Below are 72,089 nucleotides of genomic sequence, written 5' to 3' on the forward strand. Positions count from 1 at the left end.
AAAACATCTGGTTTTAAACTGTCCCCATTTTAGGAATCAAAGATCGTTATTATTGATGGAATTTGTAAACATTAATTTTATTGACTGCCTTCCCTTTCTCTGGGACAGAATGATGCGAGGTAACCATAAGCCGTTGATATATGCTGTATCGAAATTATGTAAAGTGATTGCAAGAGAATTGGAAAAAGACTGTTACATGAATATCTCTTGAATCACTTATTTTAACTCTCTTCCCCCTTGTAAAATTAGTATGAATTTGAGGATGCATGTACATTTGAGCGTATAGATAATCCCATTGTGTATTCTCTTGTTTTTTTATGTGTTTTTCATTATGTTATATGAATTAATGGTTCTTAAACTTCGACTTGAATGATGTCTTTTTAGGTCTATGCATTGTAAATCTTCATGTTTGTAGGCATTTGTTGTAATGCCCTCTTTTTATCATAACTTCTTTGTAAAGTCTCTCCTACTTGCTAGGAGAGTCAAATACAAATAAAAAATAAAAAAAATAAAAAAATTTTTTACATTGTTTTCTTTTTATTTCATTTTTTAGATTGGAGGAAATGGGAAGATGAGGCTCACATGGTCAGACTGGACCATAAAACGATCTTAGGCACCAATGAAAAAAGGGCCAGCGGTTGCAAATGGATATTCAGTCCTTTAGTCACAGACAGGGGCGTTGCTAGGGGGGGGTAAGGGGGCTATAGCCCCTGATCTTTTGGTTGTAGCCCCGGATAGAATCTCAGGAGCTACAGCCAAAAGACTAGCTAGCCCCCAGTCCCAACAGTTCCGACATCAGCTTAGCCCCGGGTCTTTTCCAGACCTAGCAACTCCCATGGTCACAGACTGTTTGATTAGTACCCAAGGGGTTGTTTTTTGTTCAAATGTAAACAAATTGTGATATTTAAAGAATATTTATTCTGCAACAATGGTCAAAACTACTATCTGCATAGTGAAGTAACTCCTCAAACTGGCCCACATTGACCAAAAAAGTGGCCCATTTCGACTGGCCTACATTAGCATTTTGCATTTTTGGTACGGTCATCACCCTATTGCCCTATAGGCCAGTCTAAGCCTGCCGGCTCATCCAGAATGGTTGAGGGTGCGTCCGCCCAGTGGTCACCTCACCCATTATGGAGGAGCCGAGGTGCCAGCCCAGTGAAACACTGAGCACTCCCTCAGCTGCTTTTTCCATCTGAGGGCGTGCTCCTGGGCTGGCTGAACTGTCAAAGATAAACACTGTTTGCCTTTGACAGTTCATTTCCCCAGCTGCACATGATCACTGAGCCATGCAACGCTGCGGGTGTTTTGCTTTGCCAGCCTTGCATAGCTCATTGTAAATGCTAGCTGCGGCACTGCATGTACGTATGTGCGAGGGGGTGCTCCTGCGCCTCCTCGCACATATGGCAGAGCAACCTGGAGCGGGGCATTTCAGGAACCACACGCAGGCCCCTTCAGAAGGTACATTTGTGGTGATTTATTTTTTATTTAAATGTTTATGGATGTGTGTATGCTTGTGTTATGGGACTGTGGTGGGAGCAGGGTGGGAAGCCGCACTTGGATAGTGGTGGGAGTAGGGTGGAGAGAGCCCAGGGTCTGTACTGGGAGTAGGGTACGGTGACGGCACGCAAAAGTTCATAGCGATTTCTACATACTGTCCATCTGGCACTTTTGGGGGGGCCCGACCTGCCCTAACTTTGCTCATGGGGGGCCCAGGCCAAAAAAGTTTGAAGACCACTGGAGTAGAGGCTGGCGGGGGCGCTAGAGCTGGGGCCCCTTCTGAATTAATTTGAGAGTGTGGGTGCCTGCGCACACGCGCCACCTCACTTCTTTTTAAGTTGTTGCTGTGGAAGTCAACAGAGCCAGGGTGTGATGATCGGCCTATGCTGAGTCAGAGAACAAACGTCAGAGCAGCCAACCATGTGCGCGATGCAGCCATGCCTAAGTTGTCTTGTTGTGGAGTGGAATGGACCTGAGCCCGACTCCATCCAGGCGGTAAGTAGTAATTACTATTGTAACAGGTTCAAGAATTATGCGCCCCTGGGCCCAGTCTGTACCACGGGCAGCTACAGGCCTACTGGACTGCATTGGACCAATAGTCCATCCAGCCACTGTATAGCCTCTAGTCCGAAGGTGGTGAGCTCAAGAGCTCTTGCTTTGTGCCCCGCTGCCAGGCCCTGTTGTCACCAGCTCTTGCTCCCGCCACCATTCTTGCAGCAAGTCCTGTATAATTAAATGTTTTGCAGAGGTCTGTTCAGCCTGGTCCTTTCCACTCACACGCAAGACTCGGAAGCGAGAACAATAAAAAGTCAAACATGTGCATGCAGGAGGGGCAGCAGGCCCAGCTTCAGCAGAGGGGACCAGGGGGCCAGCCCTCCCCACCACAGAGTCAGCCTCTGGACCCCACTAGAAAGACGGCCATGTCAGTGGTGTTGTACACCACTGGTAAACGAGGGAGTGGGGGTGGTTGTCATTCTATACATTCAGCAGCCACCTCAGAGACATCATTCTGTGAGGCTGAAGATTTGTTTTCTTGCCCTAGACAATGATTTATGCCCCATGGCCATAAAAGTACAAATGGCCAGGGAGATGAAGGGCCATTGACACCTACAAGTGAGGTAGCACACTTATTCAAGCAGGCTGCCTACAACTATTTTATCAAACCTAAAATCACAATTTTGTTTCTGTAATTTAAAGTAGGTTTATTTTTTGTGGGAATATAGTGGTTTTTCTCATCATGCTTAATAAAATGGTTAACTATATCAAACAATAAATGACAGGTAAAGTTGCTTCAACACAGATTTCTGCAGAAGGTGCGTCAACTGACTGGGGGCCCTTACAAATTACATCTGCTGCATTACCTACTTGATTATAAGTGAAAAGATAAGGTTGATAGTAACAAAAATGTAACGGGAGAGTGAAGTAAAATCAAAAAGTGATAAATGCAAGGCTTTGAATTAAACATTACCACTACCGTTGCTCTGTGCAACATTCCATGCAATGATTCTGTAGTATGTCTGTGCGATTAGAGAAGGGGACAAGCCATTAGCAAATGGTGCTGCCACTAAAAGGAGCAGTTCAATCTCAATTGCTAGGCCGTGTTCCATCTGCATTGGAACACAAGCAACAATATGAATGTTTGGGCCCTGTGGTCTAGCAGTTTGGGAAGGGCTTCTGGCATTAGTGACAGGGCCAATGCTGATATGCAAACAATGGAATGGAAGGCTGCCCAGAGCAAAGACGGTGGTTCTAATTGATTCAGATACGTTTTACCTATTGGGTGCAACCAGAACACATGCTGTGGAACACAGATAGGATGGCAATACAATATGAGGAGAACACACACATCCTATGGGTGTGTCTGGTTATTTACCCACCTAACGACTAGCCAAGGTGATGTCAATGCCTCTCCACCAAAACCTAACCTTTCTAGAACTCTTTGAGCAAGCTTTAACACAAAGTAACACCAAACATGTTGCTGTATAGGGCCTGCCAGTGTTATATATAAGCATTCTTTTGAGTGTTTACTTAATTGACTCTGTAAATGGGCTCCTGGTGTAGTACAATTCTCTTAATGTGTGTCTTCAGCAAGTGATTTTATAAGCAATATATTTGTCAATGCCTCTGTGACTTGCACTGAAGTCCTCTCTTAAACAAGCAATCACAAAGACAGCAGTTATGGCTTGTGTATAGGTATTAGCAGACATTTGCCAGACAATGCCATCTTATGCCCAGTTACTGGCACCATTTTCCAGCTGTTCTCATCTTATGGCCAGGAGGTACCCTCCTTATGGCAGTCCCTGGCACCTATCCATGCCTAATCAAAAGCCCAAGCTGTTGGCTTTGCCAATGCATATTGGCTTCCATTTGTCACCCTAAGTCCAACAAGGTCCCCCCTGAAATTGATAAGGCTAGGTTGGCAAGTATTGACCAGTTTCAGATCTTCTCATGCATACTTACTAGTGGGGCTCCGAACTAAATAGAATGTACCTTTGTTTGGAAGACTAGTCTACTCTGACAGAAGTTTTCATGATTCAAACTGATAAGTACTGACTTGATAACCTCATTCTGTTTGAGTAAATGTACAGAGTTTGCTTGCAAACAGAATATGTCATATGTGTTGTGGGATTTGATTGGAAAGTATGATGTAAATACTGGGTGCTAGGTGTTCAGGCAGTGCCGGAAATGAAACATGAACACCCGTAAAATAACAAAAAAGAAGAGCGTTTTATATAATGTTGCAGGCAAAGTATAAAAGGCTACATCTTTTATAACTAAAAAGCAGTATTTAAATATTTTGTATGGAGTGCAATGAGAGGTGGATTTAACATTTGGACAAGGGAAAAATGCCAATGCACCCCACGCCCCCTGCTCTACTCTCTCCCCTAAAATACAAACATCAGGGCTGATCAGGCCCTACCAGTGAGATCTTGGGCCTCATTACGACCCAGGCGGTAGAGGGTTAACCCTCTACCGCCTCATTATGAGGTCTGCTCGCGGGTCCCGCTAAGGACGTCTGGTAAAACCAGGCATCCTTAGCGGGACCCGCTAGCAGACCAGGATGCTAACAACAGGCCCGTCATTAACGGGCCCGTTGTTAGCATTCAACCCATTCCCATTGAGCCCTATGGGGGCTAGGCTCAAATTATGGCTTTACCACTTGACCAAAGTGTGTGATCCTGGGCATATATTTTATTTCACTATTCCTTGCCTGTTAAAATTAGGTGCCCCTAGTAGTTATTCAGTTCGCATTATAAGCTATTCCAAAATGCCTCACTCATGGTTTAATAGATGGGCAGCACAGGAATTAGGACACACACACATCTAACTTTGAAAATATCCGGGCCACATTTATTGAACACAATTGTGTCATTCAATAGCGAATCAGAGTAAACACATCAAACAAAGAGTCATCATGGACAATTGCATATGATAACCAATATGTACCAGACAATGATGTACAGGAGCACGCACCACCAGAAGCGATACCAGGAGACCGCAAACCAGCACTGTCTGCATCCTGAGGCAGTCCTTACAGCCCTAGCACTCCCATGCACTAATAACTCAATTAAAATGTGCTGCAAAATTGCAACAAAAGATAAGATTTTGTGCTTAAAATGTAATTTTGGATATGAACCATTGATGGGAGACATTCAGAATGAGACTACTGTAGGGGTTCAGTTGGAAAGGAGGGGAGAGTAGGTTGTGGAATGGGCGGGTGAAGGGTGGATTGTATACGTGTATATTATTGCAGGATATGTTGCTGTGCTCGAAATATTGTTAAGATCAACAAGACTACCTGTATTGATTGGACATGGGATGTTCTGTTCTTGAACTTTAAAGAAGTTTGAAAAAATGTAATTTTGTAGGAAACAAAATCTATTCCTTGCTTCGGTATTCTGGGTGGGGGTCTATCTTTCACAACAAAATATACAGACCACAAGCTTCTCCTCTGGGGCCTGCTGGGAGTATCCACAGTGCCCAGGAAGGTGTTGTTGGGCAGACACCATCTGAGATGGTACACAAACTGGGGGCCTCACTGCTTAGCCCTCTCAGAGGAGGAGGAGTAGGAGGCATCACCCTAATTTCTCCCAAGCCAGTCCAGGAAAGCCATGCTGGGTGCTGGTGTGAATAGGTGGGAGGGGAGGTAAATGGGAACAGTGGTTAGGGCAGCTGGAGGAAGGTGACTGGACGGTGAAAGGTGAAGGAGGATCATATGTAACAGAAAGGATAGAGCAGATGGGAAGGGAAGACAGGTAGATTGATGTTGCAACATTATTTTCCTTGCTTCTCTTTTGCTATGTACAGTTTTTTATAGAGGGGTGCAAATGTATTTTTATAGATCTGGGAAGTCTTTTTTTGCTAGATCGCAGATCTGGGAAATCTGGATCAATGCCAGCACTTTGTTTAGGGTACTCCAAGACCCACACCCAATGGAATGTGGGCCCACCTGATCACAACCCTGGCCCACCCAGATGAAAATTCCTGGAGCCGGGCCTGATGGGCAGCTGTGTCCACTGGTCTGTCACTTGTTGAATTATTTGACTGAAAAACATGTTATTTTTTATGCCTACAGCCGTGCAATATATGTAGCCACAGGCGCGCAACTTTCCAAGATAAGAACAAGGAACACAAATCGAACTTTTTATTTGAGAATTGCATTTTAACGTCAAAGGGGGCACTGTGGAGCCCAAGAAACAGAATACGCCCCTTTGACATTTCAAATGTCGCAATACTTTTAATTTATGTCAGAAAAGTAAATGGAAGGGTTATTTATTTGTTTATTTATAAAGCGCCAAAAGGCTGCAGGCATCGGGGCGCAAACAAATACACAAGGGAACAACCATCAATGACAGGACAGGAGCAGCCGGGGTAGATCAGGGGATGCAAGGGAACTACTTAAACAAATGAGTTTTCATGGCTTTCTTGAAACCGATGACATCCGTTCCTGCCTATTATTCCGTTCCCTTGCGGGCCATAAATGTAAAGTATTGTGTCAGAGTCAGCTAAAGACTCCTGTTGATCAGGGAACGACTCCAAACTTCATTAAACTCGCTTTTGTGCAATGCAGACTACTTAACAGCCATCTCATTTATTTGGGGTCATGTTATGCCCCTCTATTAATGTGATTCTGCAAACGGCCGGGGCAATTAGCAGGTGTTTCCAGGGATTTTTTAAATTGTGTCTTTAAATAAATTGCAACTCTCTACAGAATGGGAAACAAACGGGGTAAAAAGTTAAACAGGGATGGTGATTATTTCGTTTATCTGGGCACTATCGTTTGAAATAAACTCATTTACAAGATTTCTTTTTTTTAAACTAAATATATATAGTGTTGATCCAAAAAACACTGCCTTCTTAGCTAACAGGGTACAAGACAGCCCTGTACTATATATGTTATCAAGGGGAAATGCCATCTCTTCTGGGGGTGCACCAGGAGGGCCCTTGAAAGTAATTAAGGGAGGGGCAACTTTCGTGATTTTTAAGGTTTTTTTCCTTATTTTGCTAAGTTTAGGCCTTATATGAACAGACAAACCCCCCAAAATTGCAAAGTATCCTACAACTGTACCTAGCAAAAACCCACGACAGCTCCAAAGGGTGAGGGTGCTGTGATTAATTAGCATCTTCATGAATCACGTGCGGTAGTTATTATGAAATGCACTTTTTTAGGCACAATACAGTGATCTTTTTGGCCTCATTACAAGGTTGCCGGTCTGATAACAATGGTACCGGTAAGCTTGCCGGTACCGTTGTTACCGGACCGGCAAACTACGAGGTCTGCAAGCCGGTGCCTTTCAGCCGCCCAGGTCTGACCTGGCGGGCGGAACGGCACCCGCTCGCAGACCTCGACGGATGCACCGGCACCCTTCTTGAATGGTGCCGGTGCATCCGTCCTCCCAATTCCCATTGAGTCCGGGAATGGGCAATTACCAGGTCCGCCGGGCTGTATTAACCCGGTAATTGCCCATTCCCCGGCACTGGTAAATTCATGACTCTGGCGGCATTTACCTGCACGGCTACCGCCAGAGTCATAATGAGGACCAATCTTGTGTGGTGACGATTTTGTGCAGCGCTTGAAAAGCATAAGGCTAGTAGTTCCCTCGCAGTAAATCCGTCACCTTGCTTGCTGTCTGATCATGGCTCCGTACCGTAGTTAATGCTTTGTGTCCATGTTAGCAAAACATCCACGGAGGCACATAGCTCAGGTTGTCTCGGGAGGATAGCTCAGCAGCAACGTGCGCGCCTTGGAAGCAAGACGACACGAAGCACCCTGGGTCCGCACTTAGAAACCTCTGGGCGTTTAAGCACGTTATAAATATGCAACTAAGACAAAAAAAACAATTACGCAACTAGAGAACAAACAATTCCTGTAACAGCGCCTCGAGGGCTGTGTGAGCGCTTTAAATAAAAATAAATATCAATTCATATTTCTGACACAACTATACATTTTAAGTTGAATCATTAATTTTGTTCAGTTAATTCTGTTTATTCATTTTGAGTACACATGGAATTTTGCAAACACACGAGAACCCCATTAATGAGTCTTTTATGTACTCAGAAACGCTTTAAAAATGATTACCTGTCAACAGAATAATGATACCGTGCCGCAATTAAACAAAACAGATCTAAATATTGACACAAAGTCAGTGAATCACAAATGTTAGGCTTAATTTAAACACACAACATTCCAGACTTCCACCTAACCTGCACAAAATTGCCTGTAATAGTTTCCTCGGCATAATTGGTTTAGCCCGATGATACAGAGTCAACTCAAGATGGAGGCCATCGCAAACCACAGTCACATATTACCTAGTCAGGGCTGGCCACATGGCTTCAACACACAAGATTTGTTTTCTGTTTGACATCTCAAATATTATCCAAAGCAATGCTGGTTTCATAATTCTCCTCGTCATTCGGGCTGCTTCTCAGTGAACTACAAACCACCCCGAACTAGGGCAGTTGAACCAGCTGGATACACATAGACTGATTACTTTAATAGCACGGTAACACCTTTACTGCACCCAGTTTCTACATAAAAAACGATCAGCGCCATGTTGCAGACTATTTATAGTAGTAGATACTTCGCACCCCGAACAGAAGGTGTGCCCTTGCTTCTATTTCAAAAAGACTATCTCAAAGTTGCATTTTAAGTAATGATGTTATTCATATAGCGCTTTCGGCAAAGCCCTTTACATAGAACATATTTACATACAATATCACCCAACCAAACTTGATGCTCATAGACCTCGGAAGGATGAAAGGCTGAGTTTGTCTTGCCAGGATTCCAACCTGCAATTCGCACACAGATCACAGCACCGCTGTAATGTGTGGCCGGCCGCGCAGTTTTCTAAGTTGACTTAACATCTGTAGTTTCATGACAGCAGCCAGAGCATGACCTCCTAAATTCATGCTCCCACCACATATAATGAATACATGCAGTGCACATGCTTTTTAGGTCATGTTTGTGTGGGTTTGGACAATACATTGCACATTTTGGAAGCCATTTGTTCAAAACATGTCCTGGGTGAAACTCCTGTGCGCCTCCATTGATGTGGGTCGGGCTTGCTCGCTCGCTTACAAATTCGCCCTCCTAAATTTACGGCCCACCACCTTTCAAAGTCACTAGCCACCACTGCTGCCATCCCCGCCCTAAACACAGCCCCCTGGGATCTTTTTGAGCTCACTCTGTCAAGTAGTAATATCAAACTTTAGCCTGCCAGTATTTTTTCTAAACAGTCTGCTGCGAGTCAATGGCATAATTGCAGTTGTAAATGGCTAACTGTGAAATAAAAGTGCCTTAACCAAGTGTTCCTTTTGCCGCTAGATTCATACATCTTCCATGCATTGAAATCCCGTTAAAAACAAGCAGCGAAAAGCCAACCGTTTTGGTTTGACATTTTAGGTAAGCATTTGCCTGGTACTGACATTATATGCCCAATAATTATATGTTCCATTTTCCAGCTTTTGCAATCTTATTGCCAGGATGTACCATTATATCAGTGCCAAGCAAATTCCTATCCCAGGCATAGTGGCCAAAAGCCCAAAATGTTGGCTTTGGCAATACTTGTTTCCTTTGGGACAGGTTCTGTATGAACGCTCTCACATTGTCATTCAGACTTGCGTAATCCACAGAAGTCCCACAGCTACAAAGTTGCACTTCCGCAATAAGGAAAGGATTTGCACGTAACCCGCAGACTACAAAAAATAATCATCATAATAACTTTATTCGGTTGTAAGACCATCAAAGTACATCCTAATACAGAAACTAGTGAACAACCAAATTAAACACAATTAAAGAAAAAATCAATCCCCCTTCAAAATACCACAAGTTCCATGGGATTCGCTGCTTTTGTCCCATTTGACGTCGGTCTAAGGATAAGGTTCGCCCCAGTTAGGGGTGTGTTGGCAGTGGCAGTTCCGTACGGGGCAACAAAGCCAGGGAAAGGGTGCAAGCTAGTTGAAATCCCACTCGTAGACATTTGGCCACCCAAAACCACCCAGGACCCTGTTTACTATTCTTCGATCCCAAAAAGTCAGTTTGATGCTGTCAGGGATGTTCTTGCCCTTACTTGGAATTCTACAACACCCTGTCAAAGATTATCTAAATACAAAGGGGCAGCCTCCCAAATAAGCATTTATTTAGTAGAGCATCTTTTCGCTCCATCTTATTTTCTGCCAATTTGGGTACCCATTGAAGATAAGCTACGGCACGTTTGGGCTTTCCCTGATCAAAGGGTTTATACAATCCCTCAGTCATACATGAGCCCTGGGCTCTAGTCTCATTTCTTCTGGGGCAATCAGTGCCCACGGTGGGGGGGATCTGAGCCACCGGTGGCAGAATCATTAAGCTGGTGTTGGAAACCCTACTACTCTCCCTGGTCTTAAAGGTGAGGTCGCAGGGTCGATTGTTGGAGAGAAGTTCCACTGGTGCCAGGTTATGGTGGGTAGCAAACCCTTCGAAGATGGCTGAATCCATGAGGGCCTGTTCAGTGGGGCATTCTTGGGGCGAGATCGTATGTCCTTTAGCGGCTGATGTGGGGACAAGGGGCTCCTCCTGGGCATTTCCTCCTCCCTTCCTTTGGGCCTCTAGCAATGTGAGTAGCAGTTCCCTGATAACTGCCAGCTCTGCAACAACTTGATTGCACCCGCACCCCCTGGGTATGTGAGCCTCCTCTGTAGGTCGATCAATGATCATATTAATGTCATGGTTACTGGCATTGCTTGAGGACTTGGGTGCCTTGTCCATCCGGAGCGGGGTTAGACGGAGGAAGGAGCTAGCCCCAGAGCTTGTGGACGAAAGAAAGTTACTCCACGGACTACTATGGAAGCTTGAAGGAGCTTTGCCTCCTTGGACAGTTTGGGTCAGTCTGTCCCCTGCAGCCAAAAGAGGTGATGCAGGGGTTAAGGGAGTGCTGAGGGTAAAAGATTTAATGGAAGGGCCCAAAACCGGATCCATGGTGTGGGTCAGGGGTAGACTTGGCTCCGAATTGCAACCAGCAGCTGCACTGGCACCAGGGAACAAATCAAACAGTCCACCCAGATTGCTGTACAACACACTCATATAGCTCTTGGCTTGGACTTTTGCCGCCTCTCGCAAGGTATCTTGGCTCCCCAGGTGCTGCTGGGCCTTTTCTGAGGGCAAGTTAGCTGTCACCGCTAAATCGCAAAGTAAGGACATGGGCTTGTTGGCAAATGTCCCGGTAACCCCCAGGATAGAGTCGGTAGTAGCAGCCGAGGATGCCCCCCCCACCCCCTGTTGTCGCTGTCTCCTCACTACCAAAGTCTTGCGCTGGGATTTGTGGAGGAGAAGGTCTTGGGTAGTGGTTTGGGGGCAGAAAAGAAGCGGGTGGAAAGGGGAGGTAGGGTCGTTAGGCGGCTGCTCCATAGTCAGGTCCCATGAAGCTTGCATTTCAGAATGTTTTTGTGGGGGCCCGCGACACACCTCCACCACAGGCTTCCTCACTATCCCTTTCCACAAGTGCTCACCTCAGTGTTGGACCCGTCCGACCTGGATTGTCCTTGAACACCCCGCTACGCCGAACACCATGCAGCACCAAACACTACGCCCTTGCCCTGCCACGGCCTTCACTGCTGCAGAGCTTGTGGAGCGCAGATAAGCCCACGGGGGCATGGCCTCAGAGAAGCAGGAACCAGAGAATCCCTCCAGGGACTAGCGCAGTGCCAAACACAGTGCCCTTCGCCCACTGAGGGCTTCACCGCTGCAGGGCTTCTGGAGCGCAGATAAACCCAGGGGGGTGTGGCCTCAGGGAAGCAGGAACCAGAGAGTCCCTCCAGGGACTAGCACGGCACCAAACACTGCACCCTTACCCTGCCATGGGCTTCACCGCTGCAGGGTTTGTGGAGCACAGATAAGCCCAGGGGGGCGTGGCCTCAGCGAAGCAGGAATCAGAGAGTCCCTCGAGGGACTAGCGCAGCGCCAAACACCGCACCCTTGCCCTGCCGCGGGCTTCACCGCAGCGGGGCTCGTGGAGGGCAAATAAGCCCAGGGGGGCATGGCCTCAGGGAAGCAGGAACCAGAGAGTCCCTCCAGAGACTAGCGTGGCACCAAACACTGCGCCCTTGCCCCACCGCGGCCTTCACTGCTGCAGAGTTTGTGGAGGGCAAATAAGCCCAGGAGGGCGTGGCCTCAGGGAAGCAGGAACCAGAGAGTCCCTCCAGAGACTAGCATGGCACCAAACACTGCACCCTTCCCAGCCGCGGGCTTCCTGTGTAATAAAAGTGCCTTAACCAAGTGTGCCTTCTGCCACTAGATTTATACATCTTCCATGCATTGAAATCCCGTTAAAAACAAGCAGCAAAAAGCCAACCGTTTTGGTTTGACATTTTAGGTAAGCATTTGCCTGGTACTGACATTATATGCCCAAGTAATCGTTCCATTTTCCAGCTGTTGCGATCTTATGGCCAGGATGTACCATTATATCAGTGCCTAGCAAATACCTATACCAGGCATAGTGGCCAATAGCCCAAAATGTTGGCTTTGGCAATACTTGTTTCCTGGGACAGGTTCTGCATGAACGCTCTCACATTGTCATTCACACTTGCGTAATCCACATTAGTCCCACAGCTACAAAGTTGCACTTCCGCAATAAGGAAAGGATTTGCACGTAACCCGCAGACTACAAAAAAGAATCCCTTTCCCTCCAGTGTCACATGAATCACAGACTTACAAATCCACTGTGATGTAGGAAGCGCGTACACAGTGTAGACACATTTCGATGCTCACAGGGAGATTTTCCAACTCCAAATCACATGCCTGGGGAACAGGGGGACCCAAACTCACACAGGCAGTAACAGCAGGGCTTCTAGGGAGAGGGAGGGAGACTCCATGCCAGACCATGAGCCTACCAGGCTCCATGTTAGTGGTAGGCCTTCATGTAACCACAAGCCAGCCCCCTGACATAAACACCTACCCAGGGCCTAGACACCAAACACCAGTCTGGCAGTGTAGGTAGTTTGGCTAGGAGTAAGGAGTTTGGCGCAGAGTTGCAAGAAAGAGGAGTACTGATAGGAAAGCAGGAGTAGTGAGATGGAGCTTGGCGGAAGAGTCTGGAGGGAAGCGTACCATTACTGCGACTATACAATGTCACCCGGTACGAAAACTGACCTTTGAGCACCTCAAAAATCCCAACCCCCATTACTGCGCCCAAGCAGAGCAGGTGTTGCGGGGGTGTCCCCCGCTCTCCTTGGTCGCAGTACCGGTAGTCGGGGGTTGCAGGAAAAAGAAGAAAAAAACGTTGTATAACTTTGTCTGTATAAGAAAGTTTTAAATTCTTTTTTCTTTTTTTTATTTTGTTATTCTGTTATTACTATGTGCTATTAATGAATTGGCTAAAGGTTTGTATTTAACCAGTTGCCAAATAAACATATTAAAAAAAATTCAAAAAGGACCCAGCGGCGTCAGCACCGCCCCACAAAAGTGGGAGGAACTGACGCTGCATAAGTGTGCCGCAGTAAAGGCAAGTGGGGTGGGGGTTGAAGGATTGCGGGCAAAAGTAATCTATCTGATCACTGCACCGCGCCGTAATTGGCGTCAACATTTTTGTCGACACAGTTACAGGCGGATCAGTGAAAACATACATTCATACAGTCATCACTGTAAAATGATGGTTGGTCACTAGTAGAGGTGGGCGAAAATCCACCTTTTCTATTACACTTCTTGTGGTGGGAGGGTTTGCAGCGGAAATTTCGTTTTTCAGTGAAAAACGAAATTTAATGGCACAAAAGAACCCTTTCCTGGCCAAAAAGTTTTTTTTAAACAAAATTTCAAAAATCGGGCAGGAAAAGGCCCCAAATGGAAAATTCCATGGGCGAAATTAACAGATTGGGTAAAATTTGCCAGAATCTGCCAATTTTCACAAAGAACGGCATTAGCCATTTTCACCCAGACCTGGTCACTTGCAAGCCACATCTATACATCTCAAATTCAGCAGAGTGTCAAATGGCTCACTGGGTCCTCTGGTTGCTGCTGAGATCCATTCTCATACAGCTTGTCACTTATGTTTAAGTTCCAGAAAGTCATAATTACTTGCTAATTTTTCTGAAGTTAATAAATTGTGTTTTATTAAGATAGCTAATCTCAATACTGGTGCTTCGAAGCAGGGTAGCAAGCACTACATGTATTTGAAGTCATATACATTCCTCTATACAGATCTTCTCAATAGTAAAATACAAAAAGTTATTCTCTGCTTTTCTCAACATTTGCAACATACATCAGTTAAATGAATCACATTAGTTTATTTCTATTATTTATTCAATACATAATGTTTAAAATGTTCAGGAAAATTGTATCTGCGGTTTCCAGAGACCAAGGCTGATTGCTTCAGCTAATAGGTTTATATGGTTGCGCCTAGAAACACTTGTGTGCAGATGCAATATAAATGCCACATCATATCATATCATGGCATTGGGGCCATGTCCTCACCCTTCCAAACAAATCTAGAACACTTCAGATTTATCGGGATACCATCAGCCGTGTCTGGGGATGCTGTTGGTACTCTTGTTCAGAGGAGAATTGCCTAGCATTTCGGTGCTGAACAGCACCAGGGCAGGACAAAGACTGATATGTTTTGGATATTTCTCCTCTGTGAAAGATAGTGAGCTAAAGAATCTGGGGAAGGCTCTTGTAACCGAGACTAATGTTCGGCAGAGAGACTCCCAGCACCCCCCTTGTTTTTTGCATAATTTAAGTAACTTTGGGTCTCACCCAAAGTTACTAGGTGAATTCAGACGTGGACCCCTTGCTCACTATTCTTAGAGAGGCACAGCTCCACCCTACTGATGAGGTCCAACCAGACCTAAACAAGTCTCTGTGGTTGCTGTTTGGTACTCTTGTTCAGAGGAGAATTGCCTAGAATTTCGGTGCTGGACTGCCCGAGGGCACGACAAAGACTGATATGTTTAGGATATTTTTCCTCTGTGAAAGATATTGAGCTAAAAGACTCTGGGTAAGGCTCTCGTAACAAGGACTAATGTCTGGCACAGAGACTCCCAGGACACCCCTTGGTTTTTGCAAGACTTAACTATTCACAGATGATTTCTCTATGAAATTTATGGCCTGATATTCAGTAAATAAATATCACTGGGACTCCGATTTTTCGGAGCCCCTACACATTCTACATGAGCGGGGGCTAGGATGGCTTTTCTTCTCTTCACTTTGCGGCTTCTATCTAATAAATGCAACCGAAATATCTTAAGCTTATATCTGAGTATCCTAGTGAGCATGTCGCAGAGGCAGGTGCCCTCAGACTTGGAAGCTCTCATTGGCAGGGTTCCTCAGGCTAGGAGGTTCTCAGAGCAAGGCCCCTCAGAGTAGGAGGCTCTCATTGGCAGGGTTCCTCATACTAGGAGATGCTCAAAGGCAGAGCTGCTCCCACTAGTAGGCTCTTGGAGCAGGGCCCTTCAGACTAGAAGACTCTCTGATCGAGGCCTCAGACTAGGAGGTTCTAAGAGCAAGGCCCCTCACAGTAGGAGACTCTCAAAGGCATAGCCCCTCAAACTAGGAGGCTCTCAGAAGCAGGGCCCCCTCAGACTAGGAGGCTCTCAAAGGCAGAGCCGCTCATACTAGGAGGATTTCTGATCAGGGTCCCTCAGACTAGGAGGCTCTTAGAGCAGGGCCCCTCAGACTAAGACATTCTCAAAGCAGCCCCCGCCCCCAGGCGAGGAGCCTCTTGGAGGCAGGGCTTCTCAGACTAGGAGCCTCTCAAGGGTAGGGCCCCTCAGACTAGGAGGCTCTCAGAGGCAGGGACCCTCAGATTTGAGGCCCTCAGAGCATGGACAGATGAGGAGGCTCTCAAAACAGGTTCCTCGGACTAAAAGGCTGCAGGAGGCAGGTCCCCTTAGATTAGGAATCTCTCAGAGCAAGTACCCTCACTATGGGAGATTAAAGTGCCCTCAGACTCTGAGACTATCAGAGCTAGGGGCCATCAGACAAGGAGTATCTCACAGACAGGGCCCTGAGACTGAGGCGTTCAGATGCAGGGTCTATGATATTGAATCTCTCAAAGTCCCATTCCCTCTGATTAGAATACAGGGGGAGAATTTTAGACAATAGTTCTAAGTACCCCTCAGGAATAGAGGGTCTCTGAGTGTGAACCCATCAAACTGACGGTCTCAGACTCAAAGTCTCGAAGAGTTGAAATAACTAAAGGTCAGAGATTCTCAGAACATGAGCTTCTTTGTAAAGAGGATCATTGCGAATGTCCAACCTTGATGATTAGTAACTCTCAGTATTCTCAGACTAGAAAGATCTCACAATTTGAGTTCCACAGAATAGGTCATCGCCTCAAACAAGTAGGGGTACGCCAAAAGTCAAACCCTAAGACTAGGAAGGTTTATGATTATACACAGACTACCAGACTCAGTCCTTAAATTGTAGAAGATCCCAGAGTCGAAGCCCCCCAGATCAGAAGGGTTTATGAGTTAAAGAATGACACCTGAGTTAAAGCTCAGGTGAGCATTATTGGTCTCGAAGTCAGTGCTTCCCCAACTAGTAAAGCCTAAGATTCTGTTGCAATACCCCTTACATTTTGGTCATAATGCATTCTCTGATATAAATTGGATGTCAGAGTCATTGCGATTAGGTGGGTCTTGATGTCAAAGTCGTTTAGGCAAGGACAGCATAAACACCCATCCCAATACTGGGAGGGTGTCTGCCTCAGACCACCAGACTAAGATGTCTTCAGTGCTAGCAACTTTCATACTAGAAGAGTCCAAGAGTCAGAAGCCATTATACTGTAAGGATTTTCGGGGCAAAGCCTCTCAGTCTGGGAAGGTCCTATATTTATAGGCACAAGTTAATAGCTTAGTGTCAGAACCACTCATGTCCCAATTCTTTTATTGGGCAGGTGTGTGTGGTAATTATTATACAGCACTGTGTGGTTTATTCATAGCTAGGCATGTGACAGAATGCCATCTGGTGAAGGCATAAAAGGCCAAGCTTTTGGGATTTTTATTACATAAAACGGTGCAGGTAATTCTGTTCCTGAAAAGGAGGTCTGATAATCTGGACCCTCTTTCATAAAATCTTTATGCCAAAAATACAGTGCAAATATGTGTCCTTCTGGGATAGCCTACAGCCACCCCAGCCCTGCAGGGGCACAGGGCAGGTTCAAAGGTCATTTGTGCATTCCTAACCGCTGTTGGAACAACAGGTTCCTGCAGGCAGAGGGGGCTTTTTATTCTTCTCCACCTCTCTTTCCAAATCTATTAATGGTATGCCTTTATTAGCATGGTATCACATACATCTGTAATTATAAGCCATGCCTGGTTGCGGCATGGTGAATGTTAAGATGGATTTCTGAACTCTGACCTGGTGGGTAGAGGTTCAGAAGGCCAGCCTAGTTTCTTGGAACAGGGTAACCTTCTGGACAAGCCAGACCAATTAAGGTAGCATTGGCGTCGGTCAAGACTAGTTCTCAGGAGGGGTGAGGGTGACTGAAAGCCCACAATGAGCACACACAGTAAACAACACCACAAATTACTCTTAGTCAGGTGTATATGTCAAAAATACATATACATTTATTAAAGGCCTTTTAAATCAAACACAAAGTAAATCTGCCCTCATCCATGGGGTCCATGAAGACAGGGATGATGTAGAGTCACGAGTTTTGTCTGTTGGCTCTGATGCTAAAGCCATGCTTGAATTCAAGAAGCAAGAACTGCTGTTTAAGCAGAAGGAGATTGAGTTCAAAGAAAGGGGTCATACAGTGTGAATATATCTTAGGCAGTCCTTCAACAATTCAAACCCTAACTAATAGGCAGTCCAGTCCCTAAGAAGTGTGGAGCCCTGTGCTCAAAAGTACATTCAGTGCTGGAGCACTCGATCATGCAGTTAAGTTCAAAACCTGTCTTCTTCAGGGGGCTGTACTGGCTCAGGAAGGTGGGTGAGGTGATGAAGAATAACTTCCCTCTATGTAAGGAGGGTCTCCCCAAGACGGCAGAACAGGTTCCAGGAATTGGGAATAGCTCGGTAGCACAGGCTACCTCGACAAAGGAGAGTGGCCCTGAGGGGACACTCGTGCCTAAAAGCCTATGGATGAGCCAGGGGCCACCGGTAAGGGACACAAGTACTTACCGACCCTCGGCACACTTCAGACCAAACTTCGCCAGTCAAGTCCGGTATGTTCGCAGGTTCAAATCCTGCAGTTGGGCAGCTCTGCAGCTTTCAGGGGCTGTGTTCCGGGATTTATTCAGTGGTGGGACAGTGACGATTTCTTTGCTCCTGGTGACGAGATCTGGGCAGTTCTACTGTAGCTCGTCTTAGGGCACAGGGGGGTGCAGCAGTAAGGCACCCACGAATATCGCCATCACAGCGGGGAGACACAGGGACCACGTATGCTCGGGTTCAGGAGTACTCTCCTAATTCCAGACCTAGGAAAGCTAGGTGAACGAAACAGGAGCGTGCCTTATACCCAGAGTTTACAGTCTCCAAAGGCTCAAGTTAAAACTCGAGATGGCGGTGGTTCTGAGACAAAGGTCCCGTACGTATGAGCTAGTCAGTTCACTGGGCCATCCAGGAACACTTCAGAGCAGGCGCGCTTGCAGGTGGGTGCCGAGAATAATTAGTCCCACTATTCTAATGTGTCGAAGTGCCCTTGCAGGCCTTCTAGGTTTGATCAGGAACAGGGGCTCCGACAGGACAACAGCGTGTAAGGTGCCTTCTCTATCCAAAATATCTGTGCCAAAACGAAGAGATACCAATATGAGATTTGCTCACAATCAGCCATCCCAGACGTGGACCAATCACGGACCACAGTTGTCCCAGTCATCCCAGCACACCAGACATCCTGGCACCCAGTATGTGTATTGGAACTAGACAGCTCCAGCCTACATCCTGGGTGCACACACACAAGGCATGTAGAAGCCTGCAAAAGCTTCGGTTTCCTCGGGGGTCTACATGACCAAATAAGGAATTTCCAGAGGCTGCTCGACCTGGGGAAGGCAAAGGGACAAAGTCACAAAAAGGCCAGAACTAAGGATGCTTGTGAAATGGCCAATTTAAGGCACGGGCCACTGTCCTGGGCTAAACGCGGTAAATACAGTTTGGACCATAGAAAAGAGTCAACAATGCTTTAAAAGTAACAGCTCCCACCAGCTCTGTCCTAGACACACTTGGACATTCACTATAAATCCTTTGAGGGTGTCTAGGGCCTTAAAAATGAAAAGGGGACCACAGCGCACTGTACTGGAAGGTTCATTGTGCGCTGATAAAATGTTGCTAAGAAATAGCAACTAAGTGAAAGACTAAGGGAAACAAAGTCTCCCAGTACTGACGGGCATGTCAGTTTCCCAAGCCCAGCGGAGTACAGCAGAAGGCTGGACTCCGCTGGTTAGAGTCAGGATAGGATGGTCACACAACAGAAAAAAGTTGGGGGGTTCACAGCTGGAGGGAAAATAACCCATAGATGGAAATCTTTCCTAAAAGTGAACACTAAGAGCACACACATATTCAGCCACAGCAATTTGATATCACACTAGTGTCGGCTCTGTGAGCAGGGTCCAGCTATGATAGGACTGATGTGTATTGGTGTCTGGTCTGGCTGTTTCCACAGCTGCTCTTTGGAACAATGGCCAGGATGCTGCCTCTTTGTTCCCCATGCAGGTAAGACAACACCTTCCTCCCAGGGCACAGGCAGTACTGACATAATTTCAAAGGCTGCACTGACATAACAAAGCCACACTCTCACCATGATGCTGACCACTTGAGTCCCTTTGAAGTCAGCAAGCATGGGCAACGGGTGGCGTTAGAGTAGCCAAGAGGGAAAGTTTGGCTTAGAGAATGAGAAAATGAGTTTAAAGAGCCACGAGCGAAAGGTGGCCTTTTTGAATGGTTCCACCATCTTGGTTTCTGTTAGGGACCTCTACCTCTTGCTGCACCAACCCATGTGCTGCTGGTAAGGCACTTTGAGCGTGATATCAGAAGGCAAATGGGAACTTGTTACAGCAGCCTGGATTGAACCCTTACAGCTGTTTTGCTTCGGGCCAACCTCTGGGCCATGTTGTCTTTATAAGGAGAGGAAATCATCTCCTCATTTGATTCATCTTTGGACTTTCCCAGCAAGAAGATGGATTTGTTAGACCTCTGTTGGGGATACAGCCTACCCCAATGTACACTGCCTGAGAGGTGAAGAAAGAAGGCATCCAAGGCAAAGGCAAGCTTTTCTAGTGGCGGTGAACTCCTGACGATATGCTGACTGTTGCACTGTAAATGGGATCTTGCACTGAAGGTGAAGGACCCCTTGTAGGTGCCAGTCAACATCCTGGAGTGAAAGCGCAGAACTGAAGGACTCACCTTGTCCTGAAGACCCAAGATTCAGGCTACCAGCAACCAAGAAGTCCAAAAGCAGTTTTGACCCTGTTTCATTGCCATGAGCTGTGTGGACTGCACTCAGTGCACTTGGAGCCTCTAGAGGACCCATGGTGTTGCTTTTGGCACTCTACAAACTTTCAAACCACTTGCTGACATTCGAGCCATCCACATACCAGCTCAGCCGATTGTCCCGGATCTGATCATTCAACCCAATTGCTGACTCGACTGGAGGCAACTGAATTGCACACAGACTCGAACTGCTGAAACACATTGGTTCTTCCATCTTGAATGCCAACTCAACCCAGCAGAAGCAACGTCTCGCTGCTTACTCAACCAATGTCATGAACCATTTGAAGCCATTGATTTGACCATCACGAATATTGCCTCGATCCAACAGGAATGTCAATATGTGTGTGAGCATGCAGGCACACTAGGTTCTGTGCTTTTATATGACTTTTGCACCCATGTAGGGTCAGATGTATATGCATAATTTGTGAGGCTATGCCCAAGACAATAATCAAGTTACTACTTAGTTGGATGTTGTACATTTATGCACATGCCACACACTATTCCAGATTAGAAGGTTCATAAGAACTTGGGATGTGACAATGTAATCCTTTGGTCAGATTAAGGTTTCGTTATCTGAGTTCTAAAAAACCTCTGAAACCTAAGCTGATGCGTGTTTCGATCTATGCTCTCTTTTTCAAGGCTAAACTACATGTAGTATTAAAAGTCTCATGGGCTCTCCAATAGGTTATTAATTGAACCTGTACACGCTGCACGCCGCTGCCGAAACCGGCAATCAACATATTAAAAATCAGCAGAACCTTTCATCATGAATTATGAATAACCTATGATGAATCTACGCCCCATAGAAGAAAAGCACGCCTAAACCTTGTGAATAGGGTAATAGGAACAGGAAAATGCCACAAGTAATCATAACCTTGAAAATGGCTGCAAAGGTACGAAACACATGTCGGCTTAGGTTTCAGAGGTTTTTGATGACTCAAATAATAACATCTTAATCTGACAAAAGGAGTAGATTGTCACATTGCCAATTCTTATGAACTAGGACCATTTTAAGCTGGAATAGGGTGGTGCATGCACATATATGCACAACATCCAAAAAGATCCATCCAAAAGAAGCCTGTACATTAAACCGCCTTGATGCCGACTCACCGGTGAGAGCACACAAGTCGATATGTCTCGACATCAGCTCGGCCGCAGCAAAAGCACCCAGAAGCCCAGCTCGATGGTGTTGAGCATCCAAAGGCAATAACTAAGGTATTTTGAAGAGGACCTTTACATGGTTTCATTTCAAAGGGCCATGTGACTCTTATGCCCCCTTACAACACTTCCATAGACATAGCGATGAACATTTGACATTGCTACTACGGCTTTTGACTCAACCCCTGTTTTTATCAACCCAGAGTGCCCTTTCACATAAAGGTTCTCCATTCTCCGTGTTTATTTTACAGAGGTGGGTTTTTCAGTGTTCTTAATTAGTTTGTTTACGTTGATTATTTTATTAAATTACCATTTTTCTAGAACATTCATTGGGCATTCGTTTATTCTGAATCCATTGTCCAAAACTGCTTGGGTTTCTACTGTTATTTGCTCCCTCTCCTCCTGCAGAGATAGACTGCTCTCGGCCCACCTTACGAAAAGAGGCGAAAGAGATATTCATGTTGGGCTGTGCCTGTTTGACCTTTAGCATTGGGAGCACTGCTGGCTTAGCAGTAGTATAGTGGGCGTGAGCAGATGATTTTGCCACTACTGGTCCCTGTACTCCTGCGGAGCAGTAGTTATTTTGTCACACGGCGGCACCTTTATTTTGAGTTAGTCCTGTACATTTCCTTAGCTTGCATCTGTTTGGGCCCCAGAAGGCGCCAAGATTAGAAATTACCTGCTGTATCAGCATCTGTCCAGGGCTTCAGGAGCCTTTTCAGATTTTACCAGAAAATGTCAAATACCAAAAATACAGCTGGCTCTGACTTGGGACAAATAAGTTAATCTCCCCCTTTTCAGTTTGGGCTATTAAGTGGTGCTTTAATGTCACCTATAAGCCGAAACTATTGCATTAGAGCACAGATATTTATTTTTAAGTGGTCGAGAGGAAGCAAAGACATAGCAGTGGCAAGGCAGGGCCCGCTGCATTGTACCATAATTAATACAAATATATCGACCATTTCAAACCGATATTGGGCTTTAAAATAAACATGGCTGGACCTGAAATGATATAAGAACATCCACATTATAATACAGGAAAGAAACAGCAATACCTTGTCCAAGGACTTTAGGATCACATCGATTCTTCATCAGGGAACTACTGTCTGCCCGCTGGATGTTGGAACGTGTAAAGCGATTGTTGTCTCTGACTCATAGAAAATGAGTCTAAAGAAAGCAAAAATACAGGTCTTATTTCTTATCTACCAGAACGTGTTGGGGGCTCGACTGATACTGTTTGCTATCATTACATTCGTGCTCTAGGAGTCGCAGACAATCGCTTGTCGTGTTCGCCACCCTCATGAAGTCTTGCCGTGATCCGAAATGTATTGGCTATGATATCGCTGTGTTTCCTGTATTATCATTTGGATTTTCTTCTATCAAAATGATAAATGGATTGGAAACATACGACTATGTAGTTTCATTGAATCTCACTTTCAAGGGTGGCAGTGTTCACACTAATGGGTCGCACCCAGTGCCAGGAAGGTATGTTCTTGAAATGTAATCAGATGTGTAAGGTTCCCTGCTGACAGGAGACTGAGCTAGGGTGACCAGACGTCCCGGGTTTGGCGGGACTATCCCAGTAATTGGTGCTCTGCTCCACTTTCTCAAGATTATGTTCCCATTGGAAACTGCAGTGGTCCCGGTTTTTTGAAGTAGGTCTTGATAGCTGGCAGGCAGCAATGCACAATCTCGCACAGAAGAAATGCTGCATTTTACAACTTAAGATAGTGTTAGTTTGAGATAAATTAATTATAATACGTGTTTCTTTGAACAGTAACACTTAAACCCCCTTCTCCTCCAAACTCTACTGAAGTGTAGTGCCTTGAGAGCCACTTTCAAGAGTTAGTCCTACTTTTATGTTAGATGCCCTGTCCCAGTGTTTTGCTTTTAAAATCTGGTCACCCTAGACTGAGCGTGCACTCTCACCGGCATGCTGTACACTTTGGCATGGCCCATGCTCAGGTCTTCCCGGCCAGATGGTGAGCCGCCCGGTGCCACGGAAGGAGATGCCTAGCAGGCGGTCTCATTCCCCTCCTGGCAGCGGTGGTGGAGGGGAGCAGTGTGTCGCACGCAGGTGTAGTGATAAGCAGTACCCGCACCTCCCTGGGATCCAGCCCTTTGTGCAAAGTAAATCACTCCTAATTACCTTCCCACACAAATAAGGTTTAAGACGCACGATGATCTCAGTCTGGAAAAAAGCCAATCACACAGAATATATGATGCTTGCATTTATTATCTACAGTGGCTAATGAAAACTAAGCAGCAATTTATAATAATGTGGAAATAGAAAGTGCAAGCTATATAATGCCGATTATCAATCACAGATGAATATGAAATTATTTGGTCTTACGCTCCTAATGAAATGTAGATGAAGGTACGATCTGATCACACCCAGGACCCTCGCCGCTACAGGTGCCTGGCACTCCTCACAAGAGGAGGGGAGGACTGGCCAAGCCCCCACAGTCCTACACCAGAGCGGGGATGTGATGTTAGGAGTCTCGGCCCTGATAGTGCACAGCTGGTCGTCCAGGCACTGTTCTTCTTGATACGCGCGTCTTTCCAATAGCCCAGGATGAGTCCCCCCTTCCCTGGTCCAAGTATAGTTCTCTTATTAGGAGCTGCACGTCAATCATCATGACGTGTCAGCTCTTCGAGAAGCTTCTAGGCTCTCCCTTCCCGGCAGTAAACATGTTTTTTGCTTGGAAAGTTACAAGACTGGAAACAGCCAGTCTTGGCTCCCAGGCTTCGGGCACTGTGTTTTGAAAAGATCAGACATTCTTGCCTTATCAGTGCACCTGACCCGCAGAGCGAAGACGAGCAAAGCTGTGCCTGGCTCCCAAGGGCTGCATAGAGCCTCTTGCAAATGCTAGATGTTTTATGTCTTCAGAAAAGGCCTTTGCAATGAACCCCTTGCAAGCATGCAGGCTCACCCAGTTCGAGAGTCCTGGTTGATGTCAGCATTTTCCTCCACGCTTCAATAGGCTCTAATACACACAAGATAGCTCAGTGGGTTAGTGCAAATGCAGGTTACTGCAAGCGCCTAGCAGCTTATCACGACATTCCACCCCTTTCGAAGTGAGGCCTGAAAATGCTGACTCAGTTCCATGATCTGGAAGCATGCACAGTGTGCTGTAGGTCAATTAAGCGTTTCTCTAGCGCAGTCATTCTAGTATAAAGGAAAGACATTCTGCGCAAGAGCCCAATGAAGACGATAAGTATGAATATTAGGGAAATCAGCAACCACAGCAATGGGTGCAGTATTATATTAAGCAGCTTAGTGGAGGAGGGAGACCATCCAGTGAATATATCCCACCAGTGGTGAGTAGTAACTGATTGCAGATGGTCAGCAGTTTTGATCAATTGGTTTCTGTCTATTATTAGCTTGTACTCTGCAGAAATAACTGAGGTAGCTAGCGTCTGGAAATCTTTCCAAGCAGTTTGAGCAAACTGTCTAATAGCTTGAAGCCGGGCAGTAATCACTCCATAGGATAGAGTCCAGTTAAGCAAATGCGTGAGCTCAGCATGCAGAGTAGTGTGAGACCACTGGGTTAAAGAATATAGGGTATGAGTAACAATGTCTAAGATAGTCACAACTTGATCTACGCAAAATACTTGAGGATTCCCTAATAACCTATAATTGTTAATAAGCAAGGAATGATTAGTAACTACGCAAGCTTTATGCTGATCTATCTGGAAGATGTCAGTCCCATTTATGTGGTATTGCATCCAGGTGCACTCCCCTGCTACGGCATGTATGCATGGGTTCGGAACCCTCCCAGTTAGGGGACACACCCACCCCTGATCCCAGGGCATGCAGGTGTGACTGTGGATGGTGTAGTTTTGGCTGTCTAACCATTCCCCTCGTATTTGCGGAACCCACCAGGAACCATTGATTTTCATAGGCAATACTATAAAAGGGCACCATATTTCTAGAGCATAAGCGGTCCTACTAACTTGCATTAACGCATGGCAGGTGTTATTCATGCAATCAAAAGCAAGCGGCTTAATCCATATGTTTGCTGGTAACTGTAGCTCTGTGTGCCAGTGGGTTGAAGATAGTCGCCCCCATTCGGAGCGGAAAGCCAACACCTGCTGATTTAGCAAAGTTTGCCATAAAATGAATCGTGTGTCTTTATCAGTTTTGTTGACCTGTCCTATGGCAGAGAAAATGTCTTCATAGCTGAAATTCTGCCACTTCCAATAGTTGCCAATACTTGTAGCAGTGTTGCGCAGGGTAGGACTTATCAATGGGTCCCACTGGGCCAGAAGTTTTATAGCTCCGCTGGCATCAGAACCCATAGTGGCTAACTTGTTGCGCACAGTTTCTATGTCAAAAGCATTTAAGGCCCCCGTTCCCACTCCCGCTGCACCCGCAATCAATGAATCTAATCCCCTAGCTACGCGCAATTTGGTGATGGGCCATAGAAATCGACTCCATTTATAGCAGCTTGGTAGTACTAAGGAGACATTGTCCCGTGACAAGTCTATGTCTAAGTGTACCTCTGAAATGATGGAAGCGTGCATCACATGTCTGCAATTTAAATGTTGTCTTACTACTGGAAAATCTAGCATGTTCACAGTTTCTACTTTGTGTGATTTGAAAAAACACCATCCTCCAAGTGGGATGCCTACCATATACAATATTGGTTTTTGATACAAACACCATACTACCATCTGGTAGAGGCTGTTTCAACGTACAATTGTATGAAAGGCATTTGGTCAAGTTATAGTCCAGAAAATCTTGGCGAGTACACTCATTGCAGTGCTTGGGGCAAAAGAAACATGAAACATCAAACAAATTATTTGATCCATTCACTGAAACCTTTGGACCTAAGATTTCATAAGCGCCAGTCATATGAGTTAGTGATAAAAGGTGTCCGACAATGTGCCAATCTAGAACTCTTGCAGTTCCATGTGGATACTCATTTGTAACGCTTTTCTCACAGGTTACGGTGCGGTTGTAGTTATCACGCAGGACTGGAGCATCAGGTGTAGTGCATGCGATTCTCAGAGTCCATGTAGTGTCTTGCAATAACCCACTCTTTACAGAGAAAGCGTTGGTTTGGCAGGCCAGGAGCACCCACAGCAAGGCATGTCCCATCCCCTTCATACTGCTCTACGTTCGTGGTGTGAGCCTAGTAGCGGGAATATAAACAGGCACATCAGAATTATGCAAAAGTACAACATAAGTACTTCCAACACCTTGACTTAACACTTCCCCAGCCTCAGGCTTTTTGTTAGGATGGTGCACCCACACCTTTTTTCCCGTGCTACCGAAGCCTCCTTCCCCCCTCAATGTAGTGTCTGGGGATTGCTTGCTTTCTACTACTAGGGGGACAACTGCTCGTTCACAAATCAATTGTGCAATTCGGTCATATTTGGTTAATGGTACTGCAGATGCACCAGCATTATGTAAAAGTACCGAAACAGTCCCTCTATAATCAGGATCAATCACACCTCCCAATATGTCAATGCCTTGTTTTGCCAGGCTGGATCGTGCAGCAATGCGTCCATAAGTGCCAGCCGGCAATTTGATGCCAATACCCAGCGAGATGGATTTGGTTTGCCCCGCCGGTATAACATCATCTTCACAGGTAGATAGATCAAGTCCAATGCTGCCTGCAGTCGCGTGCACAGGCAGCTTAGCTTCTTTGTCGGTTTTCCACACAACAAGAGTCTTTGTAGATTCCACTTTCGCACTTGTCAGTCTCACAAAGGGTGTCTGGCAATTTCCCAGTGGACGATTGTTCAGTTCAAACAGTGCTTGTGCCAGATGTTTGGACCACCCCTTGAGAGTGTGAGTCTTAGTCAGCTTCTTTATTTGTTGCTTGAGCAGCCCATTGCTACGTTCCACCAGAGCAGAGGATTCTGGGTATCGGCTGATGTGCAGTGTCCATTTTATGCCTTGCTCTAGTGCCCAGTCGTGCACATTGTGTCCAGCAAAATGGCTGCCTTGGTCTGATTGGATTTCATCCGGGATGCCATAGTGTCTGATGAGGTATTCCATGCCTTGCAAGGTAGCCCGTTGATCTGCATGGGCGACTGGATAAGCTAACAGCAGTCCAGAGTATGTGTCTACCATGGTCAACACATAATGCTTTCCATTCTCGGGCGGTAAAGGGCCAATGTAGTCAACTTGCCATACGCTAGCAGCTCTTTCACCTCTTCTCAAAGGGCCTTGAGGCTTCCTCTCCAGAGGGTAGTGCTTCACTTCACTGCACACGGAACATTGGGAGGCAGCTTGTATGGCTTGATCCATGGTAATGGGCAATTGTCTCTTTTTTGCCCATTGATAAGTTCCTGTTTGCCCTAGATGCCCTGAGGTTTGGTGTGCCCAATCCGCCATCCCTTGCAGCACCTCAGCTTCTTGCGGCGTTGTCACTGGGCGAATCTTTGCCATTTGGTCCACTTCATTGTTGAAAAGGGCAGCCAGTGAGGTGTCAGGGGGCATGTGTGCATCGACATGCCCAATGCAGATTTTGCACCTCTCACCTTTGCACCACATCTCTTCCCAGATGTCTGGCCCTCCCCAGATCGGTGTGTTCTTGATCTGCCAACCATCTCTTCTCCATGCCGGTGCCCAATGTGTCGGGCCTTGATATGTGGCCCAACTGTCTGTGTATATGTATGCAGTCTCTGTTTCCTTCACCTGTTCAATCACGGAGGCCACTGCCTGCAGTTCAGCATACTGACTTGGTCCTCCCACACCTTCTCTCATTAGCAGTGTTTCTCGGTGGGGCTGGAATGCGACAGCTTGCCAGTGTCTTTGCCCTTTATCATACTTTGCGGTGCCGTCCGTGAACCAGGCAGACTTTTGTTCTTCTTCTGTCAATGTATCATAGGCGGGTGCGACTTTGAAGGGAGATTCTGGCAACGCCACAGGGGTGTTTGGTTCAGGCATCGCTTCCAGATCTACCGCCTCCAGCATTTGTTCTTGCAGTCTGGAAACCCCTGTGCGGCCAGCTTTCGCACGTTGCTGTAAATACCATTTCCATTTGACATGAGTGGCGTCTTGTGCTCTGCCACTTTTCCCATTTGCAGCAGTGTCACGCACCCAGCCCATGATTGGAATTTCTGTGCAAATTGTCACTGGTTGCTCGCCTGTGATTCTTTCAGTTTCAACTAGAGCCCAGTACACTGCAGCAACTTGTTTCTCAAGCAGAGTGTATCTTGCCATAGGATCTGTGAGTTTCCTTGACCAGAACCCCTGTGGCACTCTTTTCTGTCCTTGCTTTTGCCACAAGCTCCACACAGCCACGTCATTGTAGACAAGAATTTCCAATTCAAAAGGATCAGTTTTTGTCAGGGGCCCCAGCGTGATGTAATTTTGCAATGCGTCTTTAGCCTGTTGGAAGGAAGTCTGTTGCTCTAGGCCCCATGTAAAGTAATGTTTCTTTCTGGTGACTTTGTAAATGGGTTTCAGTATCAGGCTTAAATGAGGTATGTGATTTCTCCAAAACCCCATTAACCCAATGAATCTTTGTGCCTCTTTCTTATCTGCTGGTGGAGCCATCTGCTGAACCATATCAATTACCGGGTCAGGAATTTTCTTAACTGACCCAGACCAGATTGCACCTAGAAATTTCACCTCTTGAGCAGGCCCCTGTACCTTTTTGGGATTTATGGCCCATCCCCGATTTTGTATGTGTGTGATCAACTTTTCAGCAGCGTTTTCTACATGTTCTTTCTCAACACTGGTCAGCATGATGTCATCAATGCAATGAGCAATAAATACATTATCCAATTGCACCATCTTTAAGTCTCTGGCAATTAATCCATGATACAGAGTGGGACTATGCACATACCCCTGGGGCAATTTAGTAAAGGTAAATTGTCTGTCTCCCCAAGTGATAGCAAATTGGTCTTGTGATTCAGTGTCAATATCAATGGAGAAAAATGCATTGGCCAGGTCAAGGACCACATGCCATTCACCCACTTCTCTCGTAAGGTTTTCAATCAGGGTGATGATGTCTGGCACCGCCGCAGCTAAGGGCGGCACCTTCTTGTTCAAAATGCGGTAATCAATTGTCAGACGCCATGCCCCATCCGGGCGGCGGACAGGCCAGATCGGCGAGTTGAATGGACTGACTGCCGGCCTCATTATGCCAGCTTTCACCAATGACTCAATAGTTTCACCAATCTCTTTATGTCCTCCTGGCAACCGGTACTGTTTCACGCACACTGGGTCAGCAGGAGGAGGTAAATGCAAGGGGGACCATTTGGCATGCCCAACCACAACGGGGTTAATAACTCTCACATGGATTTTTCGATTGCCAAAAACAAATTCGCCTAAATCTGTAGTCACACTTTTGCCCAACAACACATCCATGCCAAGGATGTACTCCGGTATATCTGCAATCAAAACATTTGCTGTGAAAGGCAATCCCTCGCCAATTGACATTTTTACATTAAAGGCTTTTGCAACAGTTTCTGCTCCCCCATAACCATTGACCAAAACTCTGGGACCAGATAATTTACTGGGATTGCCATTCAGAATGGTTACCTCAGCTCCTGTGTCTAGTAGAGCCAAAACATGTTTTACTTTCTCATCCAAGTACAATGTAAGTGGCACAAAAGGGCGACTAGTTCTCTTTATTAAACGTACCTCAAAGACAGAGCCAGCCCTTCAATCAAAAATGGGGTCTGGGACCTCCCACTTGTCCTTTGCCAAATCAGGGTAACCTTTTGCTCGCACTTTGGGCTTCAACACCTCCTCTTCAAAGGGTGCAGAGGGCTTAGTTTTTCCAATCCCTGTCTTTTTAATTTTTTCCATTTCTCAAGAAGCACAGATGTGGGTTTACCATCTATCTCTCCCCTTGGAATTCCTGCTTTTAGCAGGTCCACCCACATTTGTCTGCGCGTGATCTCGACAGTATCAGCTTTCTCTTTAGACTTTACATTTTTACCACGCTTTTTCTCTGAATCATTGTTTGCAGCCGCTAGGCGCGCTGCTTTACGCACATCCAGCCCTTCTAATTGCCCTAACAGAAGTGCCACTTCACCAATGGCTTTGCCCTGCGCTGGACCCAGCAATGAAAGCAATGCGCCCTTCATGTGACTCAGTGCATTTCTTAACAAACGTGCGCGCACATGCCAGCTGTAAACAACTCCATGTCAGGCCCTGCAAAATTTGCACTGTACAGTGCACACTGCAAACCCATCTCTCTAAGCTGATCTGTTGCTTCAGTTAGTGATTGCCAACCGCCCCAACTCTCTTCCATATCCATTGGACTCCCATACAGAGTCATTAAGGCAGTCTGAAGCCAATTAAACAAGGAATGAGAACCTTGCTGTCCGAGCGCACCGCGCACTATCTGTCCCAACATCACATTAGTAGTGAGTGAACCCATCTTTAACAGTTCCTCTGGGGTTAAGAAAATACTATCGGCACCCGTGTCCCAGAGGCGAAGGAACCATCTCAGAAGTGCTTCACCTGGCTTCTGTCTAAATAACTTAGCAATCTCTAAAAGCTCTGTCTGTGTATAATCGCGGACAATCCTTGTATTCTGAATATTTGCACAACAAGCTTGGCCTTTTGACTTGTTAGTGATTAACGGCCGCGCTGGATAAACACATTTCTTTGGAGCACATTCCAGCTCCTCTTCATCAGAACAATTTAATTCAGCAAGTCTAATTTCAACAGACTCATTCCAGTCATATGCTTGCTCAGTTTCACTATCACTGACTTCACCCGACCATAAATTTGGGTCCCAGTTATCTTTCCTAATTAGCGCGCGAATCCTTATCTTTGACGGATTGCCCCGCCGCTGTCTGCGCTTGTGCGTGGCTACACGCACAGCTAAAGAGGCACACCTGTCCTCCATCTGATCAGCCCGTTTAACGGACGATTCAAGGGTCTCTCATAATAATTTGTTGCTCTTGGAGCAGGGAAATCTCATCTGTTAATTTGCGAATCTGCGCATCTTTAAGCAATTCATTCTCATGCACCTTTCTGAGCGCCTGCAGGAATAACCAGCCTATGTTTCCTGCTGCCTTTAGCTCCCTTCTGCATCTCTCAAGCGGTAAACTCTCCAAGCACTTACTAATTACCGCCGGGGAAACATCATTTTCAAGCATGTCCCATGCCCTCGGTGCCGAGTACCGATGCAAAATATCTGCCACACCCGACCAAGCATTTGATGCCGGCCATCCTGGAATGTGACAGAGTGCACTATCTTCCCCATTGCATTCATCTTTTGCATGTTTTTTCCAGAATGGCATCGTGCTCGTAAACCCTGCTCACAGCGCCAAATGTAGTGATAAGCAGTACCCGCACCTCCCTGGGATCCAGCCCTTTGTCCAAAGTAAATCACTCCTAATTACCTTCCCACACAAATAAGGTTTAAGCCGCACGATGATCTCAGTCTGGAAAAAAGCCAATCACACAGAATATATGATGCTTGCATTTATTATCTACAGTGGCTAATGAAAACTAAGCAGCAATTTATAATAATGTGGAAATAGAAAGTGCAAGCTATATAATGCCAATTATCAAGCACAGATGAATATGCAATTATTTGGTCTTACGCTCCTAATGAAATGTAGATGAAGGTACGATCTGATCACACCCAGGTCCCTCGTCGCTACAGGTGCCCGGCACTCCTCAGAAGAGGAGGGGAGGACTGGCCAAGCCCCCACAGTCCTACACCAGAGCGGGGATGTGATGTTAGGAGTCTCGGCCCTGATAGTGCACAGCTGGTCGTCCAGGCACTGTTCTTCTTGATACGCGCGTCTTTCCAACAGCCCAGGATGAGTCCCCCCTTCCCTGGTCCAAGTATAGTTCTCTTATTAGGAGCTGCACGTCAATCATCATGACGTGTCAGCTCTTCGAGAAGCTTCTAGGCTCTCCCTTCCCGGCAGTAAACATGTTTTTTGCTTGGAAAGTTACAAGAATGGAAACAGCCAGTCTTGGCTCCCAGGCTTCGGGCACTGTGTTTTGAAAAGATCAGACATTCTTGCCTTATCAGTGCACCTGACTCGCAGAGCGAAGACGAGCAAAGCTGTGTCTGGCTCCCAAGGGCTGCATAGAGCCTCTTGCAAATGCTAGATGTTTTATGTCTTCAGAAAAGGCCTTCACAATTAACCCCTTGCAAGCATGCAGGCTCACCCAGTTCGAGAGTCCTGGTTGATGTCAGCATTTTCCTCCATGCTTCGAATAGGCTCTAGTGCACACAAGATAGCTCAGTGGGTTAGTGCAAATGCAGGTTACTGCAAGCGCCTAGCAGCTTATCACGACAGCAGGCTCAGCACACACACTAAGCACAGAACTGGCAGTGAAGTCTGCCTGGCTCCTTATCTGGAAGGGAAATCTCTGAAGCTGATGTACACCAAGTTTAGGACATAGCCAGAATAGCAAAGAAATACAGAGAACTAGATCAAAATTGTGGTCAGTTTAAGATAACAGGATATAATGGGAGATGTCAGCAAGGCCTTCTGATGTCAGAGACCATCTGGTGCATGATAGCAATCTACTCAGCCCAACAACCCCCAAGAGCAGAAAGGCTGATGGGTTTATTGCAGGCTGAACCAACAATAAGGAAGCAGAGGCTCTGGACCATGTGTCTTCAGATAAATGAAACATACATAGAGAAATGGGGGTTTGGACTTTTCCATTCGTTTAAATCAGTGGTCTTCAAACTTTTTTGGCCAGGGCCCCCCTGAGCAAAATTTGGGCAGGTCGGGACCCCCCAGAAATGCCAAATGCACAGTATATATTGCGCGCCGTCACCTGCTCCCATCACAGTCGCTGGGCTCCCTCATCCCACTCCTACCTAGTCGCTGGTCTCTCCCCACCCCATCACACACCCTAGGCTCTCCCCACTCTGCTCCCACCACTATCCCATGGTTCCCACCCATTGTGCTCCCACCATAATCCCTGGGTTCCCCCATCCCGTTCCCAACAGACTGAGGGCAAGTGGCGGCTGGTGATTTTTTTTATTTTTTTTTAAGTGGAGGGCATAACTATTTCTGCCAAAAATGCAATAGCGACCGAGCATAGTGAAGGAGCTCGAACCAATAAGGGGAGGTTAGGGGGGGTTTCCCCCTGTGAATTTTTTTAAATAATGGGTTAAAATGTTGCATTGTAGAGCATACTTTGAACAAAAAATGGGTAAATAGCCAAACAGTTTGCAATTGGTGCTGGGAGTCCAGGGGGCAGGCATTGATATTGATATTTATATTTTATTTCTATCGCGCTCGTACACAAGTGTTTCAGAGCACAAGGCAAGGGAGGGGAACAGAGGAGAAGAAAACAGCCATCTTACTAGGCCCAGTAACATTGAGAACGCACAAGTCCGAGGGGGAGGGGAAAAGTGCATTGAAGGGGGGAGAAGTGGAAAGTGCGAAGCAGAGGAGAAACAGATAAATAAACATTGGCCTGCGTGTGGGTGCTGAAACGGCCTGCTCTGGCTGCTCTGTCCGTATGTGCAAGGAGGCGCAGGAGCTCCCCCTCAGACATACAGACATGCAGTGCCCCAGCCAGCATTTCCAATGAGCTATGCAATGCTGGCGAAGCAAAACGCCGCAGCACTTGCATGGCTCAGTGAGCATGTGCGGCTGGGGAACTAAACTAAACTGTCAAAGGGAAACTGTTTCCCTTTGACAGTTCAGCCAGCCCAGGAGCACTCCATTAGCTAGATAAAACAGTTGAGGGAGTGCCCACTGTTTCACTGGGCAGGCTCCTTAGCTCCTCCATAATGGGTGAGGGGCCACTGGGTGGGCGCCCCCTCGCCATTATGGATGAGCCGCCAGGCTCGGACAGCCCTATAGGGCAATGCCTGTATCAAAAATGTAAAATGCTAGTGTGGGCCAGTCAAAATGGGCCACCATTTTGGCCAATGTGGACCAGTTTGATGAGTTACTTAACTATGCAGTTAGTAATGTTGACCGTTGTTGCTGAATATATCACAATTTACTTACATTTTAACACAAAGCACCCCCTTGGGTACTATTGAAACAGTGGGCTTCATTAGAACTCTGGCGGTAGCTGTGCTGGTAAAACCGGCACGGCTGCCGCTGGAGTTGCATCCGCGTCCGGCACCCGCGAATGGGCAATTACCAGGTCATGCCGAGTTAGGCGGACATAATTGACCTTTCGTGGGTGCCGGTACCGGTAGATCCCCATTCCCATTGAGCCCCATAGGGCTCAATGGGAATGGGGGGCTCGGATGCACCGGCAACGTTCGTAACGGTGCCGGTGCAGCCAACGAACTGTGCTCGCGGGTGCCGCACGGCCTACCAGGTCAGACCTGGTGGGCTGGCAGGCACACGCAAGCACAACTCTTACTATGGCGGTACGGTAGCAACGGTGCCAGTAGCTTACCAGCACCGTTGTTACTATACAGCCATAGTTGTAATGATGCCCAGTCTGTGACTAAAGGAATGAATATCCATTTACAACTGTGGGTCACTTTTTCATTGTTGCCTGAGACAGTTTCATGCTTCAGCCCGACCATGTGAGCCACCCCTATCATTTCTACGAATCTAAAAAAAAAAAAAAGTTTTTTTTTTTTTTTTTTAAATTCATGCTGAGATCTCAGGGCCCCCCAGGGATGCACCCGCGGACCCCTAGGGGGTCGCGACCCACAGTTTGAATACCGCTGGTTTAAATTGACTGTCATAAGTGTTCATTTTCTCAGCAATGATCAGTCACACTGAGTCCATTCATATGTCATTTGAAATCTGATGCAGAGCCTGTTGCAGTGCGACTAATTTCATAAATATTAGACTTTTGGAAGCTCAATAGCAATCTAAAATGTGTTTCTAGCTGCCCCGAAAATGTTGGAAACTTGGAAGTTGGCAAGCTGATGGCTCATTAAATTAGATATCATGATATAAAATGTCATATTCGTAACTATTATACATTTAGTTTGAAGGGTGAAAAATCATAACGCTCCAGTGCAATAAGGTACCAAAATAAAAATAACTTCTAGTGATGCGTCATGAGGAGGGGAATATTAATATCTATGTATCTTGGCATATATTGGTAAGTTACAAACCTTTGCCATGTAGGGACTTTCTGGGCAAAAAGCTGTCATGTTAAAAAAATGCAAATGATAGGTTTGTACCTCTCCACTTCACTTCCATCACAGAACTCCCCTAGCCTATTCACAGGGAGGGGTGGGCTCTTGGGAGGACGAAGAGAGGATACTGGGCACCTCCTAATTGTAATAATTAAAGGAGTGGCTTATACATTAAAAAGCACTTGCTCTATGCAAGGAGGGCAGTGCAGCACAGCAGAATTTGGCTATCGGGAAAAGAGAAAAGCTGCCTAAATAAAATGTCAGAAGAGAGGAGCTCAAATCTTCCAGGGACATTTGCCCAAAATCACCTGGGGGAAAAGCTGAATGGAGATTTAACCATTTGCCCAGGAGGACAGCCATTGAGGAAGCCTAAAGCGGAGGGAGCCAAAGAGAGGGGGAGCTGGTGCCTACCTTTGACCAAGGTATCAGTACCAGATCCCTGAGATCCCACCAGAGAAGGCCCTGGAACCTAGCTGACTTTCCTGTGCACCAAACCCAGAGAAATCCCATGTAAGTAACTTGCTCAAATCGAAATTAAATGTGGGGGGTTCTGCGTGCCTTAATATTTTTCCCTTAATAGTAGGAGGGGGCAAATTGGGTAGACCCGTAGCCCATTTGACTGGATATTCAATTAATTAACTCCCTGATATATTGCCACAGGGGGTATCTTGTGATTGTCACCATTCCCAAACGTTGCCTCGAAAACCAAAAGGTTTTTGTTCCATTCCCAAACGTTGCCTCGAAAACCGAAAGGTGTTTGTTCCATTCCCAAACCTTGCCTTTAAAGTCAAAATGTGTCTGTTCCATTCTCAAAAATAACCCTTAAAACAAAAAGGTTGTTGGTCCATAAAACAAAAATCCCAATTGTCACCACTTCTTAAGCATTGTAAGGTGGCATTTTATTAATCAAAAGGGGTGGACCATATGCACTATCTCCTGAGAGTGTGTCAGTGACCCTGCTAGCAGGACGATTTTAGTTGGCTGCTGAGAGAAAAGGAACCATGGTGCGATTTACTGCATGCATTTGTCAAAGTGTGTGTTTACAAAACTGCAAGTATTTGAAAGTGTGCAGGAAATTAAACAAAGGACCACATGGACCATGTGTAAAGTGTTTTCATGTTGAAACTGTGCTTTGTTAATCTAACTTTTATCAGGTACTATTTACCCGTTTGTTGTTGAAGTTGTGTTTGGTGTCACAGAGAAGGTGGTGTGTGCAATAAAGTAAAGTCATTATTCATTGAACTTATACTTTAAATAAATATATATTCTTTATATACCCAGGCCTGGTTCTTGGCTCACTGTTGGCAGGGGGCGGGGTGTGTGGCTCTATAGTAGTTGGCAATAGGGCCAGCACTATAACATATGCATATCAATGTGGGACCCTTTGAGGGGGGGACTCCTCAACTTTAGAGTGGTCTCTCAATATAGCGCTACATCAGGAAGATGCTGTCTAAGTGAGAGAGGTAAGGACTTATGACAACAGTCCTATAACGGAGTTTGGAAAGCGTTATGACAGTTTGATGTCCCACAAAGTAGACTCAGTCAACCCTAATCCTTATGTTTCGGGTTGTTCAATAGAATCTCTTGAACTTGAGATATTGGCTTTGAGTAGTCTGTTGATACCTCTGGCTTGGACAGTCCCCACTCATGTTCCACTGGCAGTGCCCCCCACCATGAGAAAATGTGATGGTTTTGCCTCTGCAGGCCCACTTTACCGAGCCAGCTCCCAGCACAACATCAGCAGTGTAAGAGAAGATCTAGAATAGGACTCCCCTGAGGGGGAGAGGTGACAATGCTGGTGGGCAATGCAACAGCTATCGCACAACAACCACAGCCAGCTTGAACTAACAGTGCAGACCTTGGTCACAGCACAATACTTCCATATCCTCGGCGAAGAGTCTGAAGAGCGAGGAAGGCCGTACAACAGCAAAGGGGCAGCCTTGCATGTTCAAACACAGCTCTGTGTGTCCAGTGCAGCATTATAGCTTATTTGTTCTGGAACAATCATTTTTTGTCTTGGCTGTAATTGAGATTTTGTTTCTGAGGTATAACGATTGCACCTGGACATATGAGAATACATTTGCTATATGATTACTGCACCAGAGTCTCTACCTTGCATATAAGGACTATGTTTGGCATAATACACCTGATGTGGTATTATATTGTCAGTTCTTGGAACATGGAGGCTGCACTTGATATGTGATGGTAGCACCTAGGCAGGTGGGGCTGCATTTGCTCTTGTACCATCCTAGCATATACACCCAACACTTGCATTTGATAACAGTACCTGGCAACGCAAGGTTACACTGGCATACTGAGGCTGAACTTTGCATATTATGGCTGCACCTGGGTATGCAAGGCTGCATTTAGATTGCAATGACTGTGCCTGGAATGTGACACTATAAAGGGGCATCCGGGCCGCAACTGGCCCTATGATGCTTACTTTCAGAGAAGGGCAGTGCTCCTGTTCTATATGGCCTCACTGAATGTAATTCCGAAATCACAACTGAACCACTGCAGCATCGAGGCAGTTCTGCAACCAGAGGCGTTGCTAGGGGGGGGGCCCTGAGGGGCTATATCCCCTGGTCTTTTTGTTGTAGCCCCGGATAGAATCTCAGGAGCTACAACCAAAAGAGTAGCTAGCCCCCAGTCCGACAATTCCAACATTAGCGTAGCCCTGGGTCTTTTCCAGACCTAGCAAAACCCCTGTCTGCAACGAATATGTGGTGTTACTATGTCATCCGCCGTCACGGCCATTGCCGTAATTGGCGGTTGTATCCGCATTGGAGCTGGAGACACAGAGGTAGAGTGTTTTAGTCCTTTCTCTGTGTTCTTGTCACCATTCCCAGTTACGTGACGCAGCGCCGCTGGAAGTATTTAAACTCCCCGCCACCGGGTAGTCGCTGCGTTGCAACCCACGTTGGACACTTCCTGTTTCCGGGTTTCCTCGCTCCAATCCTCTGCCGGATCTGCCAGAGGGTTTCCTGTTTGTTCCTCTGTTTCCTGTTTACTTCCTCGGAACGCCTCCATTTCCTTCTGCTACTCCGGGCGGTACTCCGGTGTGCCTATTTTCAATCTCTCTCTTCTGATTTCCGGGAATTCTTCCCGTTTCTCTCTTTCTGTTGGCTCCTCCGAGCTGGCTAGCTACGCAACTATTTTTCCTCTTTCTGGAACCATTGCCATTTATTCTAAATGCCACAAGGAGCCTCCGTCTCTCCTGACTCGACGATTGGACTTCTTCTACTCAACAATCAGCCTCCCTCCATTGCTCTCTTCAGCGACTATTCTGGGATTGAAGAGTCAACACTGCTCCGCAGGGTTTTTTCCCTTTTGGGTTTTTCTCTGATTCCGGCTTGGTTCCGGAAAGGGAGTCACGGGACAGCTGTTTATCCAGCGGTCACTGTGGCTTCCCTCCGTGACAAGCACATTCATCACAAGAAGGAAAGAGACTACCTTGCACGACGACGTCTACAAGAAACCGTCAACTCGGACAGCTCAGGTGAGGAGAGTGTGCTTGTGGGGGAGAAAGAGTTTGAATTGCACCACTCATCACAGATTGCAATGCCAAAATCTTCAAGGATGTCCGCTGAGGATCAGGTTCAAGAACTATGGAAGGCTTTTCAAGCAATGTCTCAAGAGCTACAAGGAGTGAAGACCGAGAATGCTCTGCTTAAACAGATGGTATCAGCTAGAGAACCTGCCCCCTCGGAATTACCACCCATGGCGCTGTCCTCTGGGAAATTCGATGGATCTCCCAAAATGTAGAAGGAGTTTCTGGAAGCCTGCATGGTTTATTTCACTTTTAGGCCTCGTACCTTCTCTACCGATCAGGCCCGGGTGGGTTTCTTAATTTCAAATGACAGTTAACGCCCTGTCTTGGGCTACATCATTGGTGACTAGTGGAAACGCCATTTTGCAAGATTTTCCAGGGTTTCAAAATTTGCTGAAAAAGACTTTTGAACGATCGGAACTGTCCTTTACCGCCTGCAAAGATTTACTGGATGTCAAACAAGGTTCTTTAGATATATTATCTTACATCTCCTCTTTCAAAACCTTGGCAGCTGGAGCGGGGTGGCCTGAGACAGCACAATATGCCATATTCAGGAGAGGATTGAAGGAAGAAATCAAAGATGAACTGGCCAGGTCTCCTCGTTCGCCAACTTTCTCAGACCTACTAGTGGCTGCTCTTCACATAGAGTATCGTTTACAGGAAAGAAGGGCGGAACGTCGCAAACAAAGAAGCCCTGGTTATCTTTCAGAACCCTATGCACACTCACTCTCTGGGCGCTCTACTGCTGTTTCTTCCGAAGAACCAATGCAGATCGGCGCCACTAGAGCACCGTTATCAGCTGCTGAAAGACGTCGAAGAAGTGAAAAAGGATTATGTGCCTACTGTGGTTCAGACCAACATCTTCTCAAGGACTGCACTGAATTACCAAAAAAGAGGTCGGGAAACGAATACCCTCGGCGTCAGTAGGGACAAACGACCGGGGGTCTCCCAACATTTCTCACCGTCCCTATGTCTCTCTTTCAATTACATCTTCCGAGTCTAAAGAGGACTCCAGACTCATGGTGATTCCTGTTCATCTTGACATAGAGAACAGACAAGTTAAGACCCTAGCCCTATTGGATTGTGGAGCGGCGGGAGACTTTGTTGACACCCTGTGGGCAGACAAGGTGGGTCTCCGCCGGATACCATGGAAAGAAGGTCAGAAGGTTGAAGGAGTGGATGGGACACCATTGTCTTCTGGTCCTATTACCCATACTACGGAAGAACTTTCTTTGACGATAGACCAACACAAGGAAACCTTATGTTTTGACATCATCAGAGCCGCCCATTTTCCCATTATATTGGGCATCACATGGCTCCGCAGACATAATCCATTAATAAACTGGTCTGAGAATAAGCTAAGCTTCAATTCCCCCTACTGCGCTATCAACTGTTTTCGGTTAGAGAGTAGGAGAGATCTACAGCCAGTCAAGAATTTTTCCAACAATCACGTGGGAGTCCATGCATTGCCCAGTTTTTGCTCAGGATTTTTTGAGGTTTTTCAGGAGTGCCTTCATGGCAAATTGCTGCCTCATCGGCCAGAGGACTGTACCATCGACTTGGAACGCAATGCTCTGGTTCCGTTTGGTCGGATGTTCTCTCTCACACAAATGGAGAAACAAGTTCTTCGGAAATACTTAGATACAAATTTGGAGAATGGCCTGATACAAGCTTCAAAATCCCCTGCAGGAGCCCCTTTATTTTTCATTAAGAATAGGGAGTCCACTGATCTTAGACCCTGTATAGACTACCGTGGTTTGAATAAGGTTACCATTCGTGATAGGTATCCGGTGCCCCTTATCACTGATATCATTGAGGCTGTACAAGGGGCTAAAGTATATACCAAGCTTGATCTTCGAAACGCATACCATCTGCTAAGGATTGCCCAAGGAGACGAATGGAAGACTGCATTCCGTACACCTCTGGGTCTGTTTCAATATAAGGTAATGCTGTTTGGTTTGGTGAATGCACCAGCGGTATTCCAGAGATTTATGGACCAGATGTTTTCCGACATGCTTTTCATATCAGTCATCATTTATCTGGATGATATCCAGATTTTTTCATCTAACTTGGAGGATCACATCGAACAAGTGAAGCAAGTTCTTAATCGCCTGCAAAAGTACAATCTTCTGGTTAAGGCAGTAAAATGCAAGATTGCTGTTCCTTCGGTGCACTATTTGGGATATGCACTGTCTGAGGAAGGGATCGCCATGGACCCAGACAAGGTACACGCCATTCTCAACTGGTCGGCCCCTACTTCAGTTCAGGAGGTGCAGTGGTTCTTGGGTCTCTCGAATTATTATAGGAGATTCATTCCGAACTTTTCAGAAGTTGTGTATCCCATTACCCGACTGCTCAAAAAAGAGGCCTACCCTTTTTCCTGGTCCTCTGAGGCGGAGGAGAGCTTTGGTCATCTGAAAAGCCTTTTCTGCTCAGCCCCAATTCTACAACATCCTAATCAGGCTCTACCATTTATTCTTGAGACGGACGCTTCTGCCATTGCTGTTGGGGCCGTTTTGCTTCAGAACTTCCAGGATGTAGAACACCCAGTCGCCTACCTATCTAAGACTCTCTCCTCCAGTCAACTCAATTATTCTGTTCGTGAAAAGGAGTTACTGGCGATGAAATTGGCTTGTGAAGAATGGCGGCACCTCCTCATGGGTGCCCGTCATCAGTTCCTCATTCGCACAGATCACAAGAATTTGAAAGCCTTACAAGAAATGGAATGTTCAAACTCCAGACAGGCAAGATGGGCTTATCTGTTTTCACAGTATGATTTCCAGATCACATACATTCTGGGGTCGCTCAATCGACCAGCTGACGCCTTGTCTCGTAAGGATTTCCATACTGAAACAGTGTCTTGTCAAGACTGAGCCCATGTTCCACTGAAACCAGATTCTAGCAGTAGTGGGTTCTTTTCTGCAAGAGGTGAAGGATGCTGTCACGCAAGAATTGCCTCAAATCTTCTTCTCTTCTGATTCCCCCTTTCAAGTAAAGGATGGATGGGTGTTTTATAAGAAGAAGTGGTACATCCCAGAAGGACTGCTACGCAGGAAGATTCTGAGATGGTGTCATGACTCATGCATGGTGGGACACAGGAGTGTAGACGGCACCTTAGAACTCATCTCAAGGTCGTTTCTCTGGCCCAACATAAGAAAAGAGGTGTTGGAATACGTGAAATCTTGTCCAATTTGTGCCAAGGCTAAGTATGCTTCGGGCAAACCTCTAGGACTCCTCACCCAAGTGGAAAAGCCGACTTGTCCATGGGGACTCATCTCCACAGACTTTATTGTGGATCTTCCGGAGTCCGAATCATGTACTTGTATCATTGTGACGGTGGATGCTTTTTCCAAATTGGCACATTTCTCGCCCCTTCCGAGATTACCTACTGCAACTAGGATGGCGGAGACCTTTGCCCGAGACATTTTCAAGTTACATGGTCTCCCCGACAAGATAATTTCTGATTGGGGAAGTCAGTACATTTCAAAATTCTGGACAGCCTTGTGTAACCGATTAGGGGTAGAAAGAGCCCTTTCTTCCGGTTTCCATCCGCAATCAAACAGACAAACTGAGCGTCTCAACGCAACTCTCGAACAATATCTGAGATGTTTCATTTCCCAGCACCAAGACAATTGGGTCTCTTTACTTCCCACGGCAGAGTTCTCCTACAATAATTCCAAACACTCCGCCACAGGCCTTACTCCATTTTTTTGTACTTACGGAGTTCACCCAAGATTTCTAATACCAGATGTACCCTGTTTTTCCAACTCGCCAGCAGCTGAAGCGGTTTTGAGAAGTATCCAAGAGGCACAGACCAACGCATTGCAAGGATTGGAAGATAGCAGATGAAGAAATAAGGTTGGAGCTAACATGCACCGTAGAGAATGCCCTTCATGGAAGCCAGGAGATAAGGTGTGGCTGTCTACTAAGTACCTTCCCCGATGGACAAGACCTTCCAAACTGTCACCACGCTTCTTGGGGCCTTTTTCCATTGTCTCCAAGATCAATCCTGTGACCCATCGTCTTCAACTCACCCCCTCTCTTAAACGCATTCACCCTGTTTTTCATTCCTCTCTCCTCAAAACTTACTATCCAGATCCCCACCACAGGTCTCTCTCCTGACAAATTCCTGTGCCTACATCCACTCAAGATGAGTATGAGGTCTCTGCGGTTAGAGATTCTAGGTTTTGTCGTGGTAGATTGGAATACCTGTTGTCATGGAAGGGTTACCCGCAGTCGGAGGACTCCTGGGAACCGGCTTCCCAGATACATGCCCCCCGGTTACTTGCCAGATTCCACCGTTTGCACCCGGGGAAGCCGGGGTGTTTCCGGTCCAGGGAGGGGCATACTGTCACCCGCCGTCATGGCCATTGCCGTAATTGGCGGTTGTATCTGCGTTGGAGCTGGAGACACAGAGGTAGAGTGTTTTAGTCCTTTCTCTGTGTTCTTGTCACCAGTCCCAGTTACGTGACGCAGCGCCGCTGGAAGTATTTAAACTCCCCGCCTCCGGGTAGTCGCTGCATTGCAACCCACGTTGGACACTTCCTGTTTCCGGGTTTCCTCGCTCCGATCCTCTGCCGAATCTGCCAGGGGGTTTCCTGTTTGTTCCTGTGTTTCCTGTTTCCTTCCTCGGAACGTCTCCATTTCCTTCCGCTACTCCAGGCGGTACTCCGGTGTGCCTATTTTCAATCTCTCTCTCTCTTCTGATTTCCGGGAATTCTTCCAGTTTCTCTCTTTCTGTTGGCTCCTCTGAGCTGGCTAGCTACGCAACTATTTTTTCTCTTTCTGGAACCATTGCCATTTATTCTAACTGCCACAAGGAGCCTCCGTCTCTCCTGACTCGACGATTGGACTTCTACTCAACAATTAGCCTCGCTCCATTGCTCTCTTCAGCGACTATTCTGGGATTGAAGAGTCAACACTGCTCCGCAGGGTTTTTTCCCTTTTGGGTTTTTCCCCGATTCCGGCTTGGTTTCCGGAAAGGGAGTCACGGGACAGCCGTTTATCCAGCGGTCACTGTGGCTTCCCTCCGTGACAAGCACATTCATCACAAGAAGGAAAGAGACTACCTTGCACGGCGACGTCTACAAGAAATTGTCAACTCGGACAGCTCAGGTGAGGAGAGTGTGCTTGTGGGGGAGAAAGAGTTTGAATTGCACCACTCATCACAAACTAATACTTAAATCAATTTGTGTTCATGTATTAATCTTAAACTTATTGTAATTTTTGCATCAGTGATGCCCTTTTTTTGGAATGTAACCAGTGGCTACGGTTATTTGATATCACTGACTGATGTTAGGGTCATAGAAGGCCACTCCAAGTCATGTTACCGGGTGCGTGATGTCACTTTCACTTTGTCAGGCGTTTTGGTGAATTGGGTTGATAAGTTTCTTCGCCTATGCAGGGCTGAGACACTCACACCCTCTGTGTTCATGTTTTGAGCTCGCTGGCTGTGTGTATTCAGGGATGGGGCTTGTGAATTCTGCCTAGGGATTCTCATGGGCCCAGCATCCAGGTCTGACAGCCCCTGTTAATTTTTGTTGCATTGCCATGGATTATTGAGTGCGTTGTTTTGTCACAAAATGACTATTGCTCTGCAGGAGCACAGGGACGAGTAGTACTCCTCAGCCCCACACTACTAGTACTAAACCACAAGTGATCACAAAGGGAAAACCGCCATAAAAAAAAATGATATACCTCTTTCTCTTCAAGGTAGGCTATACTCTCAAGCGGGTGTGTGCTAAAAAGGGAGCATCCAAACAATAGGACAATAAGTACCAAAATGAAAGAAATGTCCAGTCAAGGTTCTATAAAACTAAGACTTTAATTAAACTAAAAAAAACAAACTATTAAACACCACTAGCAACCTTCCCATCTAAGTAAACCGGTAGTCAATGCAGATTCTGGGAGAAAAAGGCACTCTATATCGAAGAACGAGCGTCTTCAAGTAACAGGTTTGCAGACAATTCAAACGAGTTCAAGACTAGGTCTAAGACTCTAAGGCATACATTTGGGTCATATGCGTCACTATGGTCCGTAGAACCAGGCCAGGGAGACAGGACCATGGATTTATAACTTGTGCCTTCTTTCAGGAGCTCGGTCGGCAGCATGAAGCTGGGTTTCTGTGCTCTTTCCGGGGCTTCTGGTTCCGGATATCGAGTGGTTTGATGGGAAGCAACAATGCAGCACAACACAAGGGGTAATGCCACTTCTCTCAAAGACGCTTGGTATAGGCAGGTTGAATCAGCATGGTGTGAAGGCTCTACAAGTTTGATGCACGAAAGCGTGGATTCAAATTCAGGGTGGAGCTTGCTTGCCTGGGGCCAAAGATGCAATGCGATTTGACAAGCGGCAACAGCTTGACGTGCCAAGAACATTGGGAAAAGAAAAGCGTTGTTCAGCTCGGCACACATGGGAGCAGATTTTGTCTCTTTTGGGTCTTGAAGTGGTTTGGAAGCATTGGGAGCGCTTACAGTGGCTCAAAATGGAAGAGAGACGAAGGCAGGTCCATGTGTTACTGTGAGGCCCTACACTGGGCCTCAGAGGAAAGGTAAATCGGTGGTCTTCTGCCATTCTCAGCCAGGAAGACTGCCAGAGACTCTTGCAGAACTTGCCATTTCACCAGGCAGACTCCTGAATAGCAGTAGCAGTCAGGCGTCTTTTAACATCAGGTGACTTCAAATGTTCCCCATATGCAGTTAGGGAAAAGGTCTGCACCCGCCTTGAAAATTATTATTTTCACCCAATTGATCATCTTTACCCCAACATTGTTCCAGTGAAACCTTGTAACACGCTTCAAGAATATGGTTCCATGAAGTTGATTCAAAAAAGATTCCATGAAGATGGTAGACTCACTCCTTTTGCCTCAGTAGATTGGATTGGTTTATTACAAGCCTACCAAAGGGGGTCAATCCTGGCTGTTGTAACAAGAGTTAATCTGTGTTATGCCACTTCCCAGAGTGCCTTGTCTGCAATAAGTTCAGCAGAGGGGTCTCAAGAAGCAAGAGTGGCCAGGGCACATTCAAGATAGCTGTGTCCTTCTCTTGTGTACATATGCGGTCACTGGCTTCACTACAATTCCCCCTCCTTTCTGCCAGAGTTCAAAAGGACTCCACTAATTATCTCCCTGCTGCGACTTCCCCCTTGTGTTGCAACGGTCCAAGTGAAGCTTCCCAGCCCTCACACCACTCATGGAAGAGTTATGTCCAGCTCTCCCAGGAAGGTGTCAAGCCACCCCAGCAGAGAACAAAAGAGCTTCCTTGACAGGTCCTCCATTATTGTGGGTGGGCCTTCCAAGACAAGACTCAATAGAAAAATGTCTCTGCTGTTGCCAGGGTCACAGGAAACCAGTTGATAATAAAATTACATCAGATTGGATTTTGGCAGCGTTTTGTAGCTCCTCATTTGACACAGTTTCAAACTATAGTTCTATATTTATATGTAAACAAAAGGTGTGTCACCAGGCCGTGAGGACATTCTGCAACTGCCATTTTTCCAAATCACATGCAACTTTGGGCGTGTCAGTAAAGAGGGCCCAGCAAAGTACATGTGTGAACTATACTATTTAGCAAGGAGCATTTGGAAAGTAAGATCACTTCAGTAGAGCTCATTTTCTGAGACAGAAACAATCAGCGTTTTACTGTGCAATATATGTGGGTTGCACACCCACCAAATGGCATGCTGTCACATGGTGTCCCGCCCACCTGGTGCCTTTGTGGCTGCCGCTCTTTTTCCCTACTTAGGAGCCCTCCAGCCTCTTTTCTTTTGCAGATGGGGAGCAGGTGCAAGTGGATCTAGGTCACCTGGCTTAAGCACCACCCACCTTCTTAGCCCTGCCTCTTAACTCTTAGATCAAGGGTGTCTGAAGTGAAGGGCAGACAAAGAAAAGGGCAATTCCTGTTTGGACCTGTTCAGACCAGGAGTATCCAAGGCCCGACCCCCTGCTCAGACAACAGGTAAGCATGCACTAACATGTGTTTACTCCATCTGTCCGGACAGGCCATCCCCACCCCCACCCCATCTGCTCCCCCAGTGATGTTCCCTTGTGCCACCTCCCCCCCTTCTTGCACTCGGATGTTGCCTGTTTTGCTTGATCGTTCTACCCTGCTTCCCCTCCCGCCCCCTCCAGCCTACTTCTGCAGGAGTCTGTCCTGATCCATTCTGGTTTCATCATCAATGTCTTGTGGCCAATGCTGGATTTGACTTTTATGGACTTCATTGATTCACGGTGCGTCACCCTTTCTCATGGTGGCCCTGAATCATGCTGGTCCCATATTCATCTTGTATCCAGGCTTGCAACATTATGTGTTACTACTGACTTCCTTCTGCAATTGTATTCACTCTCCCCTCTTGCTTCTCCACTCTTTTTGACTGCTTACTCTCCTCCTCTCTCTTTTCCTATCTCCTTCCCTTACTTTCTTCTATGCACTTACTCAATCAGAATTGTCCCGGGAAGTAGTACGATAGCAACCTTGTCTGTCTCCTCCCCGGTCTCCTCCCCCTCCCCTTACTTGTTTCCCCCTCCCAGCATTATCTGAAATGTCATCAGGCCTAGTACGATAGTCGCTTGTTTTGTTCCTACCCTCCCTTTCTGCATCTCCTCTCCCTCACCTTTTGTTTTTCTCCAGCTCTACCAGAAATGTCGTCAGGCCTAGTACGGTAGTCGCCTGTCTGTTTCCATTTCCTTCCCACTCTTCCCCTCCCTTCCTTATCTATGTCTTAGCTCTTGCACTATCTGAAATGTTGCCTCGCTGAGTACGATAGTTAATTTCACATCCTTACTGTTCATGCCCTGTAAGAATGTAATTGTATTTTCCCCTTGTTCCCTCCCCTGCCTTGAAGCGCTTTGAAACACATTGTGTATAGGAGCTATATAAATAAACTATCATATCATGTGTCTGCTTGCATAACTCTACACCTATACAGAATTCACAAAGCAGAGATAAACAGTAATGATCCTCACCCCAAGAATAACGCATGAACAGATAGAGGTTAATGCTGAAAACCTTTATTCATTTCTTGAAAACATGCTGACAGGCAGAGCACCAGCTGCCCCCTCAGGTCAGGTGATCAGAGACAGGCACAGAGCGACTGCCCAACGTACACCTTTCACATGACGTCACATCATTCCTGGGAGGCAGTAAGTCCAGGATTTACAGTCAGGGCGGGAGTGGAGGGCTCAGCTGGCTGGTGTCTTCCTCTCTGGGGGAGCCTAGCTGCTCTCCCCCAGGGTGTGCTTGTCAAACAGGTACTCGCCCATGCCATTCTGGGGCACCCCCAGGCGCTTCAGGTTGGTGATGTAATCTCCCAGCTGTTTGATGGCTTTCACCTGTTCCTCCAGGTACTCTGACTCCAGGAAGTCACAGAGCTGTGAAGAGGGAAAAGCAGGGTAAATAACCCAAAAAGAGACAGAACTGGGATACAAACAAAAGACAGAACCATAGTCAACCACCAGAAGAAGACAGGAACACAGTAAGCAATGCAGAAGAGGTGGAACCGGGTTAAAAAAAATAAAGCCAAAAGTGAGAATTTTTGTGAATAACCAAAAACCAACAATAGCAGGAGAGAACCAAAACACAAAAAGAGGCTACATTATCTAAAAGAGACAGAACTGCGATACACAACAAAGAAAATAAGAAGGAAACAAAGAGAACTGGGAGAAATAGCTAAGTCAGGTCTGATAACCAGAGAGAAGGAAGACCTCCTTGGGCCATATTGAGGAATTGAATCTAGGAGCAGGTGCGAAGTCAGCCGGCATCAACATATTTTGGAGGGGTGGAGGGTGGATGAAAGCTGGTCCTGTGTGGGGCCATTAACATATTTTGGGCTGTTAGCACCCCTGCCTCCACCTTTGCCAGAGGATGGGAAGCTGAATAGCTATTCAGTCAGCCTTTGTCCCCATTAGATGCAGCTTCCACCCCAATTCAGAGGATCTTTAGTTTCACAAAGAGATGCTAATCATTGGTATGCGATCTAAAAGCAGAGCCCAGCAGTTAACCCTTTGGGTTCATCATAGGTGGTATGTAATATCGCCCTAGCAGGCTGTTGTCCTCTGCCACTGTATGTTTGCTGCTTCTGTCACGTTAATGATTGTGTAAACGAAAATGCTCCGCTATCTCAGGTCAGACGTTTGGCAGGCTCTGGCCTTAGAGCCCATTTCCGGTGAGTGACCCAGGCTTAGAGTCACATAGAGTGCCGTCTTCTGCCTCCTCAATGTGGGAGGGCTTAAGATCTCCCAAGCCTGGAGCAAGAACGAAAGAGCAAAGCACATTGGAGCGAAAGAGGGCTGAAGGGAGCGGCGGCGGACGATTTGAGGCACAAGCTCTCTCTTCAAGGGAAGTGTGAGAGTTCAACGATATGGGAAACCCCTGCCCAGGACAGTTCAGAATGAGTGCTCCGTGGATCAGGGACATGATCCCCCAGTGCTGTGGATGGATGGGGCACCTGAGCCTGGGACCCCCCCCCCCCTCCAGCAGAGTGACCCTCTCGGATACTCACATGGGGATCGACCTTGTCAGTGGCCAGCTTGTGCAGGTCCAGCAGGGCCTGGTTCACGGTCTTCTCCAGCTGCAGGGCAGCCTGCATGGCATCCAGGGTGTTGTTCCACTCGTCACGCTCTGGCTTCTGCAAAAGATGCGAAGAGTTAATATCCAGGCCTCATAACCACTGAGGTCAGATTATGAGGGCGGCATCAGCGAGCAGTACGGAGGCATGGGGTAATGACTGCAGGGTGACTAAGCGAAGGGGAAAAGGTACTCAGCTACACCTGTGCAGGAAAGTGGCCCCTCTGCTCCTCTGGCAGAAAAGGCCCTCAGCTTGCATACAAAGGAGACTGATGTGCAGGCAAAGAAGGTCCTCGGTTCCACCCCTGCAGCTAAAGTTAGGCCCAGGTTATATGGCCTACGGGTACCAAGCCACACAATAAAATGTGCCAGGGCTCACAGGGCAGAGTAAGATAGCCACACACCATGTAAGCTGCAGCCTGCAGTGCTCCGTCGGGTTCTCTGGAGTCAGCAGCCCAAAGAAAGAGGCGCAGCCTTTTGGGAGCATGCCATTGTAATAACTAAGCAAGCACATAAGTTCCCTACATGTGCAGCCACAGTGGCTTCTGTGACATTATTTTCAAAATGGAGCATTTGATATGGGTCCAATAATGAATAGGGCATCAGCCCCACCAAGTATTTTGTAAAAATAGCACACACGTACTCAGCTTGCCCAGAGTAGCTAGAAGGTAGGCCTTCAGGTAAATCCTAAGCAAGCAGAGAAAACCTTCCACATCATCTGTGCAAGTAGAATTCAACGTCGGTACACTCACCTTGACGTCTTGCAGCACCACGCGGCCCCCACGCTTGTTCTGGTATTTCATGAACTTCTCGGCGTGCTCGCGCTCCTCGTGGCTCTGCTCCTTGAAGTACTTGGCCACGTGGCTCAGGGCGACATCGTCCCGGTCAAAGTAGTAGGACTGGAAAAAGATGAGAGGGTCAGCGGCAAATCAGGAGCACCCAGTGCGAGAAATCAGTAGGTTGTCACAGAGCCCTCTATGAACATAATAAGGGGATTGCCCCGAATGTGGTACAGCTAGTGAGGGGGTCTCAAACCTTTGCACAAAAAAATACACAAGCTGTAAAGGAGTAAATTCGAAAAAAGCTACTGATTTTAGTTAGTTTGGTATCCAACAAATGGATATCCAAACTTGAAACTACCCAGACTGTCCAAGAGAGACACAAAGCAATGCAAAATCACATCACACACAACTTATTGAGAAAAATATATGTTACCATTTTTTATTTGGCAAAAGTGAATGCATATACCAAATACACAAACTCCTATGCTTTTAACAAGAATGTAATAGAAGTAATTTTTTGCAACAGATGGAAGAAGACAAGAAAGATCAGCTTTTCTGGTAAATATCCTAGTTTACGATGTAAAATATGCAAGAAATGCTGTGATTAAAACAAAAGTTTGCCATGCAAAAATATGCAAGAAATGTTGTGCTTAGAACAAATACTTAAGTATGCCTGGAACAAGTGCATAAAAACAACCAAGTGCAACTTCTTGGTAGTGCAAATCTGCCAATTGTGCAGAAATAATGTAAATACATAATATAGGTCTGAGCATAGATGCTTTTGCATGGGCCCTGTGTTGACACCTTGCAATGGTCTATGGCCCTGGTGTTCAGAGCGCTCTCCAGTGGGATTGCACCATTATTCTGTGAATCAGGCCCTTAGCCTCAGAAGCCCCATTGACCTAAGTGGCACCCGCAGTCTCTCTTCTATTTGCAGGGGTCCGCAAATGATTACAAACTACAAAAGTCTGATAACTTTGGAAATGAAACTCCTGGCCTGAATTTAAACTCGAGTGAAACATCGATTCCCTTTGACAGCTCCAGTATCCCAGTGTGCATGTCCCATGGACTAAGCAAGGTGTTGGGGGGTTGATTGAGTCCTCACACTTGCATGGCCCATTAGGGATGCAGGCTGCTATACTGCAGGGCTGAGTGTGCGTAGGGGGAGGGAGGCTACTGTACTTATGATGTATTGTCCCCGGTGACTGCCCCATTTACTCCCCTCCACAACATGGTCAGAATGTCCCTCTAACTCATCCCATTACACGAAGCTCACTGCTAAATCTGATTTCTCATCTACTGTATGTTCTTTTGTGATCAAAAGAGCATTTTTCCTCCTGTATATAATACATACTGTGCTTCCCAGCACATTCAGAGGGCCTGGGGCTGCGTCATGGAGGCACTATGACTTGCCCATGCATATGCAGGAACCAGGAAGTTCTCCCCGATTCTTAGTTACCGTTTCATGCTACGAAGGAGCTGGAAGGCCTTTGTGACAGTTAGCATGAGGCTGAGCAGAGTACAGACCAGGGCTGCAGGTAGGGGAAACAAATCTATGAACGTATGTGTGCGTTTGTGTCTGTCTGTAAGTGCTTGTGTGAATGAGAGTGCATGTATGCTGTATGGGTGTGTGTGTGCGCGTAAATGAACGAGTGTGTTCTTTATGAATGTATGTGGATTTGTAGGGACACCTCTTTTAGCATGGTATTTTTTTCCAGGCATCAAGGGTAAAGCCAACATGATAAGTGTTAGTAGGTGGCTAGCCTGGACATTCCTGAACATTTTCCTGCTGTTGCAGGATATTTTTACTGGCAAAGACAACAGGAGTTATGCTCTTGCATATGTGGGGATACTGGCATAGCCCGCGTGAACATGTATGGCACAGCCAGCATGAAATTGATGCTGGCATATATTGTGGAAAAAGTCATCAGGAAAACGTGTTGGAAAATATGATCCCGCGCACTGTTGCTATCTTGCATCTGTTGGATTTTTTCATGAGTTATCTTAAAAAAACTATTGCAAATCCAGTTTTTCACAGAAAGCAAAAACATTTGTAACTATTATTTTTAACATCCCTTCGAGGGAGGGAGAACCCCCAGAACCACCATTGGTTGGTTCGGTTTTCTCGCTACGCTCGTTTGCTCCCGCATATTTATGGGAAACATTTACGGACCAAAATAAATAAAACATACGAGCGCCACGCCACTGAATAAAGTCCCTCAGCCAGCCCTCCTCCCAGGATTCTGCAAGCGTGAGAGTTCATGGTAAGGTCTACTAACATCCTGCCTTCGTGGAGACCGGGTCAAGCACGCCAGGGACTCGCACTCTACGCCAAGAAGAAAAAAAAATGTCAGAACAAGGGCTGCCTCAGACACCATGGGGGACAACAAAAGACAGGAGAGGCCATTTCCTACACGATAGCGCTATGAGAGAAGAAAAAAAAAAACAGCAGAGGCCTTCAACATCTTGAAGCTGGAGAAAAAAAAAAAAAAAAAAACAAGGCCTTGGCATTCCTCGTGGGCTCATCATACGTATTGTAACACGGTAAAGTCGGTGCTGGTGGGAGCACACACTCATACAAACGAACAGCAAAATGTAGATAGAATTTGACCTGGGGGGGCAGGAAAGAACTATTAATTCCCATCGCATCTGCACATTTTATGAAATCCTGTGCAGGCTTCAACTCTACACAGGAGGCTAGCTCAGCAAGTTAAGCACTTGCTTCAGTCTAGTCTAAAAAAATTAAAAAAAAAAATAGTACCAAGAAACTGGTTATTACCAGATGTTATTATAGCTCTCCTATGTTTGTAGACCCTGTGGCTGTGTTGCTATAATGAGCACAATTCCATGAGAACAAGGGGATGATTTGCTTGCCATGGATAGGCATACAGATACTGCTATTGCGGGGTGGGGGTTTGAGGAGGGGCGCTAAGGCCTGTACTCACCATGGACAGGTAGACGTAGGAGGCGTACAGCTCGGTGTTCACCATGCGGTTGATGGCCGCTTCGCACTCTCTGGGGAAGTTCTGGCGCACCTGGGACTCCATGGCCATGTCGGTGGTGGGGTTGTCGGCGATAGTTGAAAATTGATGTAAACAGGAAGTGGGTTTTCAGGAGAGCGCGGGACTCGGAGCCACGTTCCGTTCAAACACTGTTGAAGCAAGAACACAACTCGGAGTCGGAGCTGGATCTGAGCTCTGTGTGGGAGAGGCCCCTTATGTATTCGACAGAGGGTGGGGTCAGCTAAGAGACAGGCAGCTGCTTTCACCAATGAGAAGAGCCGCTCCTCCAGAGGTACGTAAGACCTCTCACGGTGACTGCGCACTTTTCTTGCACTTTGTTCTGTTTTTCCCTTGTGGCACAACACACTCGCCCCTTCAGGGCCCGGTCATGCATCCAGGATGTCACATGACACAGATGCAGCATTTCCTCATCATTAAGCTGACGCAGCTGTCCCATATTGATTGAAAAAGTCGAGGTGGACACGGAATATCGCTGACGGCAGTAGTAAAGTATTAATGAGATCTATTCATAAAGATCCAAAGATTACATTCATAACTCAACCGCTACTTTTTAAATTTGCTTTTATAAATAAAATAAAAAAAACTCCCTAGCCTTTGTTGGCATCACTGTAAATGCTAAAATGACTCACGGTATTTCTACCTTTAAAACGAGGAGCAACAGCACTATGTTCAAGGGTTTCTCAAATAGTGCTTACTGGCACTGTCATGTAGCTTCGCAGCACTGTAAACATATGTGCATGTTCCTATTGTTCAAACTCCACAGTCCACATTTTCTCAATCAAGGAAAATTGAACGGCTCAGTCAGACCTCCTGGGAGTGACACCGGCACCCTGAAATGAGCATAATAGCGTTATGAGAACCAGGTGTGTTCGCCGAGGTAACTGACTTCTGCAAAATAGCATGCCGGAAATGCCTCCTCGTGCTCAAACAATAGCTGTCATTAACCCACTGAGCTACCTTGCATAACTCACTCATCAAACAGAATGATGTCTTGATGGTTCAGTAGTAATAGGCGCTGTTATTGCAGAGTGTCGTGGCAGCAGTCGATGTTAGTATTGCACGAATAAAGCAAATTGCTTATAATAAGTGTACTAATAATATGTTAAAGTGGGAGCTACATTCGTTAAAAAGAAATGCATGAATGACGAAAACGGTTTAAGTCACAAAGAGGTATAAACCCACGGCCTGCAGTTTGCATAAGGTTTCCAGGAGTAGGTGCATTGTTACACTGAACTATCTTGCTTGCATAGCATGCACGAAATACTAAATTGTCTCTGGTGCTCAAATAGAGGCTGTTATAAGTGCAGATAGTCTTATGATATCACTGGTTAGTGATAGGACGGCATATAAACAGTAGAAAGGCATTAACAAAAAAGTGATGCCCGCATTTTCATCAGGGCATGAAATGCGACTGAATGCACGAAACCCTCTTCAAACGTTACTGCGGGGGCGTTTGCCACAACGGTGCCACCCTAATTCGGATTCAGAGCTCAGAACTGGAACCTCGACGGTAAATGGACTTCATTCTCTTCCCCACTGTCAACAGGGGGTCCGAATGCACCTGCGCCCGCACCCGTCCTCCCAGTGGGGGAAGAGTGACAGGGATACCTACGGACTCGGCCTGCCTCTAAGCAGAAGCGAAGACAGACTACTCGGGGTCCCCTGCTACGGCGGCCTGTTAGGGAGGTTTTTCTTATGTGCTGCGTGTAGGACACAGAAACGTCGACTCACCTGGCTTTACAGCGTGTTCCTGATAAGAGCCTCACTCTGCAGGGGGTAGAATGGCTAGGCAGTCAAAGCCCACTCCTAGGAAGGAGCAGGATGGGGAGGATGGGGTGACCAGGCGGAGTCGACACTTTCAATAGACGCGCAATCAGGGAAGGGCCCCATAATATGCACTTTCCTTCTATAGGGATGGTGTCTGCCGGTGTCAGCCGGGGAAGCATGAAGCCTGCAGCCGTCATCCCGCTGGGCTTGACCAGGTGGGTGCAACCAGGGGGGCAGAATTCTCTGCACCCCTTGAACTGACCCACCCTCACCCCTCACATCATTCTGATGCTGCTTACCGCATCACATATAAGCATCTCAGTAAATTGGCTTGCTCAGCCTCCCCCCCACATCTCCCAGGAAAGTCACAATCTTCTGCATTGCTGCTGGGTTTAAAAACTAGGCCTTTTCCCCCTAATTTTAGGAAAGTCAAATCTAGGTTGCATTGCGGTAACTGTGATACTGTTACCATGTCTCATTAGGCTATCGCCTACTCTCTAGATCCCCACTCCGCTGGGAGCAGCTTTGTACTGTTGAGTGCACCTGTCTACCCTTTTGACTGTCCGCAATTCTGGATCGGTGCCCCTCCAATGATCTCTACCTTAATGCCAGTAAGACTGAGATCCTTCTCATTGGGACCCCTGGTCCCGCTTTCCCTTTCTCATTCTGACCGCCTCCTTGGACCCACTTCCTTCACCTTCCTGTGAGGCAAAAAACCTTGGTGTCATCTCCGACTCCACTCTCACCTCACATCACAGACATTGCCAAGAAGGCCCACTACCAGCTGCACCTCCTCAGAGGTATTCTTCCTTTTCTCACATTCTCCCAGAAGCTCAACGTATTCAGAGCCCTGGTTTTTTCTAGGCTGGACTACTGCAACAGCCTCTTTCCCAATCTGCCTTCCTCTACTCTATGCCCTTTGCAACTAACCCAGAACAGGGCTGCAAGACTTATCCCCGGCCTCAAGCCCAGGGACCGTATCTCTCCAGCCCTGCAATCTCTCCACTGGCTCCCGGTGGCTGCAAGGATCAAGTTGAAAACCCTCTGCTTCGTTCACAAGGCTTTCGGGGGCCGGGGCCCACACTACCTCCAACGCTGTCTTCCAAAATACCTTCCTTCACGAGCCCTTCACTCAGCTACCTCAAACTCTCTCAGGGTCAGACGCTTCTCCAGGCACAGAATGGGGGGTAGATCTTTCTCCTCTGGAGGTGCCTCCCTCTGGAATGGCGGACCACCTGAAGGTCCGGAAGGAGCTCAAGACCTTCCTTTTTCACCTTTGCTTTCTCTATCCCCTGCTGACCTACCTACCTGTCTGCTCCACTGACTGGCTGCTTGGCTACCTTCAGTGTCTTGCTGGGTACCAGGCTCCTTCATGACTAGTCACCCCTGCACTGCCTCCAGGCTTACTGCACACTTAGGGGCTGTAACTGTACCCCCCCGGTCCCCTGCCTGCCCCCTTGCACTCACCCTGAGCTGCGCTGCCCAGGCTTCACTTAGTTGAAGCAATGCTGCTGGGATTGTACTTCCCCCCTGACTCTCCTTGGCAATTCCCCGTCCTTCCTTCCCCCCCTGCACTTTTACATTGTCGCGCTTGTACCATCTGAATGACCCAAGGCCTAGTAAGATCGTTTTGTCTTGTCCTCCCTCTGTCTTACCTCCCTTATCTTGTTGTGCCGAGAAACACTTGTGTACAGGCGTGTCATAAATGACATCATTCATATCATATCATAAAAGGAGATTACTGCAGTGTAGAGGTTAGTAGCTTTTTAAGAGGTAAAGTGCCTGATTCACAAAGCGTTTTTCATTGATATTGCACCATTATAAAAACGATTCTGTGAATAAGACCCAAAGACTATTACAGGGCGTGCGACCTAACAGGTTCACCAAGACTCCTATAAAGTCCAAAAGGTACTTTGGAGGAAAGGTCCACTACAGCAAAATCCCCTCAAACATGACTCGCAGATATAGCCTTTAGAATAAAACAGTGCTGTGATTGGTTGAGCGGGATGCCAACGGCCTCATGTTACCCTACTTGGGAAGGTGCCACCTCTACAGACAGAGCCCCCATAAACTCTAGAGGAGTGGAATGATGACACAGGAGAGGATGAGGAGACCTTATGTATGAGGTGGAGACACAGAAGAGGCATTACAACAGCACCAGCTACAGATCCCAGAGTGATGCTCCAGAGGCAGAGGCAGCACAAGTGACTAGTAATACAGGGTCTGCAATGAAAGACCCCAGGCTCAGAAAAACAGAACCAAGACCCCAGACGAAGTCAGGGGACCCCCCAAAGGAGATGGTCATGTCGATTCAGAGTGGTGCCCAGACTCAACGCCAGCCCCATTTATGATTCTCCGCTGGAGATGTATGCCAGGGCCAGAGGACCAGAACAAAGACCGCAGAAGAAGCCAGTGCACCCATAAATGATCACCTGAAGAAGGGACGTGCTGCAGCAGGAACATTTCTCAATCGGATCCGTACCCTTTCGGCGCAGGATCAAATTCAAAATCTTGTGTTTGGTTTTCAAATGTATTCACGGGCTGGCCCCTCTGTACCTTTCTTCAAAGATCTTACCTTACCATCCAATTCGCATTTTGCGATCTGGAGCACAGGCACTATTAATAGTTCCTTCCTCCAGGACATCCGCAATCCCCTCGTGAAACTCAATCTTTATTTAGATTTTCTTTTAAAAACTCAACTGTTTGAATGATTATGCTTGGTTATTTATAACGCGCTTAATATCCGAAGGTTTCTAAGCACGGACATGGGGATCGAACCTGTGTTATTGCGTGTCATCTTGCTTCCAAGGCGAGCACTTTGCCCCTGAGCTATCGTCCCGAGACAAAGACAATTCCTGGCTAGATCAAAGAAAGCTTTTAAGTTCTCCTTAAATTATTGAAATTCTATCTGCGCCCATGCGCCCAGATGCATTCGTGCCCGGTTATCCCTGAGATATGCGCTCTATAAATACACACAAATACAAAGGATAAAGGAAACGGGAAAGCAAGGAAATTAGGGGCGAGAGTGGGGATGGAAGGTAAAAGAAGGGGTGACCCGGGGGGATGAAGAGAGCAAAAGATAGTGGTTGAGGAGGGCGTGGTGGACTACGGCAGGTTAGGCAGTACGGCATGTGTAGGTGAGGGTAGGCAGGGAGCACGGAGGATGTTCTTCTGTGGAACTGAGGATGCAGCCGAGAATGTCAGGGACACGTGGGCTCAAAAGAGGATTCGACCAATCCACACAGACACTGAAATCATAAAGAAAATCGGGCAAAAAAATCAGCAGGCACATTTCAAGTATAAACAATTTCTGCAAATAAAATGCAGTCCAAATGCATATCCCTGAACCCTCCTGTGTGGCCTGATTTCGATTTACTCAGAATCATTAGGTATTACATTGCAGCATCTAATATACTTGGAATGAGACTGTTATGTTATGTAATTTGCTTGTATAGTGCTTATACTGCCACGCAGCAGCTTCAAAGCACAGAGGGAGAGAATAAGGGCGGAGGGGAATGGCGAGAGAAGAGCTTGCATTCTGGAGTGGATTAATGGCTGTGGAGAGGGAATCTTCGCCTACACCGGAGCAAACAGCAAGGTCTTAGGAGGAAAAGCTTTCACTTGAAAATACGTCCATGCTTTCCCTTCCTCCTAAGGAATGGGCTTTACTTACTCATTGGCTACTTAGTAATCAGACGTCCCCCACATGGTGCGGCACAGGGGGACGTGGGAAGCAAGGGATCAGAAGGGAAAAGCATGAGCTCAGAAATCAAGTTCCTTTTCCAACTGGACTAAGCCGTTGAATTGTAGATTCCTACTGTGGAAACAAGTACAGACAAGTCGAATTGAATCGGATCTCATTCGGGTCTCCGGGATATGCTGAGGTCTTTCCGTAGATTTGGGCATGTTGAGCTCAAAGGTTTTTCTGCCATCGCTCTGAGTGCCAAAACCTGGACGAGGAACCCCAAGATCAGCACACCAAGGAGAAATCATGCGCAGGTCTTAGGGTGCAATTAGGAAAGAGAGGTTGAGTTTCCTTGGGTGTAACGGAATGCTTTCCAGGTCGAACGCAACCAAGCCTTCCTTATATTGGGGCCCAATGGGGGATCTGAGTCCGGTGTGGTATGGTGTTGGATTTGTAAGCCCAACACCAGCCACACTGCAAGGTTTTGGACTAGCTGTAGATTTCCCTGTGTCGCCCGCGAGGAAGGGTCAGTGGAGACTGCTGCTCGGGCACCTCTGGAAGGGTCCCTTTTGTTATAAATTAAGGGCCTGGTAAAGATTGTGACATGTAATGGAATACACGTTAATTAAATGTGACCGATGTACTTGCTGTTTAGTAAGTTAAGCACTAGGAGCTGGATCAGTCAACCAAAGCTTCAGTGAGCTAGCGCCTTAGTGTATGTGCTTCATGAGACCTGGCCATACACTTATCGTATGCACTAGTTAGGAGGGAGGCTGCTCTACTTGAATTGTTTCTGTGGGGCGCCCACCTAGCTCTTTGAAAGTGGCGGAAGTAGAGACCCCAGCATTACAATTTCCAAGCACTATGAGGCTAGGCCAGGGCTCGAGTCCTAAACAAAGTGGGGGCATTCTGACACACTCATTGGGAAGTGACGTCACAGGGAGTGAGCACGTCCCATGAAGTAAAACACACATTTCATTCAACCTGTCATTCACAATTGAAGAAAGTGCACAGGACAAATAAGCATTTGCCACACGTACAGATGTTCCTATTAATTAAAAAAAAAGTAAAATGCCCTGTATGCCCTATATAGGAGGATGTCAATATGGATAATTCACTGGTCCATGATTAGCAAATGGCTAAATGTCTCGCTTCCCAACCCCAGGACCTGGGGTCGATTCCGGTTATGGCGCTGCCCAGAATAAGTGGGCGAAGCATATAAAATTTTGCAAAAAGAAAATAGTAAAAATTGTTAAGCACACCCGGGGAACGGCGTCCGCCCTCTCAAAAAAAGGGGCCAGACGCTGACCACCCGTGTGGTACCTCGACTTGTGCCATGGGCTAGGCTGTCATCAGTGTTTGGGGGAATACCAAAGGACATCAAAGGTCTCAACAAACAGTCTAGAGATTAGGCACAAGCCAACATTTACATTCATGTGTCGGGGAAAGCTGAGACACCTAACCACCCCGAGAGAGCAAGTCACATTCACTAACTTCTATGGAGAATAAACTCATGTTAACATTCTGACTGAGCTGTCCAGGAAGGTTGCAAAGCCGGATCGCCCTCAAAAAATGGGATAGCCTCATTATTTTATTTATTTTAATTTTTATAATGCGCAAACATGCCCGCGGGCCTCAGGGCGCACACAGAACAAGATACAGGACACACTAGACATGAAACAGCAGAGAGGGTGAGAATTAAAGGAGCTTAGTCAAGGTTGAAAAGATGAGTTTTTACAGTCTTTTTGAACAGAGAGTAGTTTTGGATTTGACGTATGGCTGCTGGTAGTAAGTTTCAGAGCATAGGGGCCTGAGAGTCAAAACTAGAGCCTCCAAACCTGGTAAGCCTGGGCCTTGGCTGGCTGAGCATAGTAGCTGCAGTAGAGCAAATATTTTTATTCTTAGGCTTGATTTTAATGCGCTCTGATAGGCATGTGGGACTTGTAAGAGCTATGCATTTGTACTCGAGTGTGAGCATTTTGTGCGTTATTCTCAGTTTTACTGGAAGCCAGTGTAATTTTCTCCTGAAAGAGGAAATATGGGTGCGACGCGATTGTTTAAAAATAGTGCGTACAGCATTATTTTTGTGTGACCTGAAGAGCCTGTATATTTGCAGAGAGGGTGCCGGTCAACAGGCTGTTGCAATAGTCTAGTCTGGAGTTTATCAATGATGTAGAGAGGAGAGCACAGTTGTCAGTTGGGATGAAAGGTCGAATATATTTTATTCATTTGTTGATAAATCCGCAGCATGACCGGATATTGGAAACATGTGGCTTCATGGAGAGTTTGTCATCCAGAATGACACCCAGAGTTTTTACTTTCTTTAGGACAGTTATGACATTCTCTGCAATCAGGAAGTTGGAGTAATCTGAGGTCAGCTTACTCCGAGTGTTCTTGGTAGAGACAATCATCAACTCAGTTTTATTATTGTTGAGAGCCAAAGAGTTACAGGCCATCCAATTTTGGATAGCTCTGTAGATGTTATTAAGGGTATTAACGTCCTTCTTGTATTGGCCACTGAGCTGAATGACAACCTGAGTGTCGTCTGCGTAGTTGTGTACTGGACACCCATGCTGTACAGAAGATCTAGTGGTCGGATGTACAGATTGAAGAGTAATGGCGACAGGCAGGAGCCTTGTGGAAGGCTGCAAGTCTGAGATATAGGAGTGGAGTGGTTGTTGCCCACACAGACCCTTACCATGCGTGGTCCCAAGAAGGAGGCAATCCAACAAGCCATTCCCTCCCAACCACTAACACTCACACCCAGCTTTTGCAGAAGGTTGCACATTCTGATCACCCTCAAAGAAGAAGTCACTCCCCCCAACCACCAACAATCACACCCAGGTGTTTTGCAAAAAATTGCAAATCTTGACCACCTTCAAAGAACAAGACACTCCCCGCCCAACCACTAACACTCACACCCAGGTATTGCGGAAGGTTGCACATCCTGACCACTCTCAAAGAGCAAGCCACCCCCTACAACCACTAACATTCAGGCTCGGACTGGCCTATAGGACAACAGGGCAATGCCCAAACCCATAATGCTAAATGCTAGTGTGGGACAGGTTTTTTGGGTGAAATTGGACCACTTTTTTGGTCCATGTGGGCCACATTGATATGTTACTTCGCCGTGAGGCTTCACAAGTTTTACTGAATGAATATTCTTTAAAATGCACAATTTGCATCACATGTTATCAAAACCCTCCCCACTGGGTACTATGCTAACTGTCTGTCACAAAAAGAATGAATTGCCATTTGCAACTGTGGGCCACTTTTTCATTGGTCCCTGAGACAATTTTATGCCCCAGTTCGACCCTGCTAACAATCACACCCAGGTGTATTGGAAGGTTGCAAATCCTGACCCCCCTTCAAAGACCCAAGACACTCCTCACAACCACTAACAATCACACCCAGGTGTTGGGGAAGGTTGCAAAGCTTGGCCACCCTCAAAGAACAAGCCACTCCCCCCAACCACTAACATTGGCAAGCAGATGTTACGGAAGGTTGCAGAGCCGGATTACCCTAACACAACAAAGGCCACGTCATCACTCTTCAATGACATATGTTGTTTCTACACATAACGAGGATTACCACACACACACGTTTGACCGTGGCCAATCATGTTTCCCGTCTCATCATCCAATGACATTGACCAAGAAGGCCCACATTTTCCATGTCTTTTTGGAATGAGTGTCTAGCATTATATTTCACTTACACATGGCCTTTTAACAAGGCTGGGAAACTAGATACAGTTCAATGTTTTTTCATGGACTGCCATTCAAAAAGTCCGCAGTTTGTTCGACATGAATTCAACCTGTTTTTTTTTAATGAGTTCATCCCTCCCGCAAACGGCCCCTAGCCCACACCCCCATCACGCACCACCGCACTCCATAACCCACTACTCCCCTAACCCCACACACACATCTATATGTATAGGTAAGTGGCCGATTTCGACCAAAAGTACACAAACAAACTGCTGACTTCCAAACAATAGTCTATGAAAACACGTAGTACGCTAGACATAAATATTTACCAACCATAGCACGGTTAGTCCTTAAATGAACCACAGGTGACACATCCACTCATACACCTCTCCACACATAAGGCACAGGCTTGCATGTGTGGATGCCCGTGAGTCAATTGAGCACAATAACTAAATTCCTCTTTTTTTGTAAGGGGTCAAGGGTATGTGAGGAGTACACATTGGGCACAAGCAAAGGTATGCCACTTGCTACCCAACTTCCCAACACACTGTCAGAGGGATGAGGATTCTTGTAAGTGATTATTATAAACACTTAACTGCATGAATCACGTGAACATAGGTATTAGCAAAAAGAACAATTTTAATACATTTTCAAATTGTTAAAAGGACCATCTGTCAAGCTCATATACCGATGATCTGGCTAAAAGACAAAACACTGATACAAAAATAATAATAAATCAGCGTTCTTTCAACATGTTTGAAGATTATAGTCAAGATCTCAGTCTTGTACGTTTTCTACGATGTATTGAAAACAACCAATTGAAAGAGTCAAACTCTGCAATTATCTAGTCTGGCAATTGTGATGTTAGTATCAAAGTGATTTTTAGAAAACATGACATCCTTTCTAATATCATGGCACGTCATTGACTTTGATACTAACATCACAATTGCCAGACTAGATAATTGCAGAGTTTGACTCTTTCAATTGGTTGTTTTCAATACATCGTAGAAAACGTACAAGACTGAGATCTTGACTATAATCTTCAAACATGTTGAAAGAACGCTGATTTATTATTATTTTTGTATCTGTGTTTTGTCTTTTAGCCAGATCATCGGTATATGAGCTTGACAGATGGTCGCTTTTAACAATTTGAAAATGTATTAAAATTGTTCTTTTTGCTAATACCTATGTTCACGTGATTCATGCAGTTAAGTGTTTATAATAATCACTTACAAGAATCCTCATCCCTCTGACAGTGTGTTGGGAAGTTGGGTAGCAAGTGGCATACCTTTGCTTGTGTCGAATGTGTGGATGCCCTACAGGTCGGCCACGCCCTGCCCTTCCTGCATGAACTGCATGAACTGCATTTGCCTCGCCCTCACCAGAGACTTAGGCCTCATTAGGCCTCTCCCTCACAGGCCGGAGCAATAACAACCACCCCAGAGCACGGATCAGAAGTCACAGACATTCATATGCAAATCACAGACAGGCAGGTAGGTGGCGATGGTATACAGGGGCTCGACCACCCTGTCATGACTGCACCACTCACATACTATTTAAACTCTCCCCATGTCAAGAGCACTCATACTCCATCTCGACACACGACAAACAAGCAGGCACAGAGAGCCTATGGTCTCTGAGCCCATGACTGTAGACATGACCGTCACACGACCGAGACGCATATGCATCACCACAAATAACCAGGACATTTAGGTGATGGGGTGCCTATAGGTACTTAATACCCTGGCAGGAAAGCTGATATCACCTACCCTAGAGGCCTACACCATGACATGCTTAGTACAGTCCAGTAAATCCACAATCAAGCAAGATGGTTATCAGCACAGGTCCACGTGCATTGCAGAGTTGCCCTTTATATATCCCTCAAAATATGCCAGCATGCATGGGTGGAGAGCTCACACAATAAGTGCCTCCCTCAAATATGTGGGGTCAGTCTGCACTTCACAAGGATGAATTCCCAAAGGACTGACTCAGACTTTCATCCTCCTGCAGTCGATACATTGAGAACCATTAAGAAATAATTATTCGAGCTCTTAGAAGTAGGAGAAATACTGCATGAAGTACTATATAAAAATGGGATAGTAACACGTGCTATTTGGTCTTTGGTCAGTGTTCTGAATGCCACCTGCAAGGGTGAATTAGCCTGAGCTTCTTTGATTTGTAGCAATGATATGACATGGTAAATTCTGTTTATGAAAGTGAAAGAGCTAATCAGATCCCACTTTCATAATGTGTCATGGCAAAAAATCTTAATGTCCACATATACCTTGCTGGACCATCTGCCAACATCCCCAGCAACTTCCCTGCAGAGGCAAGTTGTTTAAAGTTCACAAGTGTATCCCTTAATACAGATGCTGGAACTGAAAGCTCAAACAAGCAGGGGTGGCTTTTAACCATCTTCGCCTCTGGTTGAAAATATTGTAATTGTGTCACTAGCAGCCCAGTGGCCATTATTAAAATCTAAATATAAGGCATGTCTGGTTTTGACATGGTGGCCACTAAGATTATACAATTATACATCCACCAGCTTTTGGATGTCATATTATTGACAGCTTGGTGAAGAGTGACTCAATCATTACAGGGCTTGAGGACTATTAGCCGTCTGACCTGGGTGTACCAAAAACAACCATGTGCAACCCAGCGCAGGAAGCCTTCTTTGATATCCCCCTGAGAGGAGTTGACATCTTCCTCTAGGGAACAGGAACTCTTCCTTGCAGGACCAATGGGAACCCTGTGCTTCAAAGCTAGCCCCGACGTGGCAATGGCCCTCTCATACCAGGGTGTTGATTACTGGAGTCCTTTCGAAGTTCGAAGACAGAGATTGGAGGGTGTGATGGGGTGGTAGAGTAGCCCAGCAGAGGGAAGGTTTAGACCACAGAGGGGTCTTACCATCTTGGATTTGCTGCGGCTCCCCAAATGTCCTGCTCCATCTGCAGACAAAGCACTTAGGCTATGATATCGGTAGGCAAAATACACTGGTTACAGCAGCCAGGATTGGACTCTTAACAACAGGCGTGCTCTAGACCGATCCACTGTAGCATTTGCCTATTTAAGGGTGGGGTCCCTTCCCTTAGTTGATTCACCTTTGGACAAGAATAAATCACATGTAATCCTGTTGTGGATACAGTCTATTCCAAAGCCCTCTGCCATAGAAGTGAAGACAGAAGGTCCCAAGTAAGAGAAAAGCTCTTCTCCCTACCTATCCCTAGGGCACATTTGAGGTGAAACTGCTATGTGGATAAGGCCTACTGCAAATGAGGAATTGGTACCCAGGAACCGGCCACTGGTTGTGACTGAGCCCCTGCAAGTGCCCTCTACAAACCATCCTTGTTGGGAAGGGCAGAAGAAAGGCCTCACCTTGCACCTGAGACACTGGTCTGGATCTCTAAGCAACCACAGAACCAGGAAAATGATCCCTGGTTCCACCTGTTTCACCAAACTGCCTTGACACTGATTTGTGCACCTTAGACTCCACCAAAGCTGATGCAAGGAAACCACCAGAGATATCTCTGATCTCGACACTCGACCGCCTCTGCATCTCTGAGTTTTGCTTGACGCCGAAACTCTGCATTCGAGACCCACTGAGTCTTCTAGCATCCACATCTCGACACTGCTGCGTGGTCACGAGCATATTTGAGCTTCATGCTGCTGCCACTGCAAAACCCCAATGCAGTCTTGAGGCAGCCAAGTCCGCTCACCACCAAATGCTAGTCTCTGCTTCTCCACACATATGGCCACAGAGTCATCCCAATCCACAAACTTGACATCACCTGCCAGTCCAGGGTCTTCGACCTGCAAGCTGTAATCCCTGTCGGACAGCACTGCATCATTGGAAACCATTGCTGCTGCTCCTCGACTTGACCCCAGCTCAGCATTGAAAGCACCCAGACTTCTGGTTCCACACCAACAATCCTGGCTCAATGCTGAGGAGCCCAAAAAACAAAAACAAAAGGTATTTGAAGTGGCCCTATCCCTCTGGTTCAACATAAAGGACCCTTAGTCGTTTTTAGGTCCCCCTTCTCTACCTTTTGAAAGACATATTTGCTGATGAAACATTTGCCTGAGCATCCCTGTCTTCCACTTTGGAGACATACCTAAAAAAGTATAAATAAAACACTGCAGGACATACATAAATTCATGATGCATATTATTCACGATGGATATTACAACACGCTGTACTTGCGTTATAGTAACTAACATTGGGAAAAGAAACCCCTGAGGGCCCGGCGTGAAGGTTTTGTGAAAATCAACCCCCTTACACAGATGGGTTTGCTGAATTAAATAATTAGTCTAAACAAGAATAAGCATTTGTTGCTATATAGATGCACTTATTAATCATCAAAGAGTGCCTTTTTAAAGATGTTTTTGCATTTGAATTGCAGATCCACTGACATTTCTGAGCATACCACTTAGCAACTTTGACCACCCTGAAGAAGGCCTGGTCACTAAAATAACAGACGTTATTGGCTGAAACGTAAGTTATCAGTGTCATTGAGATGTGATCATACAAAGAAGCTTGTTATACTACATTGAAAAATTAGTGGACTTACTACACTGACTACACTGTGTGCGATAAACTTCTCTGAAAGGTTGAATTAATTCTGTAGACAATAGTCTGCACTGTGCTCAGGCATGTTGTCCCAGTTTCAATTGAGTAAGCATGTTGAAACTGTAGGGCAGACCACTAAACAACCAGATGAATACAAACAATCCTCTGAGGAAAAAGGCTAGATGCACCTCCTGCAAGGATAACAGAGTTGTATTTCTCATACAGAAGAGAAAAAGTACTTGTCAGTAGGGGCAGTCAAACCAGACCGCCATCGAGCGCAATGGTTAGTTCATAGCAAACAACACATTATAAAGGAGTTTGACATCACCTATGATGCACTCTCATTGGCCATCCACTATGTACATAGGACCCACTCCATATGGGATGCTGGATGATTGGTTATGGGTTCTTTGTGCCAATCCCCTTCCACTTCGTCTTTGGCCTTGCCACCTTAGGTTCTAGAGTCATGATTGGCGGCCTGCTTGTGGATGTTTCTCTCCCACTTACAACTCATGTGATGTGCACCTGGTAATTAGACATGAGCACAATGGATACTCTTGAGGTCAAATTGGCCCTCTGAAATGAGAGGCGCTTCTTTGCATCCTAGACACACAGGCGCTCCCGCCATGCCTCCCTGGTACAGACCTAGATTTGTTGGCCTCACCCTGTGTACCTCATAGTACAAATCAAAAGACATCCAGCTCTGTGCCCTCCCTTCCCCCATGGCGGCTGCCCCCTCCCTGAACCTTCTCCTGTGCTCCTCCAGAACCACAGTAATCAGTTAAATAGTGGTGGATTTAGGAGGACTATTGATGGGCATCTGGCAGTTCAAATAGAGTGACCATAATTTTTGGGGGCGCTAGTGCCCTAAATCTTGGTTGAGCTGTCTTGGCAGCTCAGGAACTCTGCCCTGGCTCCCAGGAGATCGTCCTTCAGGGACAGGCACAGCTTTGCCCACGCTAGGCTCTTCGCATTCCTTTCCGGTGGCAAAGGCCTGCAACCAGTGGTCGAAGTGGGCGGGAGCGGTCGGGAGCGGTGCTCCTCTACTTCTTTTAATTAACTTTTACCATTCCTAATACTTTTATTTTAAAAAGAACCGACTCGGAACGGTTTCTTTTTAAAATAAAAGTCTAGGAAGAAGTTGAAACTTGCACTTTCAGTGCACTGCACAGGACGTTTCCTTAAAGAGCAGGCACATGTGTTTTTTTTTTTTATTGTGGATGGGAGGGGGCGTGGCGATGGTGTCTGTGGGGAGCGTTGCAGGCCAGTAGGGAACATAGTTCCACTACTTCTTTTCGTACACTTCGGCCACTGCCTGCAACACAAACAATGGGCGGTTGTATCTGCGACACAAGTGTCCCTTTACGCAAAAAAAAGACTTGCTGGTGCGAGCGGAGTGCCTGGATAATGGAAAACCCCCTTCAAGATGGTTGGTGGTGCTTTGCTCAGCGCCTGTCACCTTGGCAGCCCGGCCTTTATGTTGGTGCTTGTTCTGGTAGCGCTAAGAACACTGTGTTGCTGTCCCCCAGGTGGCCACTGATTGCTGGGCCGGGGCATATATTGAATTACTAGTGCTCCCCATAGCAGGGGAGGGCCCTAAATGTGTTTTAGCCCTCCTGGAGGCTGAATTTAAAATAAAGGCCAACCCCTTTCAGGTGGCCCACCTAAACTCCCTGGGGTGCACCTGGCAGATGTAACCCAGGTGGAGTGAATAGTGTCGGCCACCACGCTGCCTTTGAGTGCTGGCTGCAGCTGACAGACTTTGGGGACCCCACACACCTCTTGGCAACTGCTGCTTTTGGCGACTGCCAGGACCATCGTATGAGAGTGGCTGCTGCTGTTGCCCACTGCCAGGACCATCGTTTGAGAGTGTGACGCCCGAGAGGAACATCCAGACACCGGCAGCAGCAAGGAACTTGAGACAGCCCTGTCCAGGTTGTCTTGGAAGTAAGGTCATTATAAATCATTTTTAATACAGTGCAATGTATAGACTTTGAATATATGTTTATATACACTTTTATATTTGTAACGGACTTTAAAAATATGTTTGTATTTTATGTTTTAGTTACACAGCTGCTAGGTTTAAGGTAGTTTGTATATTGTGTGTTGTGCTTTGCCCCTTTTGTAAAAAAAAAACTCACAAGACCCTGCTGGTGTACTGGAAGAGGAAAAGTAAGCTTTAAACAACTGAAGAACTGTACACCAGAATTCCTTTTGCCCCTTCGCTTTTGAGCTCCAGTTACTCCAACCTTGTGTTTTCTCCTAAGGGGTATTTGGGGAACCTACCTGCCTGATCTCTTGATCTTCCCTACCCTTACCGCTTTCATAGCAAGGTACACCGGTACATTTTCATCCGGCATGTGGGACTGCATTTTGCATATGGTAACTTCCTGTCATAGGAGTCCATCATTGGCATTAGACAACAGTACCTGGGGATAACAGGCTACACTTACCATATTGAGTATGCACATCACATTTTATGGCAACACGTGGGCATGCAAGGTTGTGTTCAGCATGTTATGACTATACCTGGCCTGTAAGACTATAAATGGCAGAAGAGGGCAATAACTGGCCCGGTCAGACTTTACTGTTTACTGTCACATAAGGCCATTGCCACTACCCTACGATGGTTCCACTGGGTGTGTCCCTGACTTCTCACGTCTGCACCATTGGCATATTAATTCAACACTGTGATACATATGTGGTTGGAAACTTAAAATGCCTCTGTCTGCTTATGGTACCAATAGCTCCTTCAATGAGACCACAGCATCTGTGGACGTCTACGATCCACCAGAAGTAAGGACATATGCAGACTTGAACTCCACCAGTGCAGAAAGGAAAGAACCAGAAGACAGGCCTTCTCTGCCTATACCACAATGCTCTGGAACTTCTTCCCCATCAACATCAGACTTGCCTCCTCGCTTCTAATGTTCCAGAAGGAGCTCAAGACCCTCCTCTTCAAGGAATGACTCCTCTTACCTAACACCTAGGTCCACACATCCGCCACTCCCCACCCTACCTCAGACTGCCTCATCTGATCCCCACTATTTCATCCCCTGGTTGCTTGCAGATCCATTGCTGACAAATTGCCCACCCCCTCCTGTACTTCACTGCCCATCCCCTTGTTTCTCTGCTTCCCTCACCATGTTCTTCCACCTTTGAGTGTAAAGCTCTGTTCCTTTTCGAAGCTAGGTCAGCGCTCAATAAATGCCTGAATAATAATTTTTAAAAAAGCTAGTTTGTGTTAGTTTATCAATCTTACACCTTTTGTAATCTTACATCAGTAATGTCACTTTCTGTGATGTCATCAGTGTCAAGGTTATATGACATCACTTACTTTGATGTCAAGATCAAGTGTCGTATGATGCCACTTCTGGTGATGTTATCCGGGATGTGAGGTCACTTTCATTTGCCCAGGTAGTTTGGGGAATTGGGGTGCTTAATCTCTTCCCCTCGTATGTATGCAGGGCTTGGACACTCACCCTTCTGTATTCCCATGTTGACATCTCCAGTTATGTATAGAGGGATGGGACTTGTGTATGTTGCCTGGGGATACTCGCACCACCTGCACCCGGGTCTGGAACCCATCAGCATCTATTGATGTTTGCTACATTGCCCTGGATTTGTTTGGTGTGTTCCACAGCATAACAGTTACCTGCACAGAATTCTTATAGCAGAGATAAAATAGTAACGCTGGTCTCACGCTAAGAATAGCACAGGCACAGGTAGAGAGGTTAATGCTGAAAACCTTTATTCATTTCTTGGAAGCCTGCAGACAGCTAGAGCAGCAGCTGCCCCCTCAGGTCAGGTGATCACAGCAGGCTCAGAGCCACTGCCCAGCATACACCTTTCAAATGACGTCACATCACTCCTGGGAGGCAGTAAAACCAGGGTTTACAGGCAGGGGGCTCAGCTGGCTGGTGTCTTCCTCTCTGGGAGGGCCTAGCTGCTCTCTCCCAGGGTGTGCTTGTCGAACAGGTACTCGCCCATGCCATTCTGGGGCACCCCCAGGCGTTTCAGGTTGGTGATGTAACCTCCCAGCTCCTTGATAGCTTTCACCTGTTCCTCCAAGTACTCGGACTCCAGGAAGTCACAGAGCTGGGAAAAGATGGATAAAGCATGTTAAATTACGCAACAGTGAGAGAACTGGGATGCACAACGAAAGAAAGGAGTCAAAACGAGAGTAAATAACCCAATATAGCCAGATATAGCCAGAACCTCTGCAAACAACCCAGGAGGGAAACAGGGTAAAAAACGTTCTATAGGCGGGCCACGTAAAGTAAATCGGGAGGGAACTGGGGTAAATACCCACTCTAGACAGGACCACGTAAATATCCCAGAAAATGCAGAACCAGAGTAAGTAACCCAATAGACATTTCATCCAGAGAAAAGAGTCAAAGTTAGGGTACATAATTTACTAGCTGATATACCCTCATAGGTATAGGTAACTGTGCCAAATGTGGTGCCGTTTGGTGAAACAGTGTGGAATTATATAAGGAACATTGCTTCGCCAAGCCACAAACCCACAACCAAATTTCAACTTTTGCTGAAATCCCGGGAAAGGGGTGGGGTGTCCAAATGGCATGCAGCCAGTAATGTCTAGAGGGTCCTAACAGATGACTGTGCAAAATGTGGTGCAGATTTGTTAAATAGTGTGGAATTGTATAGAGAACATACGGGAAGCCACAAACCCACAAATGTTCCCTTTTATCTGGAAATCTGGGGTAGGGGTGGGGTGTCCAGATGTCATCTAGCCAGTAATGTCCAGGGGGCCCTAACAGGTGACTGTGAAAAATTTGGTGCAGATTGGTGAAACGGTGTGGAATTGTATAGGAAACATAAGTGAAGCCACAAACCCACACATTTTCA

General features: G+C 46.5%; 1 protein-coding gene across 1 annotated transcript; it reads right to left on the reverse strand.

The window, feature by feature from the left end:
• Positions 1 to 48,121: 48,121 nt before the first annotated feature.
• LOC138453315 (ferritin heavy chain B-like) lies at positions 48,122 to 53,700 on the reverse strand. The gene is made up of 4 exons (XM_069606025.1): positions 53,420 to 53,700; positions 50,445 to 50,591; positions 49,628 to 49,753; positions 48,122 to 48,497 (listed from the first exon to the last, which is right to left on the reverse strand). Exons 1-4 carry the CDS (start codon positions 53,525 to 53,527, stop codon positions 48,342 to 48,344), a joined length of 537 nt encoding a protein of 178 aa, XP_069462126.1. The 5' UTR covers positions 53,528 to 53,700; the 3' UTR covers positions 48,122 to 48,341.
• Between the last annotated feature and the right edge of the window lie 18,389 nt (positions 53,701 to 72,089).

Source organism: Ambystoma mexicanum, chromosome 1p, assembly GCF_040938575.1.
Source record: "Ambystoma mexicanum isolate Mex_15411 chromosome 1p, UKY_AmexF1_1, whole genome shotgun sequence".
Taxonomy (NCBI): Eukaryota; Metazoa; Chordata; class Amphibia; order Caudata; family Ambystomatidae; genus Ambystoma; species Ambystoma mexicanum.

Excerpts from the sequence above, each read along its gene's own strand:
- LOC138453315 (XM_069606025.1), bottom strand. The coding sequence starts at position 53,527 with ATGGCCATGGAGTCCCAGGTGCGCCAGAACTTCCCCAGAGAGTGCGAA. Across the intron at positions 50,592-53,419 it reads CCTACGTCTACCTGTCCATG|TCCTACTACTTTGACCGGGA; the intron begins GTGAGTACAGGC and ends ATCTTTTTCCAG. Across the intron at positions 49,754-50,444 it reads TGGTGCTGCAAGACGTCAAG|AAGCCAGAGCGTGACGAGTG; the intron begins GTGAGTGTACCG and ends CATCTTTTGCAG.